The 72089-nt window shown below is 38.4% G+C and overlaps 1 protein-coding gene across 2 annotated transcripts; it reads left to right on the top strand.

Annotated features, from left to right (window-relative positions):
- The first annotated feature begins 25323 nt into the window (after positions 1 to 25323).
- On the top strand, positions 25324 to 69137 carry ajap1 (adherens junctions associated protein 1). Of its 2 annotated transcripts, none has more exons than XM_077514896.1 (6): positions 25324 to 26117; positions 47439 to 48196; positions 62179 to 62266; positions 62401 to 62643; positions 64209 to 64341; positions 66529 to 69137. In XM_077514896.1, exons 1-5 carry the CDS (start codon positions 26089 to 26091, stop codon positions 64279 to 64281), a joined length of 1191 nt encoding a protein of 396 aa, XP_077371022.1. In that variant the 5' UTR covers positions 25324 to 26088; the 3' UTR covers positions 64282 to 64341; positions 66529 to 69137. The 2 variants fall into 2 exon arrangements, with proteins under 2 accessions (XP_077371022.1, XP_077371021.1); XM_077514895.1 differs by having other exon boundaries at positions 47436 to 48196.
- Positions 69138 to 72089: the final 2952 nt, after the last annotated feature.

Below are 72089 nucleotides of genomic sequence, written 5' to 3'. Positions count from 1 at the left end.
GAAATATAAGATGAGTTTGAAATGATATTAACCTGCTTTTTTGTTTGTTTGTTTGTTTTTATCATGTATATCATCTGTGGTATTTCTAAGGTTTAAACTAATAAGACAGGCTAGGTTTAAAAAAAAAAAAAAAAAAAAAAAAGGAAGGAAGGTCGGCCTATCATTTAATTCGCACGATCCCGATTGTCGTGAATATACTGCATACACCCCACAATTCAGATATTTGATCTGAAAACCGAAACTGCCAAATAAATAAAAATGTATTTTAGGATATATATATATATATATATATATATATATATATATATATATATATATATATATATATATATATATATATATATATATACAGTGGACTTCAGGAATACCTCTGGATATTAGGAACACGCTGCCATGTTTTTGAGTTGGTGTGGTAGAATTTTGGGGGACCCAAATGCAGAGAGGCAAGTAGTGCAGGAATCTTCCAATGTATTTATTTAAAAAAAAAATATTATATATAAATAAATAAATGCAAACAAGCAATTTTGGAGTAATCAATAACACTAAATAAAGTCAATGTAACAAACCAAAATCTGGAATAAACTCACCACAATCTGAAACAGGCCATGGCAGGGGGAAACATGACTGATAACAACAGGAACAGAAAAAAAAAATGAATCAACAATGACAAAAAGAAACCAGGAAGTCAATACAAGCAAATTGAAGAGGCAATGAGGTTCCCCTGAATATATGAGTGGCTGGATGGAGCTGATAGGTTGACACTAAGGACTGACAAGAACATGTGGAAACAAGAACCGAACAAGATGGACAAAACGTGAGAAAAAGAGACGCAGAGATAGCATGAACACAAATAAAATGTAATCCAAATGGAGTCAACACAATAAACACTCAAGTAAAATTTACGACTACGTCAACCCAGTCTGTTACGATGTTATTTTCTGTTCTCGCAGAATTATTCACCGTTGTTGAATGTTGAACAGCGAGAGGCGCTTCGTGCATTTCTAGCTGGTAAGATGTCCGTGCTTTTCCCCCCCTTCGGCAAGCACGAAGACGAAATTTTCCACCCATGGCCGTGATTGGTTAAAACATGTAGAATGACGCATCGTCCAATCAGCTCGAATTATTGTACAGAATGTCCTGCCTTTCCCGAACAAAATTAATGTGGAGAGGTACTAGATGGATATTGCTGAGAACTCACTTGAATGAAGCGCATATCCATCTGGCTATTACCAGGTTATTAACTTACTACTTTCCACCCGCCCGGGCACTGACAAAACTTAATTCCCCCAAAACCCCTTTAACCAGTGAGTATTCAACTTGAAGACATACTCTACTATAACGATTTGTAGTGTTGTAGTTAAGCACGTTGAAACTTGTCTATAAATGACTTCTTTCACTGTATGGACTTAAAAGGTGTGGCCATTGGCTGTATTGAGAAATTATGTAAATATCTCTAGCTCATTAGAGGTTATGGAAGCAGAGACAGTTGATGACTTCATGAGTCATTTGAATTGCACTCGAGGCATCCACCATTCTTAGCACAGAAAAAAACAAATCTCTTTTCTCATGCACTTTGTTTCTTCACATCAATCCCTGGATTGCTGACAAGGCAAACACATGGATTACACCCACACATCAACAATATGTCATCATTATTAGGGATAAAGAATGGAGGCTATTTTGTCTTTCATTGTTCAAACATTTGTCTTATATTTGCAACTAAAAGCCGTATTCTGTCCTTTACACCCAGAACAGCCTCATCAGTTGCCCAATTTGTTGGTCCAAACAATCCCACAGTCCCACTCATATTTCACTTGTGTGCACAAGTAAATCAAGTATGACTGAAGGCCAAGGCAGCTAGCTGTATGTAGAGGCTTAACATCTCACTTTGTGATTTATCTAGTTTACCTTCTTTCCGGCACACTTCAATGTCTTTCTCTCTCTCCCTTCACAATTATCTCTTATGGCCTGTGAGGTGATTAATGGCTTTCATTTGATGTCCTTTCCTACCCTTCGCAGAGCACCAACAAATAAAACCATGGCCCAACAAACAAATTGTCCCTCAGAAGAGCCGTAAAACTGCAGCGGTGGTTGTGGGGGTAATACGGGGGCTGCAAAGACAATGAAGCGGAGCATTCTGGCCTTTGGAAAGAAAAGCGTTTGCCGAGGAATGGCCTGGAACGATTTCCTCTGTAGTCCTTCTCCCTGGAGAAATCCACCGCTGCTAATCAACTGTTATTGCTACCGCCAACGGCAGACTCCAAATTAAAGAAGGTGGGGTGGGGGGAATGCTTTGACCTCACACTAGTTGTTACTGGTAACGCTGTTTAGTGTTTTGGTGACCATTCCAGGTAGAAAGATTTGGTCATTGAAAAGCTCAATCTCCCCCCTTGGCCTTATAAAAGGCAACAGAATAGAATTATTCAGAGATCTCAAAGCTGTTGTCCTTTTATGGTGGCGGGACTGACATTTCTGTCTGAAAAAGGGAAAATGGAGCCAACAGAATAAACTCTAGAGAAACATAACTAAGAAATGTGCATTATTAAACAAAAAATACATAAAAAAAATCATGAAATAGTTATTATACTAGCTATTGTTAAGTAGTAGATGCATCAACATTTTATATATATTTTGGAAGAACATCAACATTTTCTTGCATTGTTACATTCACATTGTCAAGTATTGTGTATGCAATATGCCTTGAGGTCATACACAACAATTCCAGAAAAATCGCTGCGTTTTAGGTTTTCTTTATCGCAACAACAAAATAATTGTGATGTGAATTTTAGTGATGACAAAAAAAGCACTCCTTAGTAGTGCACTTTATAAAATCATACAGTACTTACATAATGAAAAATAATTCTGTACACACTGCATCTCAGTTCCTCTTAGTTATCATTCCAACGTTAATAATAGTCTTTCTTCGTTGAGGATTAAGAATTATATGACCGATCTGTTATCACTTGTGCTCAGTCCGTTACATAAAGGTTTATAGCAGAGGTGTACAAATTAGGGCCATTTGCGGCCCGCCGTCCAATTTTCAGTGGCCCGTGACATATGCTAAAAATGGCATTTGACTCAGTTCAGATAAAATAAACATAACAAAAATGTTTGGAGATGGTCAAAGTAAGAAAAGAGGGTATCGAAAAACAGGTGCCATTAAAGGTTATTTTAGTTCACTAAAACTAATGAAAAAACTAAAATAAATAAATCAATAAAAAATTGTTACAGAAATAAAATAACAAAAAGGTTTTTTAAAAAACAAAAACTAACTGAAACAACATTTTATGTTGACAAAATTAACTAAATTTAGCTATAATTATAGCAAACATGACCTTCGTTTTAGTCTGTAGGAATTAATTTAATGCATGAGCCTTTGGGGATGATTTTTAAATGTAATTTTTAGTAGATTTATTTTGATATAAACCGGAATAATGACATTTGAAAGTATGTCACACAGAAGTGACGTCATCTAGCAGCAGCCAATAGAAAAGCACCGAAAGATGACTTTGCTCCCATGGTGTTTTTTAAATATTGCACACAAGTAATACACATTTAAAAATAATAATAATACTAATACTGAAACTAACAAACTAAACTAAAACTAAGCATGTTTTTTTAAAGAACTAAACTACCGTAATTAAAACTAACAGAACCACCCTGAAATCTAATAAAAACTAACTAAAATGAAAAATTCCAAAACTATAAATACTAACCCTACTGCCATATTACAAATAAATTGGTTTATATACTGTAGCATTGTTCTAAATATGCAAAAGCACAAATACATTATTTGTACAATTCTTAGGACTAAACACAATTTCTCTTCATAACATTATGTGGCCCTTTCGTCCTTCTGATTTTCTGTATGTGGCCCTCAAATCAAAAAGTTTGGACACCCCTGGTTTATAGCATCTCATCAAAGAAGCTATTTAGCATTATCATTAAGCTAGTGGACTGAAACGCTAAGTTTTGTGTTTTTTTTTTTTTTTTGTTTTTTAAATACACAAGGTGTAAATTGTTATATTTTAGTTTATTTTAGTTTGACAGTAAACTTAATTGGGATTGGCAATAAATATCTTGAAGCCTCTTTTTAAGAAAGAATTCTTCCCTATTTGACAAAGTGCTGATAATTGTGAAGTGAGTTAACTGCTACTAGAGTCACAAGTGAAAGTCGATCATATCTCATGCAAGAGACCACTGTTTTGACAAACTTACCTTCATACTCCCACATAGCGACAAGTTAGTCCTCAATGAACCCAAAATGCAGGAAGCTGGAATACTCCACGAATCAAAAGATTCAAACCCAGAACATCTTGACCTCGTCCAGGCACATGTGCCAACACCAACCCTTGATCATGCTCTTTACAGTTCTTTGTTTTTTTCTTTTTTTTAAGACAGTCTTAAAAAGAAAAACTAAAGGACAGTATAGATTTGAAGACAAGATTAACTTTTTTAACCTCATGCTCCCCCTTTGTTTCAGAAATCAACTCATATTCAGAACATTTTGCCACACATTAAACAATACTTGAACACTTAAACACAGTCACTTGTCCACAGCATGAGGCAATTGTAAATTATTTGCTTTTTTTTTTTTTTAAGTGTCATGTTTTTGTTGCTATGGTTTGCTGCAGCCTCTCTGCTGGTAGCCCTCGCTAATAGTGTGCCAGATAGCAGAAACTCTGATGATACCATGCTGACTCTTCATTTCTGCAAGTTTTGTTTTCAAATAGGGAGGGAAGAACGCAATTATGCATTTAAATGTTTCCCACTTCTGTTTGTTTAAAGCACCAAGGGCCTCTCATAGCGCTCTATGCCCACACCATTTCTTGTAATTTCTTCACATCCTCATTAGCCATGAAGCGGACATCTCTGCACTGAGATGGGCCTTTCCACTCTGCTTGAGGCCATTTCTGCAATCTTACCCACAAGGCGTGGTAGGAAATGCCAGCCAATGACATTCAGCTCAGAAAAGGGTACATCAGTCCATCTGCTCCGTAGCTCGCAGCTGTCTGACCACTTACCAAACCCTGTCTAGGCATCATTACCGTATGTTCGCTGCCATTCGGACAAGTAGACCCCATGTGAGAGAAATACAAAGGGAGCCCCGAGGTCAACTTCAAGTGGATTTAGCGGAGAGGAAAAGGACAAAACAAATGTGACGACACGCCAGGCTGGCTGCTGCTTGGCTGCTTGTGGCGATGCAAGTGTCCTTGCATGCCCCCAGTGTAACATCTAACCATTTGTCTTTCTTGTGCTTAGGAATGATCAAATGCCCACTGGGAAGCAAACCTGATCCAGACGTTGTTAAGTTTGCTGCCAATTAGCAATTTGTGCAAATGTATTCAGCACCAGTCCCTCTCAAATCAGCAAAGTGGCACACTCCGCTGCCGTGTTGTACGTCAACAGGCTAAATGCAAGTAAAGGAGATTATAAATCATTCAAATCACTTGTCATGAAGCATGAGGAATATATCACTGGGTGTGGAATTGGAAGGTGGCGGCAAGATGGCAAAGGTTCCGGTTAAGCTCGACAAGTCTCTCAAGCATCTTAATAAATTGGAGTCATAAAAGCCACCTGATCTTAAATCAATACATTCAGGATTAATTAGGTGCCATAGTGAGGGCTAAGAGTGAGCAATAAACAGGGTTGAAACTATATATAAAGGTGGATTCAAATAGTGTTAAAGGGTGATGCATAAGGGCCATTTGGTGCTCATCAAAGAATTGAAGGGAGATGTCATTCGCACACAATTGTAAACTAAATTGTGCTTGATGGTAGTGGAATACTATAGCTGGCAACAGCGGCGTCTCAATAGCCAAACAAAATCCATTCTGGGACTGAAGTGTAAAAATCTACTCAGTAATTAGATGCGAAGTGCATGAATATTTCTTTTGCGCTCATTGTTGACTTACTCAAAAGGACAGAGAAGTATATACCACATAACAAGAAATGTCTAAACAATTCTTAAAAGCACAATCTGTTGCAAGATTATGTGATTTCACAGGAATTTAACAGGGAGTCATTTAAAATAAATATATCGGGATTTGCCTAAAAGAAAAAAAAAAAAAAAAAAGAAAAAAAATCCAATTCAACTAATAAAGTATCAAAATATTCTCTGTTTAATGTATGAGATTTGCCATATGCTGTAGTTGTATTGGGCTATGTGTCATAATCTTTAAGACCTCTCCTTATAGTTATTAAAATTAGCCAGAAACAAAATAAAAAAAAGGGATTGCTCCAATCCATATTATTGAATTGGTGGAGGTTAGGGCTTTTATTTTCTCAAGGCAGTGTGTCTAGCTCCTGCCCAAGACTGGATTAAACTAATCTGATTTGAGCCTGTGATGAATTTTATTGGATTTGCGACCCTCATGTTACTGGCAGTGCCACAGCCCACAGACGCAGGGGAGTACTAAAGAGAAAAATAGGTGTAGAGATGAGTGGCAAGACAAGCTCAAATAAATAAAACAACCTCAAGTCCACCCTCAAAATCCAGACTGCTGAATGTGAACTGAATCACCCACGAGAAGGAACAGGGCGGAAGGCAGAAAAGGCAAATGCTTATGTTGAGGAAAATCCTTTCAATTGCAGATGAAAGCGAGTGAAACCTATTAAGGTCCTCATAACACGCTGGTGGGATACGAGTGTTTATCAAAAGACACTATTGTTCAGCCTCTGGCAGACAATAGTTGTGTTGTGGCATTGCTGGATAACTTACATGCACGATAGCATTTGAGCTGCATTTGCTTGAAGGGCCTCGCTAATTCCAAATGTCATATTGTGTGTTTATTGCATAATTTCTCGCTCCGCTGCCAGGTGAACATAGAAAATAAGAAACTATTCTCAAATGACGAACCTGGATGAATAAAGTCAAATAAAGAAAATAAACAAATATTTACATCCTTGAGGAGAAGAGAAACACCTCAATTTAAAATGTGCAACCTTTGTGAGTGTGTTTGTAGTGCAAACAAAAGTAAACATTTGCCATACAGTATTTGGAATCAGATCACTGACAAAAAGTGATCAAGTCCAATTAGAGAACAATATGACTTATGTACATCTTTGGGTAGTTTTGGAAACCAACAATTTCAGTTCATTGCGAAAGTTATTGTAGCCCCAAAGACTACAGATGATGTCACAACAATGGCATCCATTAGATTGCTCAATATATCCATATAGCAGAAAAAGCAAAAGGAATTATACACTAAATTTGAGGTAAGACATATATATGGGCCGATATTAGATCCTGATAACATCATAACAGTGAGCAAAAATATAGCAGTATAACAGTAACACATTAAAATTACATCTCTAAAATGACTTTTTTTTTTTTTTTTTTAATATTTGGGTGAATAAAAAGTTGTTTATCTATCTATTAAATATGATATGAAAGTTGAACATGTTTCCCAGTGGTATCTAAACTTTTGAGCATAACTGTACATGTACAAAAGCTAAATATTGGTAAATGGCACGGAATTTTTGAATCGTCACCAAAATTCACATGCATATCTCTACTCGTCAACTTCAGGAGCTAAAAATATAAAAACAATTGTCACAATATCTTTTTTTTGAGGGCATTACGTCTTTTGCTCACCATACAGTGCACTAGGGTATGTAAACCTTCGGGCACAACTGTAGAATATTCAGCACAGAATAAATGTGTATCATGTTAAAATTAGATAGATAGATAGATTAGATCGATAGATGTTGACCTTCTTCTCTTCTAATTCTTCTGTAAGTCCCAGTGTCCCATCACAAGTGAACTATTTTTAAAACAGACCCATGGGCTCCTCACGATGTCCTTGCTAGTACCCACTGGCATTTTTTTAATTTTTTTTTGCACACACAAAAATCCATCTTGTTTGCTTTATCTCATCTTGCTCCATCCTTCTTCCGTCTCCATTATCCATTGAGAAGGAGGGGAAAAAAATCAATTGGAAAGCAATTAATTTTAAAAAGGTGGCTCTTTTACTCAACTCTGCGATGCTTCAGGTTGGCTGAGAAAAAAAAAATAATAATATACTTTAGAATATCGAATAACATGCTGGAAACGCTTAGCTGGGGCTATAGCAGCCCCTCGCCCAAGTGTAGCACCGTCCCTGGTTTTACTGCTTTCTCAGGCCCAGAAACCTACATATACTATGGCTATTTGTACCCACATTACAACTATGAGTTTACGAAATGGGAGGTTGCACAATGTGCATGGGCCGAAGGAGAAAGAACCCACAGAATTTCAATGCCAGATCTGGATAAGATTGCAGTAACACTAATTTAGTTCCTCGGTCACAAAGTCATCGACATCTATCCATTCACTTACATCGTTCTCAAACCAGGCCACCTTTTTTGTCAACATCCATCTACTTCTCTTCAAACTTGTATTGTTTTCATTACTCCATGTCAAAGCGATTATTGATTTCAAAGGAGACGAACAGGTACGATGACCAAACGTCAAGTAAATGCATATTTAAAATTCCTGTTTCTACAAGGGGAGATGTGCACTAACATGTCTTTGCTTATTTAACTCTACTTCCCATGTTGATGTTGTGTTAATGTTCTTTCGCCTGCAAACGAGATGTAACTGAATCAATCAATGGCTGCTCTAACACATGTACAGTACATCTTGTCCATGTGGGTTGCATTCAGGAAAATCCAGTGCCATGTTCTGTACATTTAATCCATTTATCTGCCACCTTTTGCTGCCTTCCTCTCTCTTCATGGATACCTCGCTCTTGTTAATGTCAAAGCCAACCATGTGTGATATTGGCTTTGCTGGGTTTCCAATCGTCATGATTCAACCTCTGCACTGCAGTTGTGTGTGGTGTCGTCAACTGTAAGGAAACTGTGCTTAATCTCGCTCAAAAGGCTTCATAAAGGGATTGGTTTGATCCAAGTGTGTGTGTGCGCTAGGGGTTGTTGTTAATAAAAAAAAAAAAAGACCTCCTCCAATTGCACTGAGAGGCGAGTGGGGCAGTGTTCCTCCTATTCCAGCAGATGGAGCTATAATGTGCATGGGTTTTTGGTATAATTGGATTATAGTACTGTACTGTTATGTGCTTGTCATAGTCCTATTATAATAGTGTTGTTTTGGTTCTGTTTTGCTTTTAGCAACACCCTTACTGTGTTCCTGCCACATCTTTATGTTTTTCTCTGCAGTGTTTTGCAGTGTGTGGACCCCTCTTGAAGGTAGGACTGGCTGAATTTTTTTTTTTAATTAATTGGTTTCTAGGCCACGATTAATTATGCACCACACATTCTGTCTAGCAACAAGTGACTGCACAATTGTCACTCTCAAAATGGTTCATTTAAGATTGAATTGTTACTCTACTCCTCGATGCATGTTTCAGTCAATTGTCTACATAACATTTTGAAGACATGGTGACAATCACACACACGAAAATGGAATAACTCCTACAAGTTCCTTCCATCATCCATTGTTCCTTCAGCAGCACAGCTGCAGCTTTAAGTTATGGACGTCTCGGTCTGTCAGTGTTATGCTTGTTTCCATAGCGATGACTCCTGTGCTCCCACACGCTGTACTTCCAGGTAGGACTGCCTGAATGACAACATTTTATTTGAAGAATTTCTTGTCTTTACGGATCCTCTGCAAGACTGACATTTAACTGTGCCAAGTTAAGTCAAGCGTCCTTGAGCATGCGCTGATAAATGGGCATTATCTCACTGAAACCTTCGGGTGTCAACAATAAGCATAAAATAATGGCTTTGTCACTCTTTTATTGCGGAAATCACAATAGGTTATTCTTGCCTTGAAATACAGCCAGGGGGAAATGACAAGAGTTGATTAAGCACCAGTTTCTACAGTATAAATAAATATAATGTTCTTGTTTCATCATTGTCATATCAAATAATTTCCCTTCAGTACGTTTCAGTATTTGGCGTTGTTCTCTCCAATCTGCACTTTTGGATACTAAACTACTTTGTTAGAGTCCAGCCCAGAACCATCAGTAACGCAAATTGAACATTCCTTCAAGGACAGCTCCCCACATCACCACTCTCCTTCTTCCATGGGCACGACTGAGCTGACGCAGCTAAAATTCTGACTGATTCATCCGTCTGTCTTTGTATGATTCAAGCAAATGACAAAACACGAACGGCAGCAGCACAGATCTGGAGTGAAGGACTGCAACGAGTAACATCATTTCAAGCTGTGCATTAGTGCTAAGTTCGTGATGCGGGCTCCATAATTTGGTTTTGGAAAAAATATCATTCATGTGAAGAACATCCATTGGGATAATAGACTCATATAAGTGTGTAAGAAGCTAGGCAATTCTAATGTCCCTAATATCTAATCATGTATTCAACCAGTGTGGCCACTCTCTTCCACTTGTACCTGAGGTAGAGTGGATTGATTTGATTGGTCACCTTGCTTCTCCGTACTTAAATTAAATGTATCCATTTTAGAAAATCTCCATATTTATTTGACCCTTTTTGTTGTGGTACCGTACATTCACGGGATGGACCTACATTTATTAGACTAATGATAATAATACATTGATTTTATCTAGGAACTTGTGGTAAGAATTGTGTGTTCTCTTTGGGTAACCTGCTCCATCTTGCTCTCACATTCCAAAATCATGCATGTTATCTACAGTGCAGACTCAGAATTATTCATTAGGTATAAATAGTCGTTTGTCTATATGTGACCTGCGATTGACTGGAGACCAGTTGAGGGTGTATCCTAACCCAGCTGGAATAAGCTCCAACAAACCTGTAATCCTAATCAGGTCTAACACCATGAAAAATGATTTTATGACTAACATGCAAATTCCATACAGTAGCGACAGAGTTGAGATTTGAAAGCAGAGCCTCCCAGCTGTGACTACTAAACCAGTGGTCTATACAATCCGTAAATAAATAAATAAATAATAAAATCAATTATTTTAGGGAAAAAGTGCAAGCAATTATTTAAAGTTTTAACTGTCTTATTGTCATACAAGTATAAACAGATAATCAGTTTTACATTAATTCACTCTTAACTGGCACCTCACACATCTATTTTAACATGAAATAAAGCACTAATGTACAATAATTAAAACACTAAAGTCGTCACATGATCAAACTCAGCAAACAGGTGAGCCATGACGGGCGTTACCTGAGCTCTTAGATGTCATTTTCAGCTGACAGCAAGTGGCAAAATGGCCACCCCCTGAGATGGATACAGACTGGTGTGTTTTGCTGCTTATTTCCTATTACACAAACACAATATTAATCAAAATGCTGTGGTTAGAATAGTGTTGGCACGTAGAATATCATTGTAAAGACAATGTTTCACTTAACTTGACGTGGCAAGTAAAATGGCAGCAAATCATTCAGGGGCTAGTAGCTAGCTTCACTCATTGCTTCTTCTTGTCAAACAGCCCAAAGATTGACTCATACAGTACATGACATATCCAAATTAAAAAATCTTTTATTCACAAGGTGATACAGGTGGAGACTCCTGTGAAGCCAACAATAATTAAACAAATATAGGAAGTAGAAACTTACCAAAATAAAACTGGTAACAGTGCTAAGCACTGAACAAAATCAACGTCTTCTTTTGCTCAGTCATCTACATGACAACTGGGGATCTTCTCTGACTACTGATGGCACTGAAATACTCACTAAAAGTATGTCGACACTAGTGTTGTGTGGTTCACGACCATTTCGTTCAAAAAGAACAAATCTTTTCAGTGAACGTGAGTGAACGGGTCACTTCTTGAATTTCGTGATTTGTTCTTTTCTCAGTTCATTTGAGATCAGCCACACTCATGCTGTCAGTCTTCGCGAACGACCAATCAGCAGCTAGCGTCAGACGCGGGCGGGATTTTACTACACATACAGCCTCGCGATTGGTGTTCAAGACAGAAACGAGTCACTGAGGTAGTTTCCCGTTCACGTCTTCGCGAATGGTGAGTCTGTGAGTGAATGCGTTGCCATTTGACTTCCGGCAAGATGGCGCTCTGAGCAGTTGTGCCTTTCGTTTCTCCTTGGTGAATTCCCTCCAAAACTGAAAATGGACTCTTTACTCTTGACTCTACGACGAAAATGTGAGGTCAGAAGTCAACTATACCCAAGATTTTACCGGAACAAAGCGACCACATGTATGTCGCGGCCGATCAGCCTCCCATGGAAACGGACCGCAGCAACGCGAAAAGGAGCCGCGAAGACTCGGCTCCCTCCACGGCATCTAAAGAAGAGGTTCGCAAACAGCAGAAACCAAGTGAAGAAAATGTTTCAGGTGCAGTTTTTTTTTTTACTTGCTGCCATTACCAACCTGACCAAGAGGTTTTACTCACAGGAAGACCGGATGAAAGATTTTAATGTAAAGCTAACACAAAACTGTGCTATGCTAGCTTGCCTCGCCAAAACGACATAATTCAACACAGCAGAAATCAAAGGTTGCAAAGCGAAAATAGTTGCATTGGAGAGTGAGTTGCGCACTTTGAAAGCTGAATGTGCTGTGCTACAGGAAAAGTGGAGCCTTCATCAGATCACGAGCCAAATAGATTGAAGAAGGTGAACGTAACACAGCATACTTTTGTGCTCTAGAATAGAGGAGACAAGAAAGGAACCTTATCAATACTCTCATGATCAACAATGTCCAATGCACGGACTCTACAACTATTTCTGATGAGGTCTACAGATTCTATAAGGAGCTTTACACACCAACATCTGGTGACAGAGAGACTTGTCCCTTTTGAGCAGTAAAAGCACAATATTCCAACCATCAGCCCGGACTATAATAACATTTGTGACTCTGAGTCTGGACACTAATGTAGTTAGTTAACATTGGCTTACTTCATGGTAACTTCCAGTAGACAGATCTTGTTCTACTTCCAGAACAGTGTTGCGAAAGGCCAAAGGAATAAACATACGCACACACACAGCTTATTTGTGTAAAGTGACGCCTGATGTGATTTGACAAATTCCTTCGAAGTTTTTTGACGTTTGGAGCTACTCCAAAATGGTACAACTTCAACTTACCAGTGCATTTATATTACACCGCATATCATTAATTCACGCTGCATAGTAATGTGTCCATTCACAAGCAGTGCTTGTACAAACTTTGCTGCACACAAAAATGATTGTTACCCTCAAGATACAGTATGTTTACAAATACTGTTACAATGCTGTGAGTTTTATTACCGTAAGGGGAGACCAGAAGCCAAAAAATAAATACATAAATCAACGAATCAATACTGTTGCTTTGCTCTGTGTCAGACATGCTGAATAAAGTAGCATGCAGCAGAATAAAAACGTTTGTTTGGTTCTCCATCCAAATGTACATAAGTAACCACATGGTGAAGATTTATTTAAACAATTAGTTTTGTTTACGAACTGAAAAGGTTTCCCTGAGCGGGCCTTGGCACTCGCCCAAAATTACAGACATAGTGCATTTGTGTGAGGGTCAGTATTGAATGCTATAAATCAGTAGGCACATATATATAGTCATGCATTATGTATCCAGCTCATACAGATGAATTCCCAGTTTCAAAGAGCCGTATGACAGCTAATCAGTGTCATGGGTCCAAGCTCAGCCTCTAACAGCCGCCTTCCTTACACTTACTCACAATTCATTTGCTAACAGACAAATCACGTCGCACAAACAATGTCAAATGACTTGCTCTAAATGGCTTTAAATAGCTTTCTAAATATTGCATGTGATAAATGGAATATGGACGACCAATTTGGGGACTGAGAATTCTCTATATGGATGTATCCGAGAACTCAACAAAAATAATGTTTGAGTTTATAATTTCCCAAAACACTGCATTTTAGTATTGTTCGATCAAGAGAGCTTCAAACATTTTCATGCCTACTCAAAATTACAGGAAAAGGGATAATGAACTTGCATAATTTGTGCTACATTTGAGCCTTTCAATCTTCTTCATCCTGCCAAGTACAAAAGCCTACAATTAAAAGACTGCAGTATGATCACAAGCTATACATTGACAAATACATTAATATTTCAGGGGGAAAAAGCCACGAGAAGGAATATTTTCTTAGTGTTTATCCATTGACAGAACGGGCTGCACTTCAACATGTCAACAGACACACATCAATTCTTTAAGGGGAAAAACCCCCTAATGACATGGCATTCAACTAGAGGGCAGACCTTTGCCAAGGCAGAACAATAGTAAACATGCACAGAAGTTGATAGTGGTACAAATGATGTCTTTCTGGATCAAATTGGGGTGAAGCTTGAGTTGACAATACAGATTTTGACACTGCTGATTTGGCTGTAATTGAGTGAAACTTGATTTTGTCAGTTTGCCCATGGTGATTGTAGTGTGTATTTTTGTGGCCTTGTCAATGTGTGGTATTATCGCACACATTTAATAGCAACTTCCTTGGAAGAAAACTAACCCACCATTAAAAAAAAACAGGTTTCTTTATCAAAAATATTACAAACAAAACAAACCCAGGGCAAAGAAAACCTGCTTGGCAGAGGTAATAATTCATGTGCCCGGGGAAACGGTAGCATATCAACTGGCTTGGAAAGAATATATAAAAGAATGAATCAAAATAAAAGTTGTCCTCAGAATAAAAGCTAGCTGTAAAATCTCACATCTCAACACTGGCGGCATGTGAAAAATGTAAAAAATGCTCACACTTTGCAAATGTTCTTCAGAGCCACAGGAGACTGTACAATATTGTTTAAGGCTTCTCACCCATCACCATAACCTTTCAAGGGGATCGCTTTATTTTCACTACGTATCAACATGCTCACTCCTCACATTTACTTTTTTAAATGTATTTATTTACTTCCTCATGTCCATTTCATGTTTTCCATAGGGTCAAAATGTTTACAATACTACTTATACCAATTACATCTAATAATGCTGTGCATGGTATTCCCAATACTTAAACATTAAAATTACGAACAAGCATAACGATGTTGTGGTTGGCTGAGAGTTGAACATATTTTTTTCCTCCTCATTCTAGTCAGTACTTGGGCAGCATCATTTTGTACCCTCTAGAAGGTCTTTGGAGACTTGCTGGAGCAGACAGTTAATGAAGAGTTACAATCATCCAGCCTTAAGGTCACAAAAGCTAAAAAGCAAAAGGTGGAGTAGGATTTAAAGCATCAGCAAGGGGTTGGAATGCCATTTTTGTGAATTTTACAGAAGTGGAAAAACAAACCACTGTCCTTGCCCTTTGTTGTATATGCAAGTTGAAGCATACATCCTGATCAAAGGTAACGTCAAGGTTCCTTACTGTGCTGCTGGAGGCAAGACACCTGGTACTCATGCAGCAATGCAGCAGCTGAGTAAAAGCTCCTGGCAACTATATGAATGGACGCGTGTATAAAAGGGCTGTCACAAACAAATCTTTTTAGAATCGATTATACAATCGATGTTAAATCTAAGTGGGTGGATCCCAGAATCACAGGCACAAACAGTTTATTACCAAAATGCACACAACAAAACAATGTACAACTCAAAACACTCGCCTAACGCAATGAACGAAGGTAACACAGTGCACGCACTAATGCGGTAAACAGTAACACTAATAAAGAGTGCTTGCAAAAAAAAAGGGAGCAAAGAATAAACAAGAATACTACTCAGAATGTACTGTTAAAGTTAACAAGACAAGTTTCAAGGTGTGTCGCCATGGCACTGCCCCCGCCAATCAAGTGGATACTGCAAAAAAAAAAAAAAAAAAAAAAAGCACTACTACTACAACTATATATATATATATATATATATATATATATATATATATATATATATATATATATATATATATATATATATATATATGTATATATATATATGTATATAAAACTGGCAGCTTGGAGCAAATTTGCACCTGATTTACCACACATGGCGATGGATTTGCACCAAGAACATGGTTATTATAGAAACAGTTGCAAAAAAGATGACATTATCAGAAAGCGACGTTGGACCGAGAGTAAGCGTTTATAGCGGCATTAAGCTGTACACAGCAGAGAGGACGACAACGACGTCATTCATTCATAAAGTACAAATTATTGGTGTAATCGTTTTAAAAAAATATATTTTGAGAGGTTGGTGTGGGCCTACAGTATGCATCTGGCACGTAAAAATGATCGCAAAATGCCTCTCTCTCTCTCTCTCTCTCTCTCTCTCTCTCTCTCTCTCTCTCTCTCTCTCTCTCTCTCTCTCTCTCTCTCTCTCTCTCTCTCTCTCTCTCTCTCTCTCTCTCTCCCCGTGAACAGCCAGAGAGCGACGGTCCACCGTGCCAAGCACTGCTGTCATAATCCCGTGATCGAGTTTGCAGCAGGTTAATACATGCTTTCCAAAACGTTATTTGCGTCACGCAAACGCGGTGTGGCTATTTGCGCTGGCGTTAGTGAATTCGACGCTGCATATCAATGAGTCTCATTTGCATTGGGGTGGGCATATTTTGCGTCAAATGTATGCAAATTACCTAATTTACATACGCGCAAATAACACTGTGACGCAATCTGTTTGTCAGAGCACTTAGTGACGGATTTCCCCATCTGCGCGTGTTTAGTGAATTAGGCGCTCACAGATTGCTCCATTTTTGCTGGTTAGCGCGGTGCAAAGGCTACGCAAACCTTTAGTGAATAGACCCTATGTGTATTTCTGGTAAAATATTCTGAGATTTTTTTTCTCGCAAATCTGCCATTTTCTAAGGTCGCAAATTTGCCTCTATAAACTTGCAAATTTACGAGTATTTTCTTGCAAATTTGCCACTTTAAAGAATTTTTTTTTTTTTTCGGAATATTGCCCCCACCCCAAAACGCTATATTTTTTTATGTGGCCCCAATACGCCGTCGTAGCACAGACATAAGAATCGATTATCATTATAGTCTCTATTTTGATCATTCAATTAGCTGTGGGATCTTTTACATGAAGGTCAGTTTTGAAAAATTCCAAAGATCACTATAACTTTTAAACATTGACAATGCCAATGAGAGAAGATGACAAGGTCTAACAGTAGCGGCTTTTTTATAAGAGAAGAGTGGATCTGTAATTTAGGTTGTATTTATTTGATTTTATATACTAGGAGAGAGCCGCGTCTCGGATGGTATACATGATGAGAGAGAAAAATAAGCATTATGACTTTGAAGGCAAGAGAAAAAGCCTAGAGGGAGTATAAAAAAAAAAGAACTCTTTATTATGAAGGCGTCTACAGCATCCAACTGTCACTGGAATCCACACAACTGGGTCTCTTAAAGCAGAGTGAGTGGGCAGTAGATGATGCAGGTAATACCGACTGCTCTAATATAAAGCTAGAAGGAAGGAGCTACTCTGTCATGTTAAAGCAGTTCAAATGGAAAATATCCCTTTTAAAAGGAATGTTGCTTTAGGCGCAGACAAGCAGCCCACTGGATAAAAAACGAGACCTGACATTGAGCACACTGTTTAGTTAGAATGCTTTAGTCACAATCTAGGAATTAGTGTTTAGCATATTGGTCATGTCATTTGCTGTGTCAACTCCTTTGTATTTATTTTTTTTCTTGAGCTAGAATTAAATTGTCACTAATAGACACAATTAAAGTGCTATAAACAGAAAACAACACAAATTGACCCGTCTTTAATGGATGAAACTGAACTTGCTGTCTGTCTAGTTCCGCTATAGCTAACAGTGGTGAAACATGACCTCCTTGGCACAATAATGCTCCGAAATACGGAAAGTTGTGGATGATGAGCACATGCATGTAAAATAAATCTCTGGTGTTTCTTCTGTGCCTTTTGTTGGAAGTATATAACCAATGATTCTCAAAGTTACAGTAGAATATTCAGCCCAGCTGCCTCTGAATAGTCATCCAAAAATGATGCTGTTGCTATGGCAACATAGCCGGGGTTTTTTGTGTTTGTTTTGTTTTTTTTGTGGGCTGAGTAGTGTCAAACCTAATGATATACAGTAAGCTTGTTGCGGTGGAATGGGACTAATGTAGAGATGTAGTCTACAATCTTTTTAGATTTAAAACAATTGTGCTTTTTGTTTCTGTAAGCCAATGCAAAATGAATAAGTAGGCTACCCATCATTCAGTGTGACACTTCCCTACCAAATAACAAACAATCTGTTAGAGTTGCTTAAAAAAATACCCTCATCCAGACAACTCTGATTTTTTCCCGATGGGTGCGTTTCAATAGTATCATGATTAAAATTAAGCTGGGAATTAAAACAGTCTGTAAACACTATGGTACAAATTTTTTTTTAATTGGTTTGGCAGCGTGTAACAGATTTCTAATTGAGATTTCGGAGATAACAGATACAGTACTTTCTGTGAGAGCAGAGATTCCCAAATGGAAAAGATTAAATGGCCTTAAAAAAAAAAAAAAAAAAAAAATATATATATATATATATATATATATATATATATATATATATATATATATATATATATATATATATATATATATATATATATATATATATATATGTGTGTGTGTGTGTGTGTGTGTGTGTGTGTGTGTGTGTGTGTTTATATTATTAGTCTAACAATGACTTTTTCCCTCACAAAATTAAAAATGGTATTATTAGTATGTTCCTTTATTTTTCCTCTCATACATCTTGGGAAAACAGGCTTTTTGAGATATGTTACACTTTAAGATGTCTATGTTAGAGTTTTGTTGACAGTGTCAGCATACTTGTGCTTGAGCATAAAAAATGGCAAATCCTGATTTTCGTCCTTGTTTGTGAATTTGGTTCATCCCTTTTCGCCATGCTGGGCATTCCGGCATACTGAGGGTGCTTCCTTTGACATGTGCTAGGCACACCTGCTAATTTGATGGCTGAAAATAGACTAAACTTTACACTTGCTGGAAACCACATCTAAGCAATGGCACAGGTAAGTGTAATGTAATTTTGGTGAATTCAACCGAGGTGCAGGCCTAACGATGCTGAACTCCACAAACGTGTGGTGAATTTTATCGTATTTTATTCAGAAATATGACAACGTGCATTGAATCAGCTCAGTTATTGCAGAAACAATGCAACACATTATGATCATCATCAGTATTGTACTTTTTTTTAATTTTTTATTATAGAGTGTTTCTAGATATGCAAATAAATGATTCTCCCTATGATGCTATAGAATCAGGCTAACACTACAAACTAAACCCAAAATACGGCAGAGAGTGACTCACTGTAGTTTAGCATCGACACAGTCATCCTCAAATTCCTCATCCTTTTAATTCACACTGCCATGGTGGGGTGCTAATGACTTACACAACAGATGTTTGCTACCGTGTGCTGTGTTTGGGTCCATGTGAGCTGAAGTGAGTTGCCATCGCACACGCAGACATGCATGACAACCTGTGACCGTGTCTTTGAGGCTAAAATAAGCCTGTTTTTTTGCCAGTCATGCAATACACTGAGGCATCATGCGAAACATGAGTGAGGAGGAGAGCGCATGAATAAGAAGGAAAGGAAAAAAAAGATGTGCTAGAGGAAAGAGAATGACAGCTTTCATCTCCTGTGGAGCTGGAGAATATTTCTTCACAGATACCCACACAGAAATGAATCTTATACAGCAGAATCTCCAAGGCAACCTCAGAATTTTTGGAATTTCACAAATAATCCCCATCAAAAAAGATCAAAATAAAAAGGAAGTTTTCTATTTCTTAAGTCTACGGGAGTAAACTGTAGTCTTTGATTTTGTTCTCAAGTTTAACCAACTTGGCATTGACACCAGTGAACAGACACACAAAACACTATCATGGTTTACAGTGCAGATATTTTTTCAAAGTCTTAAAATTACTCAATCACTGTTGGTCCAAATGTACAAACAATATAACTTTATTTTGATAATGACACTTTTGGAGATGCTGGAGTCCTATTGCTATGAATAAGAGGTCATCAGGGTTGGGGAATCCAGGTCCAGAAAGTTCTATTTAAACCATGCCACATGTCTTTGCCACAACCATTCAACTGGAAGTACTAAACAAGCTTGTCTCCACCTTTTGAGTAGAAGGACTTGTGGCTAAGCCAGGCATTTTCAGGGTTTTTATTTTCTGGACTGATATTCCCCAACCCTGGAGCTCAATTGCATTTCCATTGCGTAGTTTCCTATATTTATTCTTCCTATGCTTTACCTCTCTTAACGTCCCCAAAGGCAAGACAAATTTTAATTACAAAATGCCTCAAAACCAAAACACCTGCATCTCTGAAATTCTAATATTTTGAGAGGTGTGATTGTCCTCACCAATTTTGGACAATTTCTAAATTGCACGAGTTTAGGGGCATTTGATGTCTGAGCCAATGTATACTCCGCATGTCAGCACATGCAAGTAATATTTACGGTAATTTGATTGATTGTTGCAGAAAAAAAGAAAAAGTTGTTTAATCAAATCGTTTTCAGAAAAGCAGAACTTCATCTGACGAAATGGGAAAAAAATCTCTTTAATCATCATGACTTTGATGATCACAGCAAATTAAATAAATAAATAGAAAATTCATCACTTCACATTTGAAAGGAGGTTTAAATTATACAACTCAAGCGGACTCCTTCGATGCATAACCATCCGTCTTTTACCGCTTATCCTGTTCAGGTTGACCGGGGAGTCGGACCAATTCCAGTTGACATTTAGTCTTCAATTAACCCAACATGCATGCTGGAAGCTGGAGTACCAGGAGAAACCACACACAAGCATGAGGAGAACATATTATCTCCACAAAAAGGCCCATGCTCTTCTTTTCTGACCTCCTCCAATGCCAAGAATTGTCCCACTAAGTTCAGCAGATACCTTAAGTCTGCTAGCAAAATGTCGCAGTGAGAAATATGATGTGATCAGGAAATAGAAAGAAGAAAAATTCTGCTGATCTTCATTGCCACATTTGGCTGCCAGCTAAAATTTGATTTCAGTTGTAACGTTTTATGGCTTCATTAGTGCAGTAATTCTTATAGCTTTCCGATGAGGGCAGCACAATTTATGATGAGCACGTCCACCTCACAGTTGTAAAGTTTTGGGTTTGAATCTGAGCTGCGGCCTTGGTGCTTGCACAGGTTTTCTCCAGTTGCTGCCACTTTCTCTCACATTCCAGAGTAGACAAATGCTTTTCAAGTTAATTTAAGTCTCTAAACTATCAATAAAGTAGGTGTGAACATGAGCTTGAATGTTTGATTGTCTATATTTGCCATGCGATTGGCAGTCCAAGTAGTGATACAAATTTGGCGACTTTCTCGCTAAATCTGGTGACTTTCCAAGGCCTCTTGGCGACCATTTTTTTTTGTCAAATGCAACTAGCAACAAATCTAGCGACTTTTCTCGTGTTCTTGAAGGTGTTATTTTTTTGTTTTTTTTGTTTTTTTTTACTTTTTGCCTCTTCCGCGACATTATTCCTCTCACCTACAGCATCCATTACTATTACATGCAAATTGACAATTGTGCAAATTAGGCAATTAGTGACTTCTAGCAACTTTTGGGACAGCCAATAGCTACTTTCCTTGCTGGGGAGTTGGCAACACTGAATCCAGGGTGTCCTGTGCCTTGTCATAGTGACTAAAAGTGGTATAGAAATGGAGGGATGTATAGTTTTCCTATGATATGGTTATGTGGTCCAAACATGCATATTTTTTTTCACCACAATTTTGGACAGACCCCAAACTGAACAATTACCTAAGTGTTGAAAGTTCAACATACTACCTTGAAAATCTCACAACAACTCCACTGTATAATGTATTAGGTTTTGTGCAAAAACAAGCACCAACACAAGCGTAAAAGAACTTGGGTTTAAAAATGCAATACTTTTGCTGGAGTAAAGGCTAGAGCAGTCGCAACGGCTAAAGCAGGTGTGATGTGTTCGCTGGTTTGACACCTTGACCTGGAGGTTTACAAGAAAGGCCGGAACATTCTCTCTTGTTCTCACGCAAGAGTTGATCTTGTCATAGGTGATTTTGTGTGCATGTGTGTAAGGTAATGGATTTTGCCTACTGCCGACATCTTGTAAGTACAGATATGTAAAAAAGCCTCCGGGGTGACAGTTTAATGCTGCATTCATGTCACGCGGGAAATATAGTCGAAAAAGTAACCCTCCCAACTGAAGTCCTCTTCATTTCAGCAGTCCGTTTTAAGATTATGAGAGAGAAACAGCTTAAAACAGCTCAGACATTGTGATGCTCAGCGTGACGTGATTGAGCCTGATGTCCAAGTGTTCCTGAAGTCTGACATCACTACATATCCCGGGTATACTCCATGTTACCCTTTTTCTTGATGCATTTTATGTTCACTGTTCTTGGCAGGCCTTTATTTTTAGCTATGGACCCACCAAAACCTGCACAAAGTGGTGACCTTTGAAGCAGAAGAGGCTTCAACCTGCGTACAAATTATTTCTTGCACTTTTGAGTCCCACACTGACATTAACGGCTGCCGCCTTCTCTCGCTGACTCAGGTTCATTGTGAACAAACAGCCAGCAAACAAACTGTGAATATTACGTTACATAATACTCATTATGTATTTATTTTAACCATCAAAAGCCCAAAAAGAGATCATCTGTGTTTGATATGAGGTCTATCATCAGACTGTATATCTATTTTCATCTAACCCAGCAGGAAGTGAGATCTTACATACTAAACTGCTGCAATATTTTTTGTTGACCCAAAATACTGTACACAATAAGTACCCTAGCATCTAATAAGATTAAGTCGGTGTTTTAAATGGGCCGGAACGCACCGGTACGGAGCTCCGGCACTTCTAAAACTCTCCCTTGAGCGTTCAGGTACTTCTCACTGTGCAAAGAACGTACTGTCACAGTCTGTCAGCGTTCCAGTATGCTTTACAATGCATATTTTGATCCCTAAATAATGTTCCGCCGAGCGCCGTTCATCCACGGACTTACATATAACATGGAATGGCGCTCATCACATCACCAAGCGCATAAGTACTCCAATGATATGTGCTTTACGAGAGAAGCGTGCTTGCGTCATTCAACGTGATGCTAGCCTAGCCCGATGCTAGCCGACCCCAAGGCGTGTGTACAACCATAGTTCTTGAGCTAAGAAAATGTTGAGAAAAACGCTACCGTGCTGTCCTGGCTCAAAGCTTCAAAAAATGATCGTCAGACTGCGGTGGATTCACAGGCCGACACAGCACGGACATAAAATAACATGGACTGCTCATGCCAAGCAAGAAGTGAAGCCGGCAGCGGCCATCTTGCGTTGCCACACGTACAGTAAGTTTATTTTCTTCCTCTATGGCGAAAATATCACAGTGTGTGGAGTACGGTTGTACCAATAAGTATGAAATAAGTGTGGGAGAAACTCTAAATGCAATTTTATCAGTAAGAATGTGAATATAAATTTTATTTCGTAAGATATTTTTCCAGCTGCTACTCCAAGATTGGTCTGCATCATGTTGTCAGAACCATCAACAATGAAATGAAAGCAAAGTACAAGAAAAAAACAATCGCTGTGAAATATAAACCTAATGTCTGCAAGTCACCATTCACAATACTGAATATACTCTTAATGGTTTATGCAAACAATGAAGTTGCTAGGCTCTCATTATCCCATACAGGGATCTTGGCATAAAACACTCACTGATAAGTGTTTTCAGTAAAAAAAGAAATTGTCAGTAGCAACCTAGCGCGAGTGGCCAGAACACTACATGTAACTGATACTGATGTAGACACAGGCTCTATATATATTAGGGGTATACCGGCACTTGTTTTTTCCACTTAAAACACTGGATTAAGGACTATAAAGTAATGTCAATTTTATCTCATCTCTGTTCATTTCTTAATTATTTTATTGTTGTACTTCAAATCCCATGAGAAAAATCAACACATGCAGTATTTATCCTTTGAGCTTTACTGAGCTATGCTGTGTGGATATGACCTCTTGAATTTGAGGCAAACGTGCAAACCACTCATCTACCATGTTGCTTGGCAGAGAAGTCATTTACTACAAATTGAATTGTTAAAAACCATGGTCCAGTATTTTTAAGCACATGGAAATTGTGCCACTCCACATAAATATGAAAAAAGGTAAATAAATGCCATACTTTGGCTCAGTGCTTCCCAGCCGTTGAGCCGAAACACAGACCCTGCAGTACATAAAAATCTCACAGTCTTGTTTTTCTTCAAACAAAGATTATTTGTTTGAGGATGAAATCATAGGATTTTGACTTTTTAAAATAATAATAAAAATGGCTCAAAACATTTTCATTTCCTGTCCATTTTGTGTGCAATAATCTTGCTGGCAAGATGACGTTTCACTGAATTTTTGTGTCTAGTGTTGCCATTGGGCATTCAATTATCTGGCTACTTATGCTTTCCCGTCATTGTGTTTTAGCTCAACCAGAATTTGACAGTTTGGTTTAGTCCTCTGGCCAGTGCAGAGGAGTTTAAAAAAAGAAAAAGAAAAAAAAAACAAACAAAAAAACCAGTAGCTCATCTATCAGGACTTAGGCTATGGAACTGGAGGGTCATTGTTTGCATCCCGCTGCGGATAAAATGTAAAGTGGCAAGTAGTTGTTGGAGAGATGCTAGTCTTCTTCCTGACTCCTGTCGAGGTGCCCTTGAGCAAGGCAATGACCTCTCACCCAAGCTCAAGCGGTGCAGCACAATTTGCATGCCCCTTTCACTCTGACATCTCTCCTTGCATGCCTGCACACGTTTAGTTTGGTTGTTTGGGTGGTGTGCAAATGCAACTATACAGCAGCGTGTGAGTTGAACTTCCCCTCCAGAGATTATAATGAGAATAACAAATGTCAAAAATGAAATTGGAAAAACACAAAAGGTGGTTTACCTCTGAACAATTTGCCCCCCTCGCTTCTGAAATGATGGCCACGCCCCTGAGTAATACTTCATTACTTCACACACTCACTCGTCTCATTCAAAGTGACACCCGTGCGCAAAGACAGAGCAATGGACCTTATGCATGACAACACATTAAGCATTTCCACTGGAAAAGTCAGATAGCATAAATTTCAACTGTCAGTATGCAAGGCTTGAAATAACTTTTTTATTGTTGTTGTTTTTGCTGTGTTGTTGTTGTTGTTGTTGAGCAGTTTTGCTAATCAATGACTTCGTTTGAGTTTTTAATTTTTAACATTTTATTTTTAACTTTCGAGGAGCAATTTTTTGTAGAATAATCCTAGGGACCTTAAGCAAGGGTTTTATAAAAACAATGACAGGGGGCGGTGGGTGTGTGCGTGTGTGTGTGTGTGTGTGTGTCGGGGGAATTTCTATGGTCGTTCTTCCATGGGGCCCCAGAGTTTTCGGAAACGCCCCTCATGTGCCACCTTTATGCGCTCTCGTTTAACTTGACAGGCTGAGGCGCATGACATATTCGGCTTTAGTGACGTCACGAAGGCGCGAGCCTCAGCAGGCAGCTCGTTTGTCAGTGGCAGAGACGAAGACGAGCGGCGGGAGGAGACGGAGCTGCCTTTCTTTCTCTCTCTTTCTCACTCTCTCCCCCTCTCTCTCTCCTCTCTCGCTCCATTTCTCCACTGACGCGCTCTCATCCTTTTTCTCGCTCCAACTCCACCGAAACAACCGCACCGCCTCCTTCGTCACCCTTCCTTATTCTTTTTTTGAATTTTATTTTGAATATATTTTTTTCTTCTCCACCTCTCAACCAGAGATGTTAGCCCAACCACAGATGTTGCCTCCTCTTTAGAGATGCTGGACCCACTAACTCGCGACGACTTCTCTCCAGCTGTATGTCAACATTTCTGGACGTTTGTCATCCTGACAACGATGTAGAAGAGAAGAGCAGACGAAGATGCAGACAACATCGCTTGATTTTTTTTCTTCCTTTCTTTTTTTGTTTTCTCTTAGCCTCCTTAGCCTTGAGAGGGGGTGAAAATTTGAAGGCAAAGTTTGAGGATTCGGTTTTTGAATTCTGGTTCACCTGTCCACCCACTCGCGCCCATTAAGCTCCCCCACATTTTTTTTCAACCCGTCTACTCTGAAGATTAAGTAGAATAAGTTAAAGGTTTCCCCCCCCCCCCTTTGTTGAAGGAATTATATGTGCGCCACTACAGTGGATATGGCTTAAATGATGTTGGTGTCACCGTTAGCTGGAGAAAAGTCCGTCACTTGATTAACCACAGTCGACTTCGGTTGAACACTAATCTAAATGGGAGGATACCCGGTGGACTGATTCGGCATTTGAGAAGGAGAACATGTGGATAAAACGGAGTGTCGCCCGCAGGTAAGACTCTATTTCAAATAATAATCAATCAATCAATCACTCAATCACTGAAGTAGCTCTTTACCTAATGCTTTGGTGGATTTTAAAATGTGCGTCGTGTTTCATTCTTCTGCTCGATAATGCTTTTCTTTAAATGACGTTACACCAACTTTGGAGAAACTGATTTATGACTGGACTCTATGTCAACAACATCTTTTTTGAGTAATTATTCCTTAACTATTTTAAAATCAGGTATGGTTATTATTATTATTATTATTATTATTATTATTATTATTATTATTATTATTATCAATTTTAGGGAGTCACGTTTGAGCGAACAATGCATAACCTGAACGCTGGAGGGCGCCAATGTAACGGCACAAGCAGCGCTTCAGACTCGAGTTTGGGTCTACTCCCCACCTGTGAGAGCACACGCACTCCCCCACACACGCGCAATTATCTGGCTAATTACCGGGTGAAAACAACAACACCATTAATGGGTGCCTTCTTTGTTGTCTAGAAAGAGCAGAGATAGAAAGGAGGCAAATGAAGACCAGACCGCATACTTCAATTTAATGAAGTGTAATGTTGTTTTTCAGTAACACATAAGATATATTGTGAGTTACAAGCAAGTTAGATACTTGCTCACAGATCAAATATACGGTCATTTTTATGCATGTATGACATATACTGAACATCTTGAGATCCTCGTAGGGAAATGGTGATCACTGGAGACAAACACACAATGTCTATATTTACAAAAGGTAACGTGCAAGTAACATAGTTTTTAATAAATTGGCCAGAGGTGTGAATCTGCCAGTTTTCCGTTAATGAAAATGTTTCCATTTGTTGACTTGATAAGATATAGTCATATCAGACTGAAAGCCAGTCACATACTAACCCTTTGTCAACATCAGCCTCCAACCATTTCTTTATTACTTGTCAGACAGCTGTCAATAACATTGCATCTGACAGTGAACATATTCAGTGAAGCAAACAGACTACAGGCTCCTTGTTCAGACAGACAAAAAAAAAATAAAAAAAATAGTTGTGGGCGTTAACAGCAGCACTGTCATTAGCAAACATGGAGATAAGCATGTTGAAATGTCAAAATGAATAGGTAACATCTGCAGAACTATCAATGAAGTATTATGAGCATGATCACCTCCAATCAAAGTGTTGTTCGGATAAATTCCGGAACTTCACACATGTGGAGTAGTTGTAACCTGCCCAATAATAAAGTCATTCTTCCGGGGAGGGGGGGGGGGGGGGTCAATTGCATATTTGTATTCAATACATAATTATTATATATTTTAAAAGTATCCCGTGACATAGGAAGGGGGGTCATTCAGGAATCTCTCTATATACTGATAGAGAGGGGAAAAAAATCATATTCAGACAACAATCTTTTAACATATTAAAAAGTCGTCATCTTTATTGAAAACATCCAAAACAAAATGAAAAAGGAAACCCTCTCAACATATCATCTGTAGAAGTGATTGCGGGATCCTGTAATGCTGCTAGATTTTTACCACAAGGATTCATTCTTCATGAATCATTATTAGCATACTTGGGCACTTTCCATTCTTATTCCATTGTTAAGGTTTCCCACACCAAACTCTCCTCCTACCAAGCCACTGGAAAGAATATAAAACGCCATGCAACTGCAAAAATATCACTGGCAGAGACACCAGTTGCCTTTCAAGTGGGCGCTGTAGGAGCTCTTCGCATCAAAAGGAGAGTTAAATATAGTTTAGTTGCAGATAAGAACAAAAGAAAGTTGGTAAAGTGAGATGAATGATTTGGGTGCTACTTTGAATGGATAGTCAGGTTTAACAAGAACGGAACGAAGATGGATTTCCAAGGAAAACTGTGAGGACCGGTCAACATGTTTGCCTCACAAAGCAAGTCGGTTGTGACTTCCTGCGAGCCATCCAAAAACATGTTTGCTGCGCCTATGTGTGAATGCGAATGGCCGTCTGTCTCGATGTGCCAGTCTTGTGATTGACATGTGATCTGTCCAGGGTGCAGTCTGCCTCTCAACCAAGTCAGCTGGGATCCACTTATGAGTCATATAAAATATTGATGGATAACTTCTATTATATAACCGATCCAATTGTTTCCTTGTGGATGTGTTCAATATGTTTTGAAGCCCCTTACAAAACGAATAATATTGATCTAATAGGCTGACTCCAATCAAAAGATGTCATTTGGCATTTGATTAATGCTTTTGATACGGCCAGTTAAAGTCTTCGCAGATGTCGAAGCGGAAAGGTGGCATCACTGATATTCCTGTATTCATGTAATTTAGGTGCCACCCTAATAGCTTCTATGAGGGTTATTAGCAAGGCCTCTCTGGAGCGTGATTAACCTAATTTGCAGGGAAATAGGCTGTGTTGCTTCTCTGAGATTCTATCCTCTGGAGATGTCTGTGCGTCTGTAAGCTCCAACGTCATAAATACCCAGTGCACAGCAGTCTGTTAAATCCAGAAGGACCAGAACTGGTTGTCACTATGAAAAAGCATATGCCAAAAGACAGACCTGTATGCTGGTTGCTGCTGCTGGAAATCGCACATAGTGGAGTAAACACAATGAGTTTACTTGTACAGAAATGACAAAGCCACTCATGGGTGTTGGATCATTAAGTTTTGTACATAAATGCATTTTCAACAACCTCATGAATAAATTACAGCGTCTAAAGTCGCATTATAGGTTCCAAGATTTTAGAATTGGTGCATAAGAAGCAAAGCGGTATTTATTCATTTGTGCCTTTCACAAAGTACTCACCAAAGAAGGATATTGCCATGTCTGTAGTACTCATTTATGGAGCTGTTGCAGCTTCAAACATGAAGATAATTCATTTGTGGCTACATCAATGCCAACAAGTTGCGGTGTTTTTACTGGCACCGGTAGCCCGCTACCCACCTATGACACAATGTAAGAAGCACACAATTTGCAGGTTGATTTCAACCTATCCCACCCAGGAGTTAACCAGAGCAAAGTATTTTTGTAAATTGATACAAACGCTCAAATAGAACCTTGATCAAAAGATAACCAATATCTGTTATGCATTGCTGATTTTTTTATTTTTATTTTTTTGGGGGGTGGGGGTCTTAATTTGAATCCCAGAAAAATGAACTATGATTAGTAGTTGATTTCCACAGGCAAAATAACATGGTTAGCATCCAGCAAGTCTTCACAATAACAACAACAAACAACAAAAAAAGGTGGAAGTTAATCATGTGATGCATTGCCGTCACAGGGAGCTAAGCATGGTGGTATGGACATTTGACAAATGAAGCTTCATGAAGCGCTTGTGATATTTTTTGACTCCTCTTGATGGCTGTTTTGCTGTTTGTTTAAAGATGCAGTGAAAATGTAGTCAATTTTCCTTGCACCAGCTTTTATCTTTAAACCAAGAGCACCATAGAGGAGTTAAAAAAACAAACAAAAAAACATTGCATGTGCATTAAGAATCTTCATTTGTCCAATGTCCATACCACCATGCTTAGCTTTTCCCATCACAACTTGGTGGTGGTGGTGATGCCTTTATAAAATGTTAATAGGTTTAAAAAAAAAAAAAGAAAAAAAAAACATTTTTCAAAGCGACACTTAACCTAATATACACTCATTGTAATAGGATAAGAGTGCCTTCCCAAAAGGCAAAGAATCCATTTTGATTATGAGGAAAAAATGTAATTGTCACGGGCCTGCAAAAATTTTACCCTGATAAAACATTTCAAGGATTAGTCTGAATGTGTTCAATAAAAGAAAGGCAGTGGAAGACATTTTATTTGAATGCTTTTATTAATTTTTCGTTTTTCATATGAACTGGACCTATGCTGCCTGTACCAAAGCCAGGCCAATGTAACACTACACCATCATTGACAGCCTTTCCAATTACTTAACACTTATTTAAAATTACCTAATTAAATCACAATTTAATTCTCAAATTAATAGCTGTCTGTGGATTGTGTGCAGTCAGACAGACACGCAACCTACAGCATGCCCATTAAAGATCAGTGGCGTGTACTGTTGGTGATGCAAGTGAGCAGGACATCAGAGAGAGATCATTTCTACTCAGCAAGCACATATGCAGTGCCCCAGGCGCGGGGCTGTGACAACCTGGCATTCATGTTCCTGCACATACCCCCACTTTCAGATCTTAAAGTCCAGGTTGTCACCATGTTGCAAGCAGCAGTCGGCCCGGCTGACTTAATGAGCATCGTTTCAGTTTGGTCATGCGTCTCTCCCACTGAAGCACGTCCATACCACAGACAACTAACAACACAGAGCCCCACCCTGATTCATGTAAGGAGCTTTTTCTGGATCAATAGTGCCTCTCCGACAGATCAGATTTATTTGTCATGGAGCTTTCCACTAACTGGGCTTCTCTGGCATTTCCCACAAATATTTTGTAAATGAAAAAAGCATATCTGGCCCACAACAGTAGCAATTGATGTGCATTGAGGCTTGGGTTGCAGTAAAAACAGATTGGACTGTGATGGTCGGAGGTTATTGGAGCATTCTATTGTTTTGTTTTTTGTTTTTTTTGTTTTTTTTTTGACCCTGTTCCCATGCTCTTTGTAGCCTTGCTTATCTTTTTAAGCATGAAGGTGACTGTAGCCACAACCTTGTACAGATAACATAATTAACAAAGTGATGCAAAATTTTTAGCTATTGTGCCTTAAACTCTATACCACACAATGCACATTGTGCTCATTTGGATTTATATTTATATTTTTCCTACTTTGAAACATGGCTCAACTTCACAAGTGTAGCAAGTCTCCTGTTTCTCAGCTAGACCAGCAGTTCCTCGGCCTTACCGGTTTCTGTTTATTTATTTATTACATTTATTTATTCGTATTTCATTCAACATTCCCTCTCCGGAGATCTACACAGACACAATCCACAGATCTCTGCAAGTCTTTGCAGAGGCCAACTGTAATATTTATCTCCTAAATGCAGGATATCTACTGTGGAGGGCTTTACTTGACACCACTGATCCTACTTTTCAAAGCAACAAAACCACTGTTAAAAAGAGGGTAAAAAAAGATCAAATAATCTCGGATAAATACTTTAATACATAGATGTCTGGATATTATTTCAAACAGATTGGCTAAGGAACACTCTTAATTTAACAGGTAGTAAAAAAACGACAGGAGAGTGGTAGTTGCGGTAGATGTTGCCCCTGTCCTGTAGGTGGCAGCAATGTTGAGAGAAAATGAATGAAATTCTGTGAATTGAAAAAAACATATATAGTATTTAATTTTGGATCTGTACCAATTGGGTTTGTCTAAAATGTTTCATGGAAATCATGCAGGGTAACATACAGCCTATCATGACCTCCTCTGTTGCTGAATTAGTAAACTTGACATTCAAGCTCACAACTGCAAAGACATTTGTGCGCCTGTATGACATAAACTGGTTCTGTTTTCCCCGGGTTGCACCGGCAAAGAAATTGAGCTTGCAGCGCTCTTAAGTTCCAGGAACAGACATTCCGCATAATCAACAGGCTACAAATGGACGCTTATCACAGTTCCACATTTAGTGGGATGGTTTCGATGCTGGAGCATTGACGCTTTCCACCCACTTGGTTCACTCACAGGCGGAAACGTCATGACGCTTCATTTGCTCTACTGCGCCAGCAAGTGGACAATAAATGTAAAATGGGGAGTGACTAATGACACTATTCATTTGCGACTTGACATTCATGCTCACAACTGCAGAGACATTTGTATGCATGTATGTGTGTGTGTGTGTGTGTGTGGGGGGGGGGGGGGGGGTATACATACAGAACTGGGTTTCCCTAATGGACTGAGAGATAGATATATTCCGTTTCAGTAGACATAGTAAAAGGCTACACATGGGCATGTATCCAAGTGGCCCGCGACCGCATTCGTAGTGGGGGTAGGTTTGTGTGTGTGTGTGTGTGTGTGGGGGGGGGGGGGGGGGGGGGGGTGTTGCTTACTCAGTTGCAGTGGACCACTACATGCTTGTAGCTCTGCATCCATGGATATTTGCATATTTGTGGATTTTTCCTAATCAATATTTATTTCTTTATATTTTTGGGGGAAGTTTTGGGTGACCAAACAACGTTTTTCTTTCTTGAACATGTATAATGGAGGTTTATTTATTATTATTATTATTATTATTATTATTATTATTATTATTATTTTATTTGTGTGTGTTTGTTTTACTAAAACAAAAAAGCTCCAATGTTTTTCAATCAGATTTATGCAGTTCTTGTTTGTTTGTTTGTTTGTTTGTTTTTTTTCTATTCATGGGCGGGCTCTGTCCCTATCTCTGGCGAACAATGGGATTCCACTGTATAGTTTTACTTTGTAGTATCACCATTCACCACTAGATGGCAGACATGGCATTGTTGTGCGTGCACCTGGTCTTATAATGATTTCGAAGGACATGCAGGACAAAATATAGTACCTAAATAATATTAAAAATCTGAGTGAGTTGAGTTTTGTGAAAACATACAAAATGAGTTCTTGCACTTGCTGTTCAGCAGTTTTGTGTCGTCCTTGATTGGTGTTTTTTATGCAGGAGAACACTTGTCATTGGCAAAAACAAATCAAAGTATGTGGTTATATAACCTCTTTCTTGTTGAATGTTGGATCTTTTATATTATGCAATATTATATTATGAAAATTGAAACATGTTACCATAATATGATGGACATTGATTCAATAAAGAAGAAGAAATCTGCACCTACAGTATTTTGTCCATATTTAAAATGGCATTTTTGTCATGTATCTGGTTAGAAAGCGTATGCTTGTGGCCCCCAGTAGTGTTGATGGGAAATTGTGGCCCTCTCCATCATTGAAGTTGCTCATCCCTCATCTAGTGGAAAAGCATCTATCTGTCACTATATGTTGCTGGCATCAAGAGGTGACGATACATTATTTGTAGTAAGCTACTCGTAAATAAATATGTTTTAGACCAATGTAGTGAAATTAGATCATTTCGAGATGTACACCTAATAGGCACTGGTAGTTTCTCTTAATTTGCCACAGCACACTGGTTGGGAATTACTGCTTTAGTGGACTGACATTTACCTAAACTAAATTAGTTGCAAATACTTCCACAATGCTACCGGTAAGTGCTTTGAGTGTGGAAACATCATTTGCTAAAGTAAGAAAGTAACAAAAGAGGAAAAGTAATAACTTGAGTAGTTAGAATGTTAGTGTTGGAGTGGATAGTACAGGTAACCCCCAGTACTGTTTGTGTCTCAGTTTTGGCCAAAGTTTGGTACATATTCGGTTATGTGTTTTGTGCACAATGATTATCTCTCTCTCTCTCTCTCTCTCTCTCTCTCTCTCTCTCTCTCTCTCTCTCTCTCTCTCTTGTTAGAAAAAAAACATTTTGTCGTGTACTGAAAGAAAAACAAGTTAACAATTCAAGTTAACCATTATTTAAAGGTCTCATGCCATCAACTCAGTTTTTCCAACTGTTCTAAACATAACTTGGGTCAAATTGCGTCTGTGACATAGTTTAAGTTTGACATCTATGCGGTTGGTCGTTTGCATGCAGTAGCCTTTGAAAGGCAACGACTTGTAGAAATGAGAGGATTTGAAATTGGGGTCATTGTGATGGAGATTCCACACTCATTATTCAAGTACCTGTCCACTTTATGTTTGCTACACACACGCCCACTCGACTGAGGAAAAATGGATGAAAAGGGCTCATTGCGCCGGCATCTTGTGCAAAGCTTCAGCATGTTCAAAATACCAAGAGATTTTGGACAATTTCATGCTCCCAACTTTGTGGGAACATTTTGAAGCTGGCTCCTTCCTCTTCCAACTTGATTGTGCACCAGTGCACAAAGCAAGGTCTATAAAGACATGGATGTAAGTCTGGTGTGGTTGAACTTCACTGGCCTGCACGGAGTCTTGACCTTAACTTGATAGAACACATTTGGGATGAATTTGAGTGCAGACTGAGAGCCAAGGGAAAAAAACAACAACAAGAGAATGGTGTGCTGGTGATGACGTGTGCTTGTCTTAAAAATGTTAATAATATATCACTGATTCCGTAGTCTTGTCATTTTGACCAAAGCATGAGTGGAGTCTTGTGCATTAACATTCACAGCTATGCATTCGATTATCAGTAAACAAACATTGATCTCAAGTATTAACGTGGATGAATTTGCTTTAATGATCCAACTCACATTGTTCAGCGAAATTTTCAGTATGTCACGTGTGATCTTGTGAAGGATGCAGTCATTTTGCATGGAGATAGACAGGAAGAACCTGAGTGGTAACAGTACTTAAGATATGAAGCACATGGCATTAAACCCCATTGCAAAACTGTAAAACTGCAGCCCAGAAGGAGTACTGTCCCTTGCAGAGTGTACCAACCGGAACTCTGAGGACCGTTCTAACACTTGTTATACAGCTTATTTACATAACTTATTTGTGAGATATGAAGTTTAAAAGAAGCCTCAATAAATTGAGCATGTGGTAAAACTAGCAACTCTAAGCAGATGGCAGAAAAGTGTAACCGGAGAGTGCAATGTTCAAGTAAGTAAGTAAGTAAGTAAGTAAGTAAGTAAGTAAGTAAGTAAGTAAGTAAGTAAGTAAGTAAGTAAGTAAGTAAATAAATAAATAAATAAATAAATAAATAGCCAGGAACTGACTCAAAACTAATTATGTATACTGAGAAATATGGATTTATCAAAGTGTTTGTGGAAACACAACCAAGTGGTTACTTTGGAATGATCCAACATCAAATGTTGCACAACTGCCTTATTTTACTTTGCTAGTGGGGTATACAAATGCTCAACAGCAAACACATTCTAGTGCAATTGCTTCCGCAAACTTCACTGACATTGTCATTCAACAACCAAAAAGACCTGACAAAGTTTGAACTGAAACAGGAAAATTAAGTAGACTCGGGTTAATCACATCTTAAGATGAGACACTCCTGGTAGATTTGCTGGGGCAAAGCAAGTTGAGACAAAACTAACACTGCAGAACATAGGTGTCAAACTGCATCCCTTGAGGGCCGCAGTCCTGCAGGTTTTCGAGGTTTCCCACTTTCAACACAGATGACTAATATTTAAGGTCATCATCAAGCTATGCAGGATCCTGATAATTATCCTGATCATTGAATCAGGTGCGTTGGAGTAGAAATACCTCGAAAACATGCAGGACTCTGGCCCTCGAGGACCGGATCTTGACACATGTGCTGCAGAATAAAGTAAAACGTGTAGTCTGGTAGCAATCGACTGGCTGGCCACCGATAGTCCCTTTGCTTCTTCTTTAACAATTATTTGAGTAGATTATAATGGAATGGCTGTGCTGACACATTTTTAAAACAAAGTTTTTGAAATGACAATATTCTTTTTGCCTTGAAAGATGAGTTAAAATGCTCAAAAGCGGCTGGCACTGTGGATTTTTTTGTTTTGTTTTTATAACGCCTGGCAGTCAAAGAGTTAATAATTGCATAATGGACTTCCGGTCCCTGCAAACACTACCAGATAGTAAATTGGGAGTGACTTTAGCCGTCAATCAGGCAAATGATTATGGATGCCAACATAACTGCACAGTTAATTGATAGCAATGACCAAACTAAAGTATCCTCAAATGCCTTTCAATGTCAAGAAATATTTTCCATTCATTTGAAGATAGAATTGTGCCACTAATATATGATTTTAGAATTGAAATGGCAATTTTACTGAAATAACTTGTGTCAAAATTAACATCTCAGAGTGCATTTCTATTTAACTTTCCACTCTAAACTGAAAGATTTGTTTAACTTTATGAGGTGACGGAAATGTGTTCACCTTGGAATTCATACAATTATTTTGCAATGGGCAATGGTGTAGAATTGATTCCTCGTTCATCCTCGTCTTGTAAGCACTCAGGCAAAAAGGAAAGTATGATAGTCAAAATGAGCAGAGAACAGAAGAAAATGCATGTTCATAACTTTAAAGTCACCATCTCCTCACCATGATGCTCATCATCTCCATTTTTTGAAACTGTGCTTTCTTCTCTTAACATGACTGACTCTCCTCAATCCATGTGAGACTTTAGGCTCCTGCTGCAGGGTGTGCTTTTTTGTTATTTAGGCAACTGAGTAACCACCTTAAGCATCTGTTGGCCCCCTGAGAACGCACTTGATTAGATGTGAAGCACAGGCTGCATTTGAAATGTTACTATCGCTGACGATCAGGTAAATTTAACCATGGCAGCCAAAATCATGATCACGATTAAATTAAGATTAGCTGAGGCCTCAATCAAGGCAAAGATAATTTTGCCCAGTCCCAAATAACAGTGTTGGCACAAAACATTCAGGCATCTGTTGTTGAGCAAAAACAAACACACACAAAAGTAAAGCGGAACATCTGAAATGTATTTGGTGCTAGTCAGAATGTGATTAGCTAATTCTGGGGGAGGGGGGGGGGGGGGGGGGGAGCGTCAACACACACTTTTGCTACCACATTATCTCAATTATTTAGTTAGAGGGTCACACTCACACAAAAAAGGCATTTGAATAGGGTTATGTTGACTTTTTATATCCACTGACTGTATCTTTGTTGTGCTATAACATATTATAGGTAGACCAATTATATACTTTTCCACTAGATGGCAGAAGGTGTACCATAAAATGCCATTTACCTGTTGCCATTCATATAAATTCAGCAGAACAGCCCCAGCTTATATGTATGTGATAAATAATGTTTAAAAAAAAAAAACGGCATTGCTTGAAAATGCTATTGTAATTCAATGCAAGGTTTTATTTTTTGATTATCCCAAGTTTAAAACGTAGAACACTTCAGAGATTAAATTTATTGGACAGTATACGAATGTCCGAAACTGGTTGAGTAATTGTGTTTCTGGAACATGTTTAATTGATGGCCACACATACTCACATACGTGAGATTTTACGTTCAACACAACATAGTAATAATGCCCACAAGTACCAGCTCAGCTAGTTCCCTTTACAATGTTCACATTCACACAGGAACATGGTATGTACTTTAAAGAGATGCTTTAAAGAGTTGGTCAAGTTTACAGTTAGGAATTGCATTTATTCACTGAATCTAGAAGGGAGTGTTGTCTGGTGTGAGCAAATGAATGAACTCGCCAAACGCAACCAGATGAAATTCTTATTCACACGTGCTGAAAAAAAAAGTGCACATGTGACTACTTACTACTTTTTTATGACTCAAATTTAGCATAATAAATGTGATAGCAGAAGTAAATGCATCATTACAACCAAACTGAAGGGCTGTATGAATGTAACATTTGCCAACAATGTTTCTCAGCATGTCAAAATGCCAACGGCGAGATTTCAATGGTGGGTATTACAAATAATTGGCAGGCTGCAATCAATGCACCCCCCCCCCCCCCCTCCACCCCCATTGGCTAAAGTATAAAGATTATAAATAAGGGCCCAAATATTGGTGCGACGTCCCTGATTGGATCTAAGAATTGATTATTTGTCAAACCCTCAAGAAAGCCCAAATTATTATTTATATTTAGTTAAATACCATCGCTTACATATATAGTTCTCTTCTATAGACAGCATTAATCAAGCCCAAGTAAGCCAGGGTGCACCTCTTGAAAAAGGTGATTATTCTGGGTCACGTTCCCTTCAAGCTGCTTTCCCAAATTAATAGCATTGGGAAGGGCAGCGAGGCACTGATTTGCCCTCATTTTGTTAACAGACCGGCTATGAGTGAGAAAACAAATTCCCATGGCGATTTTCTAAAGGTCAGAGTAATTTCCACTTTATATCAAGTGTATGCTTTCTATACAAAACAGGACAATTAAGGAGTTTTAAAGAGTGCTTTAAAACAATACATTTTTAATCATTATTATATAACCATTGTTTGTGGTTTATATATTTTTTTAGAGGTCATTTTGTTTTTTTGGAAGATTAGGCAGCATTTTTAACACCTCTGTGCTTGTAATTTGACCATTAAAGCATGTACAGAAAGAATAGCATTATCCAACAGTCTGACAGTGTCGTTTGTTCACTGTACATTCAATGTTTCAGCTAATCAATCTGGCAGTGATCTATATTGATTGATATATTTCCAGAACAGTCCAAGCTCAGATATGCGCTTACTTCATTCACAAAATTTCACTTTATTTTCAAGGCTCAGAAGTAAATGTCAGGTTGTCAACATGTCTTAACTGCTGATGCACCAAACAATGGACCCATGTAGTGTTTACGGGAATTGAGCTGTCATTTTTGTGCCAGAAAGGAAGGCCATTGTGACAGACACAAAGGAATGGGAATGATTTTGTGCAATTTGCTAGATTATTATTATTATTATTATTATTATTATTATTGATTTGTAGTGACTGTTTGGGTTTTCAACTTTTTTAAATGCTGAGAAATATTTGTAGGCATTTGTTGCCTTCAAATTTGTAGTCCGCTTTCATTTCAAAAAGACAATGAGAGTACATTTGTATTTAACCTTGATCATTTAAATATAGGTCATTACAAATACTCTTTTAAACGTTGTATGTAATCATCACAGTACAGTAATTTATTGAAAGCAATACGGCCAGTCAAACAGTAATCCCTCATGGCTACACTGCATGTTTCTGTTGGTATGCCGCTATAGTTTCTGTATTACTCGTGGGGCCATTGTTACAATTTGATGAAGCAGTCAAATGCAGCTTTCTTAGCCGGTAGGGTCCTATCTGGCCTCACAGCGAGCTGTGAAAGGGGAAGTGCCCTTGTTCTCTGGCCTGGATGTTATCAGAGAATTTTCACCCCCCCCAGAGGGAAAGATTGCCTAGCTCCTTCCCTTTTCTTTCTCAGTCTCTGTTGCTCTCTTTGGGTAATATAAATGCATGGACTCCATCCCTCTATTTTAAGTCTTCTCCCCAGTGTGAACTGGTTGTGCTCGAGGCTGGCAGAATTAGGGGAAGTGGAATGGATGGAACCACAATGTATGAGCTCTCACCAGCATCACTTTATTGTTGCGCTCTCTCGCTTTCTTTATGAACCTTTTGAATTTGCTCAATCAAGCAACAACTATCGGAGATACATAGGATATGTCTTGCAGTGTAAAACTTAAAAAGGAGTCATAATCCACATGTTCATTCCCCTGAGGCATTTTAAGACAACCGTGCTAGTGTCACATTTTGCTAGGGGTAAAAAAAAATAAAAATTCTTCAGTCATTTTGGCTATAAATAAAATGCAACACAGTCGTTGTCAATAGGAAAAAAAGATCTGGCACACCAAAGAAAAAGTTGATTGTAATAAAGGAGCCTCAAGGGCTGGCTGCAATCCAGTTACGGTATACATTCATTCTATTACCTTTATCTTCTATCGAACAATCTAAAAATGCCTGGCCGATTTGTTGTTGTTGTCTTTAGGCCAATTATGATATTTGGCACCCCAAAAAAACAAAAACAAAATTCTTGCTGACGGTGAGAAGCAGAAGATTTTGCTGTAAAAGCAATATCATACTCAGGAGATTCAGCAGCACTAATGTAACCCGCTAATCCGCCATTGTTGTTGTAAATAATGGCCGTAGTCACGCACAGCCACGCAATAACTGGGACAACACGTCATTGTCTCCCGATAGATTGAATTGAAGCAGAGAGTGGACAAATGATGCAGGCGCATCATTCGGAGTGATTCCAACACAAAAAAAAAACAAGAAAATTGCCTCATGACACAGTACGAATATGTCGGTAATTGTCAAAACACCATCCGAATATGAATCATTATTTTTGAAAAACAATGATATCGTCCGACAAAATCATCTAAGTGATTAATTGGCCGGGCCCTGGTGGAATGTGGCCTCATCGTGTAACTTTATAAGGTATGGTAGTTTGAACTTTGAGTTTTGAGCAATTTCAAGACACATTTCTGGAAATCATTTGGTAAATAAAATTTGTGAGCACATGATCATAGTCAGTGCATTTTCAATATAGACATACACAATTTTTGTTTAAAAAAACAAACAAACTAAAAAAAACAACAAAACAACTATGGCCAAATTGCTGACCAACAAAAATGTGCAACAAACAAAAGTTTGCTACATTTCCTGCTTCATGTTCAGAAAGTTCCCGCTACACCGTCTGCTGTCTCAGTTTTGATCCACCAGGGAAAACCACCCACTATAGTTTGAAACTTCCTCAAATGAAGCTGTGACTCTTTGCCAGTAGATGCCCCCCAAGTGACATTTATAGACGTGTGTGTGTGTGTGTTTGAGACTAGGGAAACGTAGTTTAGCTATCGATTGCTAGTGCTACCATGAATAACAACACTAGTTATTTTTGGTACTTTGAATTTTAGCAAGGGCCTGAATACAACATACACTAAACCCGACACGGAAACTTCCCCATGTGAGATAAAACAAGGCAACCATTGAAGCATTGATTCAGCCTCAATCCTGTCTGGCAAAAAGAATCTGCTGCCACACTTGCCTTTTACAGGATTGGAGTCACCTTCACCAAGGGACCTTTCAATAGCTGTGTGGGTTAGAAAATGATGTGTACTCAGTGGTGAGGCTGTCAAGACCACGCTGATAACAGTTCTATCGCCGACAGCCCTGGGATGCAAGGCAATGCGATTAAAGGAGACGTGCCTTTTTCACCTCCCCCAGGTGGGAAGACCACCTATTGAAGCAGCGCTTCCGCAAACTCAAGAGAAGTTCTAATTAAGACCTACATGACTTCACATAAGTGATCACAGTGTGATACCGACACGTGAAGTGGGCCAAGGGTACACTACAATAGACAATAATTAGGTGCCATATCTAATTAGCTGCAGAGGTAATTGTTTACGGGATCTTATGTGACACAAAGAATGAGTCAGAAAGAACGTTATGATTGATGATTTAGGGTAAAATTTGCACACATTCTCTCGTCCACTCCAATCTGTCATTTACTGTGAAACCATCAAATGTGGACGTTTATATCAAATTTGGCACTGGGCGCATGCAGTGTGCTTTCCACTATGTCCTTAAGAACTTTTCTGCTTTGGGAAAAACACATATGTCCATTTTTTTTCCTGTTTCTTTTTTTTTATTATTATTTTTTATTTATTATTATTATTATTATTATTATTATTATTATTATTATTATTATTATTAAGGGCGGCACGGTAGTCGAGTGGTTAGCACGTCCGCTTCCCAGTTCTTAGGTCTCCGGTTCGAGTCCAGGCTCGGACCTTCCTGGGTGGAGTTTGCATGTTCTCCCCGTGCCCGCGTGGGTCTTCTCTGGGTACTACGGTCTCCTCCCACATTCCAAAGACATGCATGGCAGGTTAATTGGGCGCTCCGAATTGTCCCTAGGTGTGCGTGTGAGTGTGGATGGTTGTTCGTCTCTGTGTGCCCTGCGATTGGTTTGCAACCAGTCCAGGGTGTCCCCCGCCTACTGCCCAGAGCCAGCTGAGATAGGCGCCAGCAGCCCCCGCGACCCTTGTGAGGAATAAGTGGTCAAGAAAATGGATGGATTATTATTATTATTATTATTTTACATTTTTATGTTTTTGAAACATGAAACTGAAAAAAAAAAATACCGTAATTATACTTTATTAATACTAATAGATAGGAGTGTCAAATTTAGTACCGTATTTTTCGGATTATACGTCGCTCCGGATTATAAATCGAACCAGTCAAAAAATGCATAATTAAGAAGGAAAAAACATAGATAAGTCGCACTGGAGTATAAGTCGCATTTTGGGGGGAAATTTATTTGGTAAAATCCAACACGAAAAACATACATGTCATCTTGAAAGGCAATTTAAAATAAAAATAAAAGAGAGAACAACAGGCTGAATAAGTGTATGGTATAATAACGTTACATGACTGAAAAGTTTCTTTATCGTGACTATTTTTTATTTTATTTTTATTTTTTTTTAACGTGCGATTAATGACCGCCCCTTACTTGGAAAGTCTGTGCGGGGGAATTCCATTCGCAACGAAGTACATACGTTCTTATCAAAATTTAGCAGTGACAAGTTGAATAATAATAATGCATATATTTGTAGAGATGGGTCAAGTTGTATTTTACAATTTAAAAAAAAATGTGCAGAATTTCACAAGTTACTTCATGATTAGATAGCTCTTAATATGAAAAGAAAAATGCACTGAGCTGTCACCAATGTCTAACAAATGCAATTATGCCATCTAGTGTTGGAAAAATGACCTCAGCACAAATCAATATCTCAATTTTTTTTTTTACAGTCCAGTACATCTTTTTAATTTTAACTCAATTTTATGAATTATTTAGAAATTACTGTATCAATGACTAAAATATGCAGCCATATTTCCATTAGTTTTACATTTTTTTCCACTTTTATGATGAGTATGAAAGCTTAAGATTGTACATTTTATTGTTAGAACAGATGTAAAATGAATCCGAGTTAACTATTGGAGTCATGCGATTAATTATGGTTAAAAAAATTAAATCGCCTAACGCCCCTACTAATAGATAAACCTGAGGATTATTCATTTCAAATAAATAGGCTTTATTAAACTAATGAATGGGTATCATATAAGGTTTAGTTGGTAGGTTTGTGTTAAATTGATCTTTAAGAAAAATGATGCTGATGAATTACCGTAGCAGTGCAGTCTGGTGTAAAACAATGAACATTTGATCTGTTGCCATTGATGGTGCTGTGTCCCGAGTTGTTGACTCTCTTTGGGGAAGACTGTGCTGGTGGGAAAGTCCCCTGATTCATGTTACCTGACTGAAAAGCCGCTGGATGGACGCAGTGACACCACATACCCGCAATGTTAGATTTGCTATTTGATGAGCAAGTCGAGGGGAGAGCAGAATTAGTGAGTGATCATTTCTATCAATGACCTGTGATAGCTCACCAGCTCATTGTGAACCCCGCCTTTTACTTCAAAGTCAGCTGGGGTAGTGTCCAATTTACAGCAACCCACATTATAAATGTTAGGAAATGGATGGATGGGATAGTGGGCTTACTTGTGCAGGTTTGATGGAGGAGCAGTGACGAAAGGTGCTTAGACCAGGACAGGTAAAAGCTGGATCACAGTGGCAACAGGTGGTTGTGCAATTAGTATGAGCTGCAGTGTTGTGACAGTTTCAGGCCACAATTCTCTCTCTCCTATCTCTTTGAAAAATATATATACCAGCATCTATATGATATGCTTACATATAGCAAAAAGAAGGCCTGTATAATAATTTTGTTTCAAGTTTGTCAGTCACTGTATTTCCAAAGCTCTCAGCTTGCAATCTGGCTCCTTTCAAACATGAAGACCACAGATTAATATGCATCATAAAAAGGTTACTAGGGTAATATCCTCTCATACAAAACAATATTTATCTTAAAAGCCCAGTAATCAAAGAGTAACAAATCCTTTAGTCTTCATTTTGTTCTGCATTTTGTTGTGAAGCAAACTATAAAGACTATTCTTGATTCATTTTAGTGGCATTATGTGGGTCATTGGATGCTTCATGTGAAGAACTTGGCACCATTCAGTTAGTTCGTCAATCCTCACTTTTGTTTGAAAAGCACCATGGAGTTGGAAAACAACAACCCAATCAAATTACTTTTTTTTTTTTACTCCAAGTTCAAAGTGTGATTTCATGTTTTAATAACATTTTGAACTAAACTGATTTTTTTTTAATTTAATTTATTTATTTTGTTTATTTTTTAAGACACAGCTCATCATACTGAGTTTCTTGTTCAAGTTATTACCGGTAGCTAGTAGGGTCAGTAAACAGTGCTTATATTTTGTATTAAAGTAACCTTTGGTCACCTTAAAACTTCCCATCCTTGCTATAAACATGGATATGAATTGTCCGTACTACACCAAAGCTTCCAATTGGTGGCTTTCAAATGAAAACCCATCTGTCTTCTTCTCCGCAGAGAGAGCATAAACTGCCACGATGCTTTGTGACCCTGTGCTCCGAATTGGGGAATATCACAATCTGCACTAAGGGGATTTACAAACGTATTGTTTAGGCTTAACTTTGTACTTAAGTTGTTAACGATAGTATGATGGAGCATGTGCTCTTAAAATAGGACACTCGGCAGCCATTTCCATCGGCATGCAATCTGGTGTGCTCACATCGCTAATACTGGCCTTTATCCGCCATCTGTGCTGTATACTTGCAAATGTTTCACCATGTAAGGTGTCAAAATATTAGACCTGTTCTTAAATTATGAAGCCATTTATTTATTTGTTTTGGGGCAGGGGTGGTTAAAAGGTTAAAAGTGTTGGTAATGAATTAACTCAACTCAACTTAATTTATAAAGCGCTTTAAGAACAGGCGTTGCTGTATACAAAGTGCCAGACCCGTCACCAGAGCCCAGGCTTAAGGGGGGCACATGAAATGCATGGGCGGGCCCTATTATTATAAATACCATACTGACAGCATTAACTTGCCCCATATATTTGGATAAATTTATGTAGCACTGTCGTGCATCTATCCATTGAATGGCGCCCACTGACAGTATTATCATAGACAGCATTTACAGTACACACACATAAAGTAGACTGCGGTGGCGTCGTGAGTACGTTGACGCCGCTGCCATATTGGATGAGGCAAAGTGAAGCTATTTGTAAAGATGCCTCCTTCTGTTTTTCCTTGGAGATGTATCATCAAACTACAACTCATTGGATTAATAAGGAAGTATAATTACCTTTGATTATATTATCCCATTCAAAGTCAATCTTACTATTTTTGCCAATGTAATGGCAAACATAATTGCCACATCCAATAGGGCGGATGTGCTGACAAATTGCTTCGAAAGGGCCACCTGTTTGAACGGTGTCTGCAGCAGAATTAAAAAGAAAAAAGGGGAAGCAAAATCCTACCTCATTGTAGATGCCAAAACGATATGTGGGTCCCGTAGTTTTTTTGTTTTTTTCCCCAAGTGACACTTTAGTTGCCGACACGAAAGAAGTTTGTAGTATGTCCCTCCTCACTTGTCTTGTGCGCCAGCGTCCTCAGAAACTTGCAGCTTCACTTGTACAAAATGTACGTGACACTTGCATTGAACGCCAACATTGACATATTTGTCACATATGCGCATAAGTCAGCGTAAGGCATACCTAGCATTATTTTCAGTAAGACTGTGATGGCTGTTGCAGCTATCAATCAAACAAAACCATACCACTATTTCTTCATATTGTGACATCTTGCAAGAATGCCGCCAAAAAACGTTACTTGGAAATGTCACCCTTTTTAGTTGTCTTGTACAAACGGCCACCGTTGGCCGTAGCCGATGCCATAAACAAGAACAATTCGGCGAGCGGCGAGCATTAGAAGCAATGAACTGAAGCAGCCAACACAAACGTAACATACCTCCGACACCTGGAGACCTGTGTTGCGTTTACTGACACTCGGATATAAGAGTGCTAAACCCAATGAATGGAAAAATATAATAATAAAAAAAGGAGAACCATTTTAGAGATCCATGCCTCAACTGGGCGGGCACAATCATCTTGGTGGGCGGGCACGGACCCCTATGGCCTGCCCATGGTGACGGGTGTGCAAAGTGCTGTACATAAACATCAGTTTTGCACGCATGCAAATACCACAACATCATCAGAAGAAAATCAAAATTGAACTGCATTTAATATTACTTGTTTTTCGTAGCGTAGGAAGAATATATGCCTGTCAGACAGTAGTGTTACATTATTTGTCTGTGTATGCTGCTGCATTGGTTTGTGTGTGAATATTTATTTGGAGCCATACATGTGCCTATACTTCTTCTGTTAGCCTGTCAATAGGGTTTTGCATTGAGTCAGTTAGCATTGCTAGCGATGTTATATTAACTCATTCACTTCCAACCGTTTTCACTGAAGCAACCCCCTTCGCTACCGGCTGTTTTACTGGATTTTGATTGATTTTGCGAGGTCTGCAGAATATTCTGTTCTATTGCTCTAAAAACATGGACGCTACCAAAAGAAAGATTAGAGTCTCTTCTTTCATCAGGAAAAAAAAGGTACATTTGTATCTGTTTCCATTTCGCAGCAATTAGCATTAGAATATAGCTAATAAGTTTCATCCATATTCACATTCCTGGTGAAAAATTTGACAAAAAGAGCTTGTTGCAACATGGCCTTTTTTATTGTTTTTTATTTTTATTTTTTATTTTATTTTTTATTTTTTTGTAATACCTACATTTCTTCAAGCCACCTCTTCATGTCAGAAGCTGTATCAAAACCTTCTGTAACCTCTAGAATTAAAAAATAAATTAATAAAATTACAAAAAAACATATAAAAGCATTTTCAGGAGTGCAGGACCAAGTATTAAAAACATTTATACGTTTTGGGGTTTGAATGAGTTAATATATACATCGTGTATAATGTATATATTTTTGTTGCGTGCATGTTTAATTTTATTGTCAACTTCAACTGGAGTGTCAATGGTAGTTTGTAAAGGTTGAATCAAGGTGGACTGTTCTTATTTGTTGATGACATGTCACCTTTAATCCAAAAGGCTTCTTCAGTTCTCGATTTCCAGTGTGCTGTCCCTATATTTATGACTCAGTGGGTGTGTTACCTGGGGGTTTTAAACAATAGGGTGTTGATGTTTCCCAGTGTGGTTAGTGAAACATCCTGTATTCAATCAGTCAGCTAATTAGCATTTTATTTTATTTTTAATTATTCACAATTTAGAACTTCTGAGCTCTGGGATTTTTGTGCAGAAACATGTTTGTGCACTTCCAATTTGAAATAATGTGTTGTTTTTTTAATAAGGGGATGGAAATTTAAAAACGTTTTTTTTACACCATTCAGTGATTAATCAAAAAAATACCGACAAATTAATCAATTATTAAAAAATAATTGTTAGTTTCAGCCCTAAATCAGTGTATGTAACGCTGATTGTTGAAACAATATGTTTTCTAATAATCTGGCCTGGAGTCGCCTCTCGTGTGATGATTACCAGGATCTCAGTAGAGGTCAGGCCTGATGCTCTTGAAAAACTAATTATACTTGTCAATAATACGTCAACCCTGTCACTGCTGTGTCATGACAACATCAATTACCTTTTATGGCTCAATTAAAATGCCAACCTAAATTATTTATCAGCCAACGTATTTGTGCTTTCCTCTCCGTCCTTTATATTTGAAAGCAAGTTTTATGATCTCTCAAAGTCAGTGAGTCTTACGGAGCCATGTACCTAAAAAAACAAACAGAGAAATGTTTTTAACTCCTTTAAAGTGTCCACTAAAATACAAGTATTGTTTAACTCATAGTTTTGTACTGTTAAGACTTGGTTAGTAGTCATACTGAGTCCCCAGACGTAAATACATGCGTTAATCTTCTCACATGCATACATAAATTTGTATGGTTTGAATACAGAGTGCACAACCTGAATCTAAAATGACTTTTCCTTCTTGTAATGTCTTCTTTTATCAGCAGTCCATCTGCTTTGAGGCCAGGCAGCTGTGTGGGGCACCGGGTGTGGATTCTGCTGGCAATGACCCACATGACCTTGGACTTCTCTGTCTGCAGCCCCCACAGTCAAGGTTTGGGGTTCAAACTCATGCCTAAGCCGGTGTCTCGCTCAAGACCTCGCCTGCAGCCCGTTTGGGACACGCCAAACAAAATCCACTGGAGAACAGTCAGCCCTCTGGCGTGGAGGCTTTTGAGCCCTATCCCTCCACCACAGGACAACAAATTAGGGATAGGGGCAAAAGTTGCGGTGCAGAAGCCTCGGAAGCCAATGCACAAACGACAAGCACCATGTAAGGAATGCCGGTTGATGTACTCTGAAATGGAGACGGGTGATTCGGTGATAGCCGAATCTCCAGCAGCTTTTTCCAGAGGCAAGAGGGGAGACACAGCAAGGTTGCTACTTCGAGCCAGAAGGCAGCTCAAATGGGAGAGCTTCGACAAGTCTCAGGAGGGCCGGACTACCACGGTGGCCGGATTTATTGATTGGGGACCCACAGGTACAGATAGTATAGATGAGGATGGTAAACCAGAGCCCAAAGTTAACCTGGCCACTCGGGCCTCAACTACCACAGTGGCCGCAACCACTAGCACTACTACAAGGCTCTCCCAAAGGACGTTTATTATGGTGACTACAACAGAGCCCAAGAGGTTCAGCACCACCAAGGCCACAAACAGCTTTGGGGATACTGTCAAGCCACCAAAGCCACATGGAGATACAACAGGTAAGATACAGTACGTCTGTTTGGTTGATTTATTGTGTGGAGTAACATTTTCTGTTTTACTGAATTTGGACAGTCCCTCTGTGCTCACTCAGCACAAACAAAAACTCTCCTCTCGGAATATTAGATGAACAGTTCCCTTAAATCCGAAAAAGACTCAGCATGGACTAATTATACACGTCGTGTTGAACATTTTAACATGTGCTGCGGCTGCACGCCAGAAGGCAATTGTCTTGTCAGCATTGTTTTGATCTCTAAATTTTCGCATGATTGGGAGGTTAGCGGGAGTTTTAAAAGTGTGGTTTGATATTAATAAAGTCAACAACTGCTAACTGAAAGCTAATGAAAGAGGAAAAAAAGGTCAGACTTTTTTCAGTTTTGTGCGCAACTACATCAATGGACAGACTCATCAGAAGAGATGAATAGAATCACTTTGAATGGCAAAGCCTAGGTGCTTTACTGTTGTTGAAAACTTTGCTTTGGCTTCACAACACATTAATGCATGTGTTCCTCATCGTGCCCTGAGGTAAGATATAATTACCACACAGCCTTCAACAGCAAAGGATTGCTAATGAAATAAAATGTGGATGAGATTAAGTTCTTCTAGTGCATGAGACACACACTAAAGCTATGTTTGTGTGCATATATATATATATATATATATATATATATATATATATATATATATATATATATATATATATATAAACCTTTGTTGTCTTTAAAAAGAAAAACAGCGACTGACGAAAACACACAGTACTTCATTTATATAGCGCTTTTCCATCTTTACAAGGCTCTCAAAGTGCTTTGCTCAAGGATACTTCGACATAGTCACAATGGCATGGGATCGAACCCACAACTTCTGAGTTGGGAGACAACCACCATACCACTGAGCCATGCCAGCCATATCCTTTCATTTTATATATGAAATAAATGATGTGAGGGTTGCACACAACTATATTGTAATGACTTGTATTGCAGACTGTCTAATACGTCCATGCGGCATTTATGTACAATTGACACCCAGCTGTTGTGGGAGTATGAGGACAGTGTGGATGCGTGTACATTGTCGTGTCATCTTTTAGACTTTCCCTCACAGTGCTGACTTATTTAAGCATGCTAAATATTTCAGGAGATTGATTAAAGATGCACCATACATTCTAGTTTGATGTGTCCTGTTTAAATGAATGCAAGCCTAAACATTCCTTTTCACCAACCGTGTTTTTTTTGTTTTTTGTTTTTTTTGTTTTTGTTTTGTTTTTTGTCATATGGGGTGCAAAACACAGCCTATTGTATTCACCTAAACTAGCTTCATTCTCTGGTGAACTATGCACACCTTCCGAGACAGAATCGTTTTAGCAACTGCAACGAAAAACCCCCAAAACAAAACCTAAGTTTCCCTGTTTTCTTTCCTTTTCTTTCTTTCTTATTTTAAACACCTTTGGCATGAACCACACCCCGTCAATTGAATGATTATTGATGTAAAACAAATTGGTTGAGTACAGTACATTTGAATAAACTGCAGAGGACTGAATAATTTTTTTTAAATACTTCTTATAACTTTACATAAGGCTCCTGTCACTGCAGATTAGAAAAAAAGTACTTATCGTAATTAGTCAGGCTCTCAGTAACTGTGAGATTACAGTATGTGCACTCACCCTTGCACTAAATAATCTGCATGAGTCAAACTGACTCATGAATAACGTCAGCAGTCAGCACAAATGAAAGCCATTAATGTGCTTTGTCTCAATGAATAAGCATGCATGTAATATGAGCATAATTATCTCATGTGGGTTTATAGTTGTCTAGGATGTATTTGATTTGATTGTGTTTAGTACACAATTCCCAAATTCATTCAGAAAAATGCTCCTCTGACATTAAAGTCATTGGTGAGCAGCAGCTTTATTACCCGGACTTAAGTTGACATTTCCACGTAGCAAGTATTATCACAATGGAGTTTGAAACCCAAGCTTCTGAGCAAGCTAAAAACACTGCCTCCCAAAATAAAATGTCTCTGTGCATTACATCAGATGTTCTTGCTCTTCAGTAAACACACTGTTAGGACAAACAGGAAGTCTTCATTGAATTTGCTGTGGAAGGTTTGACTCCCCCTTCATTACTAAAAAATTGTTTTTGTTTTGTTGTTTTAGCATTGCTGTAATTGACCTTTCACAAAGCCCCCCCGAATTTTTTGTTAATTGATTAATCATGATTAATCAAAATTCTAAGATGTGATTAATCTGATTAAAAAATGTAATCATTTGAAAGCTCTAGTTCAAAGTGCCTGTTATGATGCTATGTTTACTTTGTGTAAATTGATGAAACATCACAATGCTCCCACCGTAAGATAAGTAGGACTTCAAGTTACACAGCTAACATTAATAACAATGATCAAGCTAACCTTAGCAAGTTATTTATGATGCAAAGCCTCATAAAAATACACAGACTGAGCACAGACTGAAGCAGGTTTTCGTCCATTGAACTCACTGAAAATGCCAAAATTCTCCTCGATTTCGGTTAACGACTGGCCAGTGAAACAACGGATTTGCCCACCTCTGGTGGTCTGGTAATGATATTCTGATAATGTACAATATTAAATAATCATAAATATAGCTTTGATGTCCAACTTTGGGAATGATCTTGCCTCTAGAGCTAAAGTTAATTTGACAACAGATCGTTAGGTTGCTAGCTCTTTGACTGCCAAAGACGTTTCATGATGATTAGTAAAATTCCAATGAATGGAATGCGAGCTTTCATTTCGTAGCCACATTGTATATGTAGTAAAGGCAAACAATATTCTTTTTGCCTTGAAAGATGAGTTAAAATGCTCAAAAGTGGCTGGCACTGTGGATGTTTTTGTTTTGTTTTTATAACGCCTGGCAGTCAAAGAGCTAGTTATCGCTATGACTTTAGCCTAGCCCATCTAGCTACTTTATAGGCCCTTAACTTGGAGCAAACGTAGGAATGCTTTTTTATCTTGGAGACATTTAGCTAGGAATGAGTCTGTCCACACTTTAATCCATTGAAGACACTCTCCAGCTGTGATTTTGTCTTAGGGAATGGAAAGAATGGGACTCCACTTGGCAAACTCTTGGGATACCTGATGTCCGATTTACATAATCCATGCGTCACCATTTTGCTTGTTGGCCACAGCTTTTTTTTTTTTTTTTGGTACGATTTTATGGCAGCTGACAAAATGTTCTGTATCGATTGTTACAGTGGAAGTCTATGGGCACAACACGAGCTTGATGGACCTTGACATTCAAGGCGGGGGGGTGCTATAGTCAATTCAGCCCCGACAGCTCTTTGTTGACATACAGTGAGAGCCAAACAGTGGGCTATGTCAAATAGCCACAACATGATGTTCACTCTGACTCGTTTTGCTATTGTGCAGACAAATGCCACCCATAGCTTGCTCAGCTATCATTTAAATATTGCTATTAATACAATGTTTGTGGGGTTGTAGAGCTTGACAAACATAACATGAAAGGTAACCCATTGCTTAAATAAAGAATCCAATAGTCTGTGTATTTTGCAAATACATTACAATCAATGTCTGTCAAGGGATGCTGCTTGAACAAATGTACTTAAACAGCTCAAGGCAGCCGGCAAACTGACTCAGCAGCCAGTAAGAGATAGTAACAATACGCACACGCACAAAAACACAACTGGGTTACAAAGAACATAGAAATATTCATGCCAATGAATCAATAAAGACAGATGCAAATGATCTTGTAAACAATTACAGAAACAGCTGGATAGAACATGTCTATAGAATCTGATACTAATATAACTAAACTAAAGCGAAAAAAGGTGAAAGTGAAGAATTTGCATCTAACATATACTACAATGTATTTATTCAAACAATACAGTGGAATCTCTAAAGATGAATTCTTCAAGTCATATAAAGGTGCCTTCAAGCATACACAGCAAAATTGCCAGTGTTAGATTTAGACAGTGTTAAACCTAACACAAGAAAAGTGTTTATAAGTGTCCACACCAATGAGTATAAATCTGATAGTTTTCAAAGTGTTACTTTTTTCATACTTTACTAGTGTTACAGTTATAGTGTTAAAAAATCTACACTAGTAAACGCTGAGTAGTGTTGAAAGTACTCGACACTAGTGTCAGTCAAACTGCATTTTAATCTAGCACTTTTCGTCCTCACAAAGCCCTCAAAGCACTATACATGTTTTGCTACTGATAATAGAGCATCAGCACGCTGGGAAATTGCAAAGTTTCTCCTTCGCCGGAAATGAGGGTGTGGTCAATTTAACACTCAAGGTAGTGCTATTATTGTTACACCCAACATCCACCTTAACACTCAATGAACTGTACTCTGACAGTGCAACCTTTTATCCTAACAGTGTTAAAATAACACTGCTTACTGCATATTTGATCAAACACTAAAAATTTAACACTGACCGATTTGCTGTGTCTAGTACGTGATGACATCAATAAAGACCCCAAAGCATGTGTTTTGATGTCATCAAATGGTTACTGGTTATTCTTGATGTTTGTGTTGTTTCAACTGTCGACTCAGGCAGTACCACACAGACTGTGCTGTCGCCATCATTATAGTTAAGAAAAAATGAACAGTCAGGAAAAGCACTTCAGACTTAAATATAGTTATGTTTGTGCTATTGCAAACAGGACCATTTGTAATACATTGTGATCTTACACTTTTCTGCTGGAACCCTGAAGTGTAGAGGTGAATAAAACTGGAAGGTTGAGTAAGTGCTTTAAATGTGGGGGGGGAAGAGAGTAAATAAATGAATTTAGTGTTCACAGTAGAGCAATGTGAGGACATGTAAAATGAATGTGAAGTGTCTGAGGAGTTAAAGTTTAAAGAAGTACATTCACTGAGCATTGAAATGGAGCATTCTGACCTGTGCTTAGACCTGTAAAAAAAAATACCTCTTTAACAACAAAAGACAGAAAAAAAGACATAAAGACATTGGGTTATAGAAACCATTTTCGTTTGCCCTGGCAGTCCAATTAATTTGCCCGTGATCAGTATTGACGATTGAAAGTGGATGAAAATGAATCTCCTTCTCTCGGGTATTTAATGTCGACTTAAATGCTGATCTCTGTTGACAGGCGAGTCGAGTCACACCCCCTTTTTCACGATTTACACCAAGCCAAGAGGACATGAAGAGATCAGACTGTGCAGATGCTCTTTCACTGTCTGTATGTCCTTTACTCAGCAAATTCTTCATGGCTTGACATATCCGCCTAAAGCAAGAGAGGTCCAGATGCTGGCTATTTTTGATACTACTATTAGACAGGAAATAGTGTCATTTGGAATATTTGAGATGAATAACCTTCTAATGCCCATCTGCCAACCAGTTGAGATCATTCGAGTTAAGATAATGATCTTCTCATGACAGAAACATAACATGACAGACTAACTGATTTGAAATGTTAAAAATTCTGTCATGTGTGATATTGATTGTGGATTCATCATAACTTGAAGCCTTTGAGTGCACTGCTTGGATACAGCTTGTACTGTATATTGCACATTCGACATGATGTCACCACCTATGACCTGTGTAGTTTTTTTATTTATTTTTTTTGTAGTATTGTTCTGCCTGATACAACACTGGCATTAAAAAGGGAGTTGAGTACACCCTTTACCCTCGAACAAACATTTGCAGGTTGCAAACTGTACAATAAATGCAGACACGCATTATCGTCTTGTAAGAGATGGCATCATAGTAGCGATACAAACCAGCTTCTTCTTTTTGGCTTCCTTTTTAGAATTTTCCATCCAGACTGACTAAATTATTCAGTGATGCCTTTGACAATGAGAGTGGATGCATTGTTGAGCAATTGTTTCTGATCTCTCCTTCAACCTTTCACTCATCCCTCTGCCCCACTCTCCACTCTGCCTCTCTCAGCACTCTGTCTGTCCTTCAGTAAGTGTTTTAGATTGCCTGGAGGCTCAGTGGAAATCAGTATAGATTGACACTTTGACACCAACGTTAATTGCCAATTCCTAACTATCAGCCGTCCGCCTTTGACGGAAGTCTTCCCCTCACCTGTCCTGTCAAGGTTTTTGGTTGTGGCAGAGGTGAGCTAGGATGAATTACAGTGCTACGGTATATTAAATATGACTGTGAATCTCAGCTGGTAGTGAGTCACTGTTTCTTTAAGTTCTATTAACATTTAAAAGATAAGGGGTGTTCACCACATTATTCAAAGGCTTTATGAGCAAAAGCTGTGTGGGTGTCTCCATTAGCTCGAAATGTCTCTTACGACAAATGCCTGCAATTGCACACTGATATGATAGCTAGACAGAAGCACAAAATGGAAGCCGTTTTACACTTACAACTCATTTGCTTAGCGATTTCACACTCGCTCCCTATCATGTGTCCAGATACATCCCCATTAATGCTTTTTAGCAGATACAGTAAATAGCCTGTACTTCTACATAGCTTGTTCAGTCTGGGACAGTCTTCTTACACATTCAACACAGATTTTTATGACTGCATGGAACCTATTTTCTTTGGATCATGCTCATATCCTGCGTTTAAAACACATGTGGATCTGTATAGACTATTGATAACCGCACTATTATTAAGTGTGGGTGTGAGTTTCTTTTCCGTCAGCACAGAACAGGGAGAGTGCCATATCTGAGTGAGCGACTGATGAGAGTTAGCGGGGCAATTGTGCTGTAAAACAACATACATTTGCTTAAATTGCCCTTTTTTTCCTGACTATTTCTAGTAACTGATCACATGGGGTGCCATGCATACAAACATAAACCACTGCATGGTTGCTCATTGCTCCAACAGATTTGTCATCACTGCGCCATTGCTGAGGATATATGGCTAGAAAAGATAAAAAATAAATGCACGCTCACATTAAAGCCACAGTGTGTAATCTTTATTGCCATCAATTGGTGAAATTGCATTTTAAAATGCATATATCAAAAAGGCAATATTCTTCACTTCTGCCTACAATTGCTAGCTGTTAGCTGTTCTCTGCGTCATGTTAAACTGGAATCTTTCACCACGCTGCTGTTTGTTCTCATGCCCATAACCGGTAGCCAGTCCGCTACTAATATGGCACTTTAGAAGAAGTGCATGTGGACAAATCTTAGGGCATTACAGAAATCATGATTAATAGGGTTGTAACCAAAATGAATTGGAATCTTGTAAAATTAGTTTTGATTTGACGAATCAAATCAAATTGTTACATTTTAAAATCGTTGCATCCTACAATGTATCACAATACGTATGAAATCTTTTATTTGAGATGCACAGCAGGTATAAATCAATATAAATCAATTTGACATTGCTGATGATTTGTTGTTGTTGTTTTTTTGTTTTTTTAAATTTTATTAACTTGTATAGTTTAGGCTTCAAATAGCTTATGTTACATATAATATATAAGTCGAAACGCTACAGTCATACCATATCAAATGGAATCATGAGCATTCTCAATCAAACCAAATTGAATCGTTACATTTTAAAATCATTATATAGTGGATATTGTAGAATTCCTATTGGTTTTCCAACTGTTTCTTTTCTTTTAATAGATCATGTCTTTCAACGGTCGTACAACCTGCACTGATGTATTGTCAGATTACCTTTACATGCAAATTTATTAACACTGCTCTCAATTTTTATATTAAGCTCCAGATCTTTTATTAAATGAAGTTCCAAGGGGGCACAATCTATTTCACCACTATCCTTTGTCGTGTACATCAAAGTATCATGAAGGCTTTAGTGGAGACTGCAACGCTTGCTGCCCAGAGGACTCTTCTGTACCCTTCACCTTTATCTACTGTATCATTCATCTTCTCTGCCGCTTTTACTTGGCAGCATTTTCACCAAACTGAGTATCTTGAAAGCAAGGTGCCTGCCAAAAGTGATTTTTCAACCTGACTGCCAGCACAATGAGTTTTACATAACTGGGGCAAATGGTCCTCGTGTGTTTCCTCCGTTTCTTTGTCTCACTCCAAAATATTATTTATGTAGTTTCCCTTAACACACTTACAGTACATTGTAACCTCTCTTATTTAATGAAGCAACATTTATTAACTCATTCACTGTCAGCTATCTTCAAAGTAGTGTTCCCCATATTGACATTTTTGTCATTTTCGAGCATTTTGACTGATCTTCAAAGACCAACAGAATAATGCGTTCTGTGATATAATATACTGTAAGCACCGAACCTACCAAAATAGTAGATTTTACCTGAAAAAAAAAAGACAAAACAAAAACAAAAAACAAACACAGTTCATATCTAGCTTTTTTTTTTTTTTTTATTATTATTATTATTATTTTTTTTACATTATCAGTAGTAGGACATGGCTTGGTCCTGCTAAAAACAGTTTTCTGTTGAAATAACGGACATTTTCTGCGTGGGGGGGACAATTATCAAGCAAAACCGTGACTTTTGACACTTTTTTTTTTTCTTTTGTGAAACTTTAAAAAAACAAAAACAAGATTTACAATAAGGAATTGGATGGCAGACTTCTTAATTTACAGATATACAATGAAGATTGTGGCTTTTTGACATTGTGTTTTTTATGTGGCACGGGTGTTAAGGGAAGGTCACCCCGAATGCACGAAGCCAGGTAGCAACGCAGGATTGAAGTAAAAAATGTTTTAATTAAACAAAAAATTAGTGATCGGACATAATGTGTCGAGTAATCCAGGAAGAAATTTCTGAAGCGCGTATAGGAGGATCCTTTGTTGACATTTTTTAGCGCATGCGCGGATCGCTGTGTGGCAGAAAACATGGCGGACTGTATAGAAACACCATACACGAAGAAAGTTAGCGAGCGAATCGCCGCTATTTAAGCACGTTAACGGTCGAAGGGTGGAGGAGGTTTATGGAGATGTATTGGTGACAATTTGAAACTATTGAAAGCCCATATGAGACGTGGGATTATGACAAAATTTGGTCCGACTCACTTGTTTTCTGGTCACACATCTGCTTTGGGGACAAATTACTCTTATTTAATACAAAGCCCTGTGCAAAACTGGGTAATTAGTCTTCATTGAAGTGTAAATCCGTGCGTGCTGGAGTGACGTCATGCAGCCGACAAATTCGCCCTTCGAGGACCCAGCCTTGTGAATTTGGACACAGGCAGACTATCGCATTACATTTAAGTTTGTGGAAGTACGTCACTCCAAACTAACCCTTCAAAACAATCAACAGTCAACATTAAATAGTTCCATGGGGGAATTATTTCAACAAGCACCACAGCTTATTCTTGATTTATTTTGGGAAATGCAGTGACTTTAGTACAGTGAGACTTGTCCTGTGTGAGAATTTCAATGGCATCTAGTCTAGTTTTTAACAACTGAATATCAGAGCTGACAAAATTCTTCTTTTCAAATCCAGTTTTGGAGAAACATGCAGTCATTCTACGTAGCATACTAGCATTCTAGCACCTTAATGGAGCTGTCAGGATGGTAACTTACAAATATAGATACTGCGTATACACAAGTGAGATCGGCAGATATCAAAACAAATGCAGAATGCAGTATTTATTCGGAGAAGATGAAGATGAACATGTGGACATTCAAGTATAAAACTAGCCCCCCCCCCAATTTAGGCTATAGAAATCCATAACACAATTCTGATATGCATTTTGATCCTCTGTTCGTAACGCTGAACGGCTTTTTCATTAGCCTTCACGTTTAGCGATCCAGGATAGCCCATTTCAAGACGAGGTACAAGTCAAGGTGGCTGTCGATCGTGCTTGGGAACACCCGAATAAGACCGCAAAACAATATGACTCAGCGGATTTTATAATGCACAAACTTGATTATCATTATTATTTAATCCTATCCAAATAACAAATATATAGTCACAATTACTTACCGGCAACTAAAATGAGTGTTAGAAACCCATCAGCATTCGACGGAATCCGGGCTTTGAGTGTGAAGTTATAACCTCCCTTTTTTTTTTTTTTTTTTTTTTTTTAAATCAGTCCCCCGACGGTCCCCCGTACAATTTATGGCACAAGAATTAACCATCTGCTTTTCTTAATCCTCCTCCAAATGTGCGAAACCATCGAACTCCATGCAAAACACGTTGGCTCTTGCCACACATTTCCCATGATGCAACGTGCGAAACATAAACAATACGTCACACAGGATCCTCCTATAGAGGCGTGATTCATTCCAGGCAAATGATGTCACCGATGACGTGACGCAAAGCACGGGCAGGCAAAAGCAAATACTACAGTCAAACATCCATCTGAGAGACTAATGAAGGAGTCAAGCAATACGAGGAGAGAACTACACGAGGAGAGGTCGGACAGGAACAATAATCGATCGACAAGGAAACCAGAGACTAATGCTGCATTCGAGGGTAGTCGGAAGTCGGACTTTTCTGACTTCAAACCTTGAAGTGTGTACGGTAACGCCCCCTTGAACTAGGAAATCCCACTTGCGAAGTCGGAGGAAAAAAAAGTACCCCGACATCACCGACGGACTACAATCTGACGCCACTCTACAATGGCGACCACTTTGGAAACACAGACCGTGAAGTGGAAACACAATTTACTCAAGTATAAATCTAAATAGCTTTCTTCGTTCATAAATAGTTGACCTAACTCCACGAAGCACAACATATCTGACAGAACGCTGCAATGTCCTGCATGAAATTATATGGTGAACTACTGAACTGTATGAAATGCTTATGAAATAAGACAAAAACAATAAATGAAGCGAAATTGCGAGAAGCCAAGGTTGCTGTTGGTCAAAATGAGTTTTGAGGACCAAAATAAAAATAAAAAATAAAAAAAAAATATATATATATATATATATATATATATATATATATCACTACCCGCCATTTTGATTGTTTACTTTTGCCTCAACCACTTTCAAGTAGGAATTGGGAAAAACCAACTCAGATAAATCTGACTTCCAACTAGCCTAAAATGCGGCATAAATACACAAACACTAATTGGTATAACGAGACACATCTAGACATGACATAAGTGGCCGAGGGCACGGATTGGTTGACACACAGGAAGGGAGGCAAGGTAAGGCTTGACGAGACCGGGAGAGACACACAAGGATAGTAAAACAAAACACAGATCATGACAAACTAAAAGAACATGACAAGAAAATCAAACAAGAAACAAACCAACTACTGTAAATCCAAACCATGACAGTGTTCACCATTTACTCCATGTTGTCTAGCCTCACAATAGCAACACACACTTTCTAGTAAATACTGCGACACATACTTCCTACCTTATATTTATACTCTGCTGAAATACAAAGTTTGAGGTGCCTAAACTTTCACTTCCATGTTAACATTTCTCCCCCTCATAATTGACAAGATTCACCCACTAATCCTCTTCAACTCAAACAATGCAACCTTGCCATCTACAGGGATCTGTTCGTCATTACAGTGGTTTACAAACCTCAATTTCACAGACAAGCTGGGTGAGACCCTCCTCCACGCATACCCATTAAAAAAAACTTACTTGCAACACTTACTACTATATTGGTAAATACATCGTATGACCCAACCTGCAGGGATTAATAGTTTGACAAGATAGTTTTATGTTTTTCATTTACTTTTTCGTGCCCGAGAGGACAGTAGCCCCTGCTACCATGACCATGCATATAAAATGAAACTCTTCTGCTCTGTAGGGACCTCAGCGATTGATCAAGGTCAGGGGCTTGCTCTATTATAGCTGAGGTTGGACAGATGTTATTTTATAAATGGGCACAGCCTTGACGTCAGTCACGGCCAGAGAGGGGATGAAGGAAATGCAAATGACTTGTCAGAAGTTAATCTGTCTTTTCTGTGGCCACGGACTCCTGATTGCAGCTGGAAGTTAAGGCTTTCCCCTGCCAAGTATAGATATCATTTATCCAAGGTTGACTTGGACCAGAGAAGTTTATAATCCGAGAGGAGGTTGTCCATCCTGGCAGCAGGCAGCTTTTGCAAAATGACTGAGCTGCACTTCCTTTTGAGCTTTCCAAAGACAAATTGGCTTGGATCAGTCCCGCTAGACAGCTGGCTGATGGAGAGGTGAGATGTATAAGGCCCACCGAGGCCTTTTCATCATGACGGCTCTTTTCTTTCTCCTATTTTCCTCTTGAAGCATGTCACCTGCTACAATGTGTCATTGTGTCCAGTAAGCTTTCATGCACTATCACTCAGCCACTCAGAGAATACTAATCATACAATGTGAAACAATAAACTCATGCACAAAAGCACAACTCAGACGGACCGAACCGAAACTATTTAACCGTTTTCAAAAAGTGTTCCAGCCCTTATATCCATCCATCCATCCATTTTCTTGACCGCTTATTCCTCACAAGGGTCGCGGGGGCTGCTGGCGCCTATCTCAGCTGGCTCTGGGCAGTAGGCGGGGGACACCCTGGACTGGTTGGCAACCAATCGCAGCCCTTATATATATATATATATATATATATATATATATATATATATATATATATATATATATATATATATATATATATATATATATATTAGGGGTGTGAATTGCCTAGTACCTGACGATTCGATTCGTATCACGATTCACAGGTCACGATTCGATTCGATACCGATTAATCCCGATACGAATTTATAAGTCGATTGTTGCGATTTTTTTTCATTCAAATTTAGAAAATACTAATCAGTAAGCTTGTAGAGTGTAAGATTTATATGAAAATGTATTATTTATTTATCTGAAATTTCAGTCTTATAGAGGTTGTAATCTGTTTCATGTTTGAACAGCATTAAAATAAAATATTAAGGCATAATGTTCCGTTCATATAACATTCTTCCATGCTCACGGTGTGAATCCTAACCCGAAGTCAGACGTTTTGTTGAATATTTTTCCATTAAAAATGGAAGTTTAAAAATTGATTCACACACACACACACACAAAAAAAGGCAATGATGATAAGACGTTGAATCGGTAGGACTACCGAATGAACAATTCTGAGCTCTTAAAAAAAAAAAATAATAAATTAAAAAAAATCGATTTTTTTTTTAATTGAATCGATTCGAGAATCGCGCGATGTAGTATCGCGATATATCGCCGAATCGATTTTTTTTTAACACCCCTAATATATATATATATAAACAGTGGCAGTTTATATAAGTAGATGCTAGAAAAGTTTAAACAGGTGAAGTAAACCAAATCCCATACGAGTGAATTGATTTGAATGTCATTTGAGAGTTTGTTTTTCCCTAAAAATTATCTTTTCAATAATGTATTTTATGTACCCACACTAGTCTAAACACAGCATTCTAATTAATATTGAATTTGTGGAACATGAATTAAGCCACATAATCCACCCACTTTTATCCATCTCAGGGGTGCGGCCATTTTGCCACTTGCTCGCAACTGAAAATGACATCACAGCGCCTAATGGCTGAACTTGCAAATGTCACATGACCAAACCGAAAACAGGTGAGCAGTGATCATCATTACCTGAGTCCTTAGCGCTTTGATATAATTTTCAATGGACAAGAAGTGGCAGTGCAGGACAAAATGGCCATCCCCAAATGGGATAAAAACAGTCGGATTTTTCTGCTAATATTATTCAGAATGTCATGTTTACACTTTTATAATGTATTTTTGCAAAGAATTTTTTTTGAGATATATATATATATGTATATATATATATATATATATATATATATATATGTGTGTGTGTGTGTGTGTGTGGGAGCTTAAACAGGGAAATGTGAGCCGACCTGCTCGATTGATTACTGTGGGAAATTAACGTAAAAGAAAGTCCTACGGATGAGGCACGGGCGTCGTAAAGACGAAATGTCGCACAAGTAATGTCTATATACATATACATATATATATATATATATATCAGAATTTCATGGGAAAAAACACATAACATTTTCTTCTAGGGCAATATTGTCCAGCCATACCAAAAGCAATGAGGACTTTATGTTTTGATTTTATTTGGGGGGGCGTTTTCTCAGCTATTAATTATATCTTTGTGTTCTTGTTTTTGACTGTATTTTAGGTTTGGCAGTTCACCAGATAATCACTATCACTGTGTCTCTCATTATGGTTATCGCAGCCTTGATCACAACACTCGTCCTTAAAAACTGGTAGGAAAGTCTCTTTTCTTTTGACTCATAATAAGACAATGTACAGAAAATTCGAGTTTTCTTCAAAAACAGAATTCTAAAGCACAAGGTATGATTTTATTTTGGTTTCCTGTCTTTGGTACGTGTTTTTGTAGCTGTGCACAGTCAGGAAATGGCCGCCACAATAGCCATCAGCGCAAGATCCACCAGCAGGAAGAAAGCTGCCAAAATCTGACAGATTTCACCCCAGCCAGGGTTCCCAGCAAGGTGGATATCTTCACTGCCTACAACGACAGCCTGCAATGCTCTCATGAGTGTGTTCGGACTGCTGTGCCCATCTACACCGATGAGATGATCCAGCAGACGCCCGTTTACAAGACGTCTTACAATGGAAACAGGTACACGAAACAAGAAACCACCATGTTCACTTTATGCCCCTCATACAAAAAAAATCTGTACTGTTATGGGGAATTCCTGAGTCGTACAAGTTGGAATTTGATCAAACACTTTGGCCTCAAAATCTCAAGTTACGAACCATTATAGAGTGACTGCACTTAAAGTATTTCGCTCTATTAAGTATTTACACTTTGCCACATTTTTGAAAGGGAGTTAAGGTCTGTGAAATGTCTCGCCATCCATTATTCTGCCATCATTTGTCATTACTTAATCTAAATGTATTTGTGCTTAAAATGTTTTCCTGACACGTCAATAGAAGACAAGATTGTATGATGCAAAACAATAAGAACCAAGAATTTACATTTCCTATGGGAAAAATTGTTTTAGAGTCGGCCAACCGTGACCCAGCACAAATATGGTTGTTCCTCTGCCTATATTGATTATTATTTAGCTGTCTGATCAATCAACTTGCAACTACAAATATGTTATATAAGCCTATAATGGCCATTTCTGGTCTTCATTTTGGGGGACTTCAGGCCCTATGAGCGGTCTGTACAAGTTACATGGTACACTTAAATTTTTCACCTCAAAGGTGACTTGTGTTGACAAGTGCCTCAGAAAATTGACCTGATATAAAGCTGAAGCAACCTTGGCTAGCCGCAAATCCAAGACCGGGATTGCTGGATGAGCAGTATGCACACTTCTGCATGATTGAAATCTACCAGAGGCTGTTGATACTGCAGTAGTTGTGTTTCATGAGTCGGCCCATAGATGTGGTAAAATGCCTCTGAAGTCTCTGCAGGGATATTTTCTTCCTGATAGAAATTGCAGACAGGTATATTATTTCGAAAAGTCAACTTCACCTCCCCGAAGGCTCGCAATGTAATATTTGACAACTGCAATACGTCTGAGTTGGTTTAATAAAGTAGTCACCGCTGCAACTTAACGCTTAAATCCATGTTTACCTGTTAACCACGGGGAGATCGCAAAGCACAAATGCTCGTAAAGCGTTGGTGCAGATGTATTTCACTCCAATTTAGAAGTCATTTCACTTCGTGGATGAAGATGGCAGCCATGGATAACATTGAAACCTTGCCTTTTTGGAGTTTAATACCTCGAACATTGTATGTGTCGTGTGACGAGAAGCTTCTTCATTTTAACAGCATTCACTGTCAGAGAGGATAACACTTTCTGTCATCTGAGCTGCTGGGCATGCAAAGATGGTCACACTTACTTATTGTATCCAAAGCCTGCAACAGATTTATTATGCTGGCAGTGAGGGAAGAGTAATTCATCTGGTACAAACAGTCCAAAGTGTCTTCAATAATTAAGCACACTGCCTACAAAGTGTACTGATGGTGAATATGTGCACATGGTTTTTTTCGTTGTTGCTTGTGACCCATTTGTTTTTGTATTATAATTGCCCAACTATGTATGTAGCAATATTTGTGAACAATCAATACATGTGCCTATAGACAGTATAGCTCAATACAAACTGTCCAATTAAACGGCATCATATTTGAATTTCCTAAGAGGATGTTTGAACAAATTTACACTTAACTCACAGGCCTTCGCCCTCCGAAAGGCAACTGATTCCAGTCGCCTTTGTGTCCGAGAAATGGTTTGAGATCTCTTGTTGACAAGCTGAAGGCCTTGCTCACTTCCCATCGGAGGAAATGTGTTCCCGAATTCATGCTTTGGTAGGTACTGTACTGTCAATTTCAAAGTATGTGCTGTATGTTTTATTCTGATATTTTATAACTTCCCATTCTCCTGTCAAAATATTACTTAACATTCATAGGATGGCACAATCAATTGTTAAGAATTTGGTCCATGGTGTGGACTTGATTGTTGGTTAAACGTCTTGGTGCTTTTGAGGCAAAATAGAAAGCACTACTTCAGCAGAGGTGCTGTTTGCTGTCAAAAGAAGTGCATGGCTTCAACTATTGTTGCAAATACACTGAATCTTCAACAATAAAACAGACAACCCAAGTAAGAGAAATTAAACAGACCTTTATTGAACAAAAGTAGTACAAGAACACAACCACAAAGCACTAACTGAAAACTAACATAAGTGTCGACATGGAAAATAAAGACCCGACAGCAAACAAATCGCGTTGTAACGTTGTCGTTTCAGCCCATTAAAATGGCGGCGTCTTGACACAAGAGCTTGTCTGCGGGGAGAGAAATTGTCTAAAGTACTTGGAACTTGTTTTGTTTTTTATCAAGATATGCTTCAGTATGTGTTAAAACTATCACAACTACTGTGCTAAATGACAAATTAACTCATCTTAATAAATCAGGTGATCAATGTCCGCCTGTCTCACGGCTGCTGATTATCAGATTAACGGAGCGGAACATGTAAACATTGCTAATGAATGATACATCTTGTTGGGATGCAGTCTAACCAGCAGCAAATTCACGGTTTTTACTTCGTACGGGGCTGTTAAATCAGCACTTCCAAATATGGACATGCTGTGAACCGGTCATTTTGTGTTGCTCAGTGCTTTCACACTGAGTGAGTAAAAGGGCGTAATGCAAACTAAGCACATTAATTATCAAAGCGATCAGGTGTGTAGAGCTGGCTTCACCCATCCACACCACCCAGGTGAATAAGAAAACAAAAATGACACACCAAACAGATAAATGCATGACAAGTATGGGAAGCTTGGCAAGCCCTTCGGGCAGTTTTATTCAACACAACAGCACTAGTACCAAAACGGAAATACAAAACATTCAGTGAGAGATTCTTATCAAATGAAAAAATTGTCATGTTTTGGTTCTGTGGGGGTGGGATTTTGTTTTCTTTTGGTGTTTTGGGGTATTAGTCATTTATTCCTTGTCTCTTCCCTTGTCCCGTTATGTCTAACCACGTCCACCTGAGTGTGTCTTCACTTCCTAGTGGGTTGACCAATCAGCTCCCCAAGCCTCTTGTATCTTGCCCAGGTGCCTGTTGCTATCTCGTTACCATGTGTATTTAGTTACCCTGCTTTCTTTCATTTCTTGTTGAGTCATTGTTGCTGTCTAGTCATCCCATGTTGCCTTCCATGCCATGCCATGCCTAATTTCCCTCCTGTTTTTGTTGCTTTAGTCTGTTTTTTGGCTCTTGTTAATTTTGTTATTTTCACAGAGTAGGCTACCTTGTTTGCCTTTTTGTTAATTAAATCCCTTTTTTACTTTCATCCCTGCCTTGCCTCGTTTTTGTTGCCCCCTGCATTTGGATTCTGCCTCCGACCCCCCCCCCCCCCCAACATGGCAAAGATATAAAAAAAAAAAAAAAGAAAGAAAAAAAAAAAGACTCAAATAGTTATTGTATTGATAGAAGTTTTTCCCAATAATCAATAAAAAATAAATAAATAATAGAATATCAGATTTCTAAGACCATAGAGGAAATGTCACTTGACATTTTTATGCGTCATGCTAATAATAGGCAACATTTGAAATTCAAATTGTGAAAGTTAGACACATGCTCTTGTCCTGCAGTGTTGCAGGGGACCCCGGGGGAAGGCAGTAGGTCTGCCATTGACCCATATTTGAAAATGAATAGATTTTCTGCAGGTAATGCAGTTGAGAATAAAGCATTTTCTTGATCCTAGATGTACATTTGTCTCAGTCATTTCAGGTCTCCATGGCAGCACTCCTGTTGCTACATTCTTCCTTATTATCCCTATTATCTCTGCAACAGCAGAGACCATATCTTAAATGTAATGGAAAGGTAATAATATATGGTAATGTATATTTTTAGGGAGTTGGTAGCGGGGACAGAAACTCACTCCAACTAATATAGAAAAGACAAAATAAATAAATTGGCTGGATTACAGGGACCTTTTTTTTCCCAACTGTGCTCATAATCAGTTGTAATTCTTTTGTTCTTTGCATCTCTCCAGGATCCAAATGGACGCAGCGGCTTCTTTTGTAAAGTAGTGTGGTCTCTCTTTGGACACTGGTGAAGATATTTATTTTTCTAGAGATGACAAACAGCGCAGTCACAGTCCATACCCACTCCATATTGCACCATTAAGATGTGAACTATATACCGTGTTGGTACATTCACAGGACGTGTGGACGAAACTGTAAGCATCACTGAGATCTCTCATCATTGATACATATTTGACATTTGACAAAGGCACCCAACGGGCCTTCTGCGGGTGGAAGATGAACTCAATTTCTGAACAATGTGCCAATAATGCCACTATGTGCCACAACCTGGATAGAAGGAAGTTGTCATGACAACAGATGGACAAAACAAAGAGCGCTATATTAACCTTGTATCAACATTGTTTTTGTGTGCGCGCGTGTGTTTTTTTTAAAAGAAATGTGAAGATGCTACAAATGTATTTGGATATGTAGAGTTAAGAACTATTTTGAAAAGGGTTCTGAAGTTATTTATTTAAAACTGTATTAGACTGGGAAGTTGGAAGGAAACATATGATATAAAGTCCCATTTTAAAAACAGAACAGTGCTATTTTTTATGTAGAAAACCCTGCCAGACCCCTGATGATGAAGATCCAAAGCCTCTTGGATTTGCCACTGTTATGATAGACTTCCAACTGAGATGTTTATTGATTTGTATGACTGGAAAATTCCTAGACATTTTTTTTTTTATTTTTTTTTTAAGCAGGTTTGCTTGCTGCGACATATCTCACAGCAGGCCACATATGTATGGATTCAGTTGGGACAACTATTCAACAAAATGCTTTCAGCTAGACAGGACATTTAAATGCCTCAGGTCTGTCTAGCTCTCTTAAACAATTTATTATATTACACTCAAAAGCTGTGTTGGGATCAATATTGTATTTGTTCATAATTCAGCAATCGATCAACGAGCTTCACAAGAAAAGGAAGTGTTTGTATGCACGTTAAAAGGAAAGTAATTACAAAATGAAACCATCTTGAGTGACACTTCCCCAAGTTTATTCCATTTATGAGACCGTAGTTTCAGAGCCTATGAAGCTAGCTAACATTCATAAGATTTGGAGCAATAAAACCAGTTTGCTTTGAATAAAACAACTGAGCGAAATATTATGAATACAAATAAATTAATCATTTGTACAAATAGACTAATTAATTGAATAATGCGGTATCACAGGATCTAGGTCATCTGCCAAGAACCAAAAGTTCGACACAAGTCAGTGACGAGTTAGTATCACTCACCTCAGTGTGATGCTAGGAGTTCATAGGCAGGAAAGACAGGAGGGTGTGCTTTCATACTTTATTTTTCTGGTCTACACTTGATGGTTTTGTAAACCTGCTATATTCCCTCCTGGTTTGGTTTCTTTTCACATGATGGTAAAACAAAAACAAAAACAGTGTTCTCTTATCTAATTGGTGAATGATAAACATATGAATGTAAACAGGAATAAGGATTCCTTTCCCAGAAAATGGCTGAGTGCACTAAAGGGGACGTCGCAAACTAATTAACCAGCATTTGCGTTAGTCTGCGCGCAAGTTCTTCCATGACTAAATAAACCACACCAAGGGGGAATATAAAGACGAGATGGAACCAAATGGGCCAAAAGCCGTTAGTGTGAAAGCACCCTGTAGTCTCTCATGAGATCCTCCTAGCTCCAATCATTTCACTATGAGAGGATGGATGATGATTGTGCTTTCAGGAAACCACTGATGAGTCTACTTTTGTATGTGCTGTCTGTTTGTACAAAGCACAAATACATTCTGCGAATCTAAATGTTCTTGGCTGTAGATAGCAGTTGACAGATGCGGACTTAACTGGATTGGTCACCGTAAGTCACCAAGGTGATTATGAGTTTATGGTCGTTTTCTTACAATACATCACAGCAGGTTTCCCCCCATGAGATCATCATCATAAATGCAAGCAAGCCATTTAGGAGGTACCCAGATGGCCTGGGACAAAAACACTGTGGTGCAAAACTGCTGTTTGCCCGTTTCCAACATGAAAGCCACTCATGACTGACATCGACCGGTTCAGCCTGACGTGTGTGTCAGGCTGCCGAGATGCTTCTTTGACATAACATAACAGTATATATTTTTGAATGAAGAGTGTTATCTTAATAGACAGAGGGTTATGAAAAAAATGTATATTATACATGTGTAAATGTATTTTCTATATATTTGCTTCTATTTGTGTACAGGTGTGTATTATTATTATTTTTTTTAACAACTCGCCCGTTTTTGGGAAGGTTTAAGCTAGGTCTGAGATAGTGTCTTTGTTTACATGTGTAATTACAATATTTCTTTTGAAAACACAAAACTAACCTTGTGCCAAGCTTCTTATCTGCACTTTCAAGCAGTACATGTATTATATCTTTAGACAACCAGTATAATACTTCTGTAGACGCTGCAATTAGATCAGAAACTGGAGCGTAATTTCCGGTGGGAATGCCGGGAAAAAGCAGTGATGATGAGACATGTTTGTTTCTTCTGTATTTATGGTCAGATGGGAAACCAATGGCTTATTGTCATTTAATTATGATATACCGTGTTTGATCACAAGAATAATAAATGGTATAAATCTTACAGTAGCTGCCAAGACGCCCACCAATTGCATTTGAACAAGATGGTGTTACATTTATTTGCCACACTTGTCCGTTGTTTCATATTTTGTTAAATAAGATATGATTTGTCACAATATTTGTTGCAATTACGTCAATAGGGAATTACTGATTTTGAATTAATAATCACTAAAGAAATCTAAAGAAAAAAATTATTGGATTGATCTGTATACGACAGTAATCTGCGCCGACTCCACATGCCAAGATTTGAGCTGTCCCTGATGTGATACGAAAAACTTTTATCAAAGTTTATCAAAGGATAATCTTGGTTTATTTCAACTTGGGCCTTATCCTAAACTCTGTGCGTGTCTCTTGAGTTGCAAGTCAGAGTGATATGGTGGTTGGTCTTCTGCGTGGTAAATAATTAATAAAATAACTGAAATATTTAAATATTGGATGGCCTGTCAAAAAGCTTCTGCAGAGACAGTCGCAGCCCTTTGATGAAACTCAGCCCCTCGACTTTTGATCCCCTGATTAATCTCCCAGTGCCACCAAGAGCTTTTGGTTTGTCATGGAATGTCTCTTGCTCGTGCTTGCATGGATTGCTTTAACATTTACGGAATTTGTTTGTCTCCCTCGCCTCTTAATGTGGTGAAAATGCTAAATATCATCAACATGTATCACCTCTGTGAGCATGTCAATGCTTGTTTATTTGTCAAAAGTTTGCATGTACCTAATTTGTTTTGCTGCCTTGCATGGGGTCATCTCGTCATTCAATGAGCAAGTAAAACTGGAGCATGGTGTCTGTTTATTATGAATCAACTTTTTCCCATACAACATAATCTTAAACTGAATATATATGTAATGGCCTACTGCAAGCTAATGATATTGCCCTCCTGCCACTGAAAACAAAGCCAATGGAACGCTAATTAGGTTCCTGGTGGAGACACAAATGACTTGTTTACAATTCCATGCGGTGGGAGGTGACTAATTACAATAAGATTAACGTTGATGCTATGCTGAGAAATGATCAATCACAAACATAAGACCCAAGTTGCACTAATCCTGAATCACACATGAAGTGAAAATTTGTTCAAAGCCACACAGACAAACGTTGACCATTGGGACTGTTTGTTTAGGATCCCTGAAAGACTGTGAACATATTCTGGATGTTTCTGAGTTACTCTCACTGTATCTGGTATCTGTAAAATACTTTTTTTTTTTTTCTCAACACTTGGTTGTGGAATTTTATACCAATATAATCATGCCAGGAAGTTTGAAACTTGAATAAGTTTATTTGAAAGAATTTATATTACAACTAGAATTTCCGTAACTCAATCTGAGGTGTGGTGTTCATAAAGCATTCCAGAAAAAAAAATAAAATAAAAAAAAAATAAAAAAAAAAAATATATATATATATATATATATATATATATATATTTAGCTGGGGGGAAAGAACAATCATCAATTCTCTTTTACCTCTGATATGTAAGGAAATGTCTCATGGTTTGTTGCCTTTTCATTTGTATCTAGCTGTTGCCTATTAGATTGGTGCATTATTGTGATGTTCACAAAAAAAAAAGAAAAAGAAAAACAGTGCAGACAGGCAAGTAGCTGAAAAGTCTTAGCAAAACACCAAAGACTTGACATGCCTTTGTGACAACCAATGGATATTTTCAGACTATTGTTTCCGTTTCCTTATCTCCCCATTAAAGCTCCCCTCAGCACAAGCAATCAAGTAATCCGGTCAAGATGGAGACGCTGCACTGCCATACAATGCAAAGTGTATTCCATTGAAATGCCAGTTGTGTTAATTAGATGTTGGCAAATACAAAGAAAATATAAACACAACTCTTTTGGTTTTTTTCTCCCATTTTTTACGAGCCTAACTTAAAGATCTGAAACTTTCTTTGTACACAAAAGGCCATTTTTCTTCTATTAAAAAAAATTCATTAAAAAAAATCACATATTGTATCTGTTAGTGAGCACTTCTCCTTTGCCGAAATCAGGATGCTGATTATAGCATAGTTATTGCACAGGTGTGCCTTAGGCTGTCCACAATAAAAGGTCCCTTTATGATGTGCAGTTTTACTACATGGTGGATGAGGTCAGGGGCATCTTCTTTGCATAGAGTTGATGGGTCAAAAGTAACCCAATTATGGATAAAAAATGGACCAATCCACTTTATGGGTCATTTTGACCCAACTTTCTGTGTTGTTCATATAAAATGACCCAACATTTTTACCCAAGTCAAGGATCTGAGTTGTTTTACACTAAAAGACCCATTTATTGGTTCAAAGTTGGGTCAAATTGACCCAAGTAGAGAATCGCTCCATTTTTGACCAATGGTTGGGTTATTTCTGACCCAACAGTTTTTAGAGTGTAGGTTGTTGATTGTGACCAGTGGAATGTTGTTCTGGCTATTGGTAGGAACCTCAACACACTGTCGCTTGAGCTACGTTCAGCCTGGTTCCGTCACGACGCACCCCCGTGCAACCCATCCTGCCCGTCTCCTGCATGTACAAGTTTGAGGTGTGGATGTACGAGATTTTTTTTTTTTCCGGGCTCACACTATGCTCCCTTTCTGGAGCATAGCATGGCATAACCTTGTCTACCTCCCTAGCATCTTCCTTTATCACCGAACATCTTGGGACGCTGAAAAGCGAGTACCGACAGGGCTTTCCATCCTTTTTTTTTTTTTTTTTTTTTTTTTTTTTTTTTTTTTTTTTTGAAGAGCTCAGAATTGTTCATTCGGTAGTCTTACCGATTCAACGTCTTGTCATCATTGCTCTTTTCTTTTTTTTTTTTTTTTTTTTTTTTTTTTTTTTTTTGTGTGTGTGTATGTGTGCGTGCGTTTGCGTGCGTGCGTTTGCGTGCGTGCGTGCGTGCGTTTGCGTGTGTGCGTTTGCGTGCGTTTGCGTGCGTGCGTGTGCGTGCGTGCAAATACTTATAAATTTATACTCATTCATTCACCTAA

The sequence above is a fragment of the Festucalex cinctus genome, chromosome 2 (assembly GCF_051991245.1).
Source record: "Festucalex cinctus isolate MCC-2025b chromosome 2, RoL_Fcin_1.0, whole genome shotgun sequence".
NCBI lineage: Eukaryota > Metazoa > Chordata > Actinopteri > Syngnathiformes > Syngnathidae > Festucalex > Festucalex cinctus.
This window is presented reverse-complemented; position numbering and strand designations above follow the sequence as displayed.

Excerpts from the sequence above, each read along its gene's own strand:
- ajap1 (XM_077514895.1), top strand. The coding sequence starts at position 26,089 with ATGTGGATAAAACGGAGTGTCGCCCGCAG. Across the intron at positions 48,197-62,178 it reads GCCACATGGAGATACAACAG|GTTTGGCAGTTCACCAGATA; the intron begins GTAAGATACAGT and ends ACTGTATTTTAG. Across the intron at positions 62,267-62,400 it reads ACACTCGTCCTTAAAAACTG|CTGTGCACAGTCAGGAAATG; the intron begins GTAGGAAAGTCT and ends GTGTTTTTGTAG.